The sequence below is a fragment of the Patella vulgata genome, chromosome 8 (assembly GCF_932274485.2).
Source record: "Patella vulgata chromosome 8, xgPatVulg1.2, whole genome shotgun sequence".
NCBI classification, from domain to species: domain Eukaryota; kingdom Metazoa; phylum Mollusca; class Gastropoda; family Patellidae; genus Patella; species Patella vulgata.
Window position 1 is genome coordinate 22724100 of NC_065886.2, and position 72089 is coordinate 22796188.

At 37.0% G+C, this 72089-nt stretch overlaps 3 protein-coding genes and 2 long non-coding RNA genes across 5 annotated transcripts; 3 read left to right on the forward strand and 2 right to left on the reverse strand.

The window, feature by feature from the left end:
* The first annotated feature begins 12586 nt into the window (after window positions 1–12586).
* LOC126830488 (beta-1,3-galactosyl-O-glycosyl-glycoprotein beta-1,6-N-acetylglucosaminyltransferase-like) lies at window positions 12587–14984 on the forward strand. The gene is made up of 2 exons (XM_050560876.1): window positions 12587–13058; window positions 14677–14984. Exons 1-2 carry the CDS (start codon window positions 12587–12589, stop codon window positions 14982–14984), a joined length of 780 nt encoding a protein of 259 aa, XP_050416833.1.
* Window positions 14985–21307: 6323 nt separating this feature from the next.
* On the forward strand, window positions 21308–25389 carry LOC126830680 (uncharacterized). The gene is made up of 3 exons (XR_007683916.2): window positions 21308–21448; window positions 24281–24513; window positions 25193–25389. It is a non-coding gene; the product is annotated as an uncharacterized LOC126830680 (long non-coding RNA).
* A 1499-nt stretch (window positions 25390–26888) lies between these two features.
* On the forward strand, window positions 26889–36813 carry LOC126830677 (uncharacterized). The gene is made up of 4 exons (XR_007683913.2): window positions 26889–27123; window positions 28718–28820; window positions 34973–35083; window positions 36728–36813. It is a non-coding gene; the product is annotated as an uncharacterized LOC126830677 (long non-coding RNA).
* A 3159-nt stretch (window positions 36814–39972) lies between these two features.
* LOC126830679 (uncharacterized) lies at window positions 39973–40578 on the reverse strand. The gene has a single exon (XM_056102850.1). It carries the CDS (start codon window positions 40576–40578, stop codon window positions 39973–39975), a length of 606 nt encoding a protein of 201 aa, XP_055958825.1.
* Window positions 40579–60939: 20361 nt separating this feature from the next.
* Window positions 60940–70080, reverse strand: LOC126830671 (protein obstructor-E). The gene is made up of 9 exons (XM_050561092.2): window positions 70059–70080; window positions 67503–67577; window positions 66635–66833; window positions 64908–64924; window positions 64171–64354; window positions 63673–63725; window positions 62992–63172; window positions 61967–62216; window positions 60940–61274 (listed from the first exon to the last, which is right to left on the reverse strand). Exons 2-8 carry the CDS (start codon window positions 67543–67545, stop codon window positions 61982–61984), a joined length of 912 nt encoding a protein of 303 aa, XP_050417049.1. The 5' UTR covers window positions 67546–67577; window positions 70059–70080; the 3' UTR covers window positions 60940–61274; window positions 61967–61981.
* Between the last annotated feature and the right edge of the window lie 2009 nt (window positions 70081–72089).

The window sequence follows — 72089 nt, forward strand, 5'->3', positions numbered from 1 at the left end:
AAATTGTGACGTCTATAGGGTCCACGACCTTGATATACCATATTTTTACGCTATTTGAGAAAGAACGGCAGCCATTTTGTCCGACAAAATTGGGCCGATTTTCACAAAATCCGAACTCCGCCATCCTTAGGGGGTAACGGTGATATAATGATACGATTTTTTAAATCAGATAAAAATTATGACCTCTATAGGGTCCACAAGCTAAAAACGCGATTTTTTGTACAATCAGGGCCATATTTCAGGAAGTTACGGTCTGATATGTGGAATATCGAAAGGAACCGAGATCTTTGGGTTGTAAACTTACATTTCAAGTTTCAACAAAATCGGATAAAAATTGTGACCTCTATAGGATCCACAACCTTGATATACCATATTTTTACGCTATTTGGGAACGAACGGCGGCCATTTTGTCTGTCAATTTTGGGCTGATTTTCACGGAATTCAAATTCAGCCGTCTTTAGGGTGTAACGGTGATATAATAATATTTTTTTTAAATCGGATAAAAATTATGACCTCTAGAGGGTTCACAAGCTAAAAACGCGATTTTTCGTAAAATCAGGGGCCATAATTCGGGAAGTTACGGTCCGATATGTGCGAATATCGAAAGGAACCAAGATCTTTGGGTATAAATTTACATTTCGAGTTTCAACAAAACCGGATAAAAATTGTGACCTCTATGGGGTCCACAACCTTGATATACCATATTTTTACGCTTTTTGAGTACGGACGGCGGCCATTTTGTCTGTCAATTTTGAGCCGATTGTCACGAAATTCGACCTCATCTGTCCTTAGGATGTAACGGTGATATAATAATATTTTATTTAAATCGGATAAAAATTATGACCTCTATAGGGTCCACAAGCTAAAAACGCGATTTTTCGTACAATCAGGGGCCATTATTCAGGAAGTTATGCGCGAATATCGAAAGGAACCGAAATCTTTGGGTTATAAACTTACATTTCAAGTTTCAACAAAATCAGATAAATATTGTGACCTATAGGGTCCACAACCTTGATATACCATATTTTTACGCTATTTGGGAACGAGCGGCGGCCATTTTGTCTGTCAATTTTGGGCCGATTTTCACGAAATTTGAACTCAGTCGTCCTTAGGGTGTAACGGTGATATAATAATACGTTTTGTTAAATCAGATAAAAATTATGACTTCTATAGGGTCCACAAGCTAAAAACGCGATTTTTCGTACAATCAGGGGCCATTATTCAGGAAGTTATGGTCCGATATGCGCGAATATTGAAAGGAACCGAAATCTTTGGGTTATAAACTTACATTTTAAGTTTCAACAACATCGGATAAAAATTGTGACCTCTATAGGGTCCACAACCTTGATATACCATATTCTTACGCTATTTGAGAACGAACGGCGGCCATTCTGTCTGCCAATTTTGGGTCGATTTTCACGAAATTCGAACCCAGTCATCCTTAGGGTGTAACGGTGATATAATAATGTGGGTTTTTAAATCGGATAAAAATTATGACTTCTATAGGGTCAACAAGCTAAAAACGTGATTTTTCGTACAATCAGGAGCCATTATTCAGGAAGTTATGGTACGCTATGCGCGAATATCGACAGGAACCGAAATCTTTGGGTTATAAACTTACATTTCAAGTTTCAACAAAATCGGATAAAAATTGTGACCTCTATAGGGTCCACAACCTTGATATACCATATTTTTACGCTTTTTGGGAACGAACGGCGGCCATTTTGTCAGTCAATTTTGGGTCGATTTTCCCGAAATTCGAACTCAGTCGTCCTTAGGGTGTAATGGTGATATAATAATACAGGTTTTTAAATCGGATAAAAATTATGACTTCTATAGGGTCCACAAGCTAAAAATGTGATTTTTCGTACAATCAGGGGCCATTATTCAGGAAGTTATGGTCCGATATGTGCGAATATCGAAAGGAACCAAGATCTTTGGGTTATAAACTTACATTTCAAGTTTCAACAAAATCGGATAAAAATTGTGACCTCTATAGGGTCCACAAGCTAAAAACGTGATTCTTCGTACAAACAGGGGCCATAATCCATGAAGTATCGAACAGATACATGGCAATATCGAAAGCAGCTGAGATCTTTTGGAGATAAACCTATATTTCAAGTTTCGTCAAAATCGGATAAGAATTGTGAGCTCAAGAGTGTCCATAAACAAATTGTGAACGGACGGACGGACGTCCGGACGGACAGGGGCGACGGCATAATACGTCCGCATGAAAATGTGGGCGTATAAAAAGCAAAATTTAAACAGGCCTAACATAAGTCAGAGTCAGAACCATTACTTATTATTATGATTCACAGTGGCTTCATTTTCCTGTGGGATCGTGGTGGCTAAGTGGGTGAGGTGCTGGCTCGCTAGCCTGGAGGTCGAGTGTTCGATCCCTGCATTGGCCGAGAAAGGTCATCCAGATTTTCCGACATGGTTTCCCCTTGTCAGTGATGCAGGACGGAGGGCCTGACAAGGACAGCTGTCTAGTCATTCGGATGAGACGGAAAACCGAGGTCCCGTGTACACATTGGCGTGCACGTAAAAGATCCCTTGACAGTTGGAATTCAATATAAGAGTAGGCCGTAGTGCCGCTGTCTGGGCAAAATTTCCCTCATAGCACACTGTATGGTGTATGCCCGTCTTCATTAGCCCAGTTCGGAGCAAAACAGTAGGACGTTAAACCCCATTTCATTTCATTTTTCCTGATTTTCTAACTCAAAAATGGGCTGACCAAAATAAGCATTTACTGTGCACAATCTTGAAGTATTGTACGACGTCCTTAGATAATATCTACTTAAAAATCAAAAAATGCTAATGACCGCAGATAATATATGGTAGACACACGTTATAGCTATAACTTGTACAAAAATCGCAACATTTGGAATAATGCTCATATCTTTCTCAATTTTATTCCAAATGTCACGATTTTTGTACATGTTATAGCTATTACGTGTGTCTACCATATATTATTTGCAGTCAGTAACATTTTTTGCTTTTTTAAAGATGCATTATGTAAGATTTAGATAAAGAGTTGGTCGTTCTCGCTATAATAGTTTAAAAATAGATACATGTAATACAAAATGAATATATTTCAGTCAAATTACTTTATTCTGAGCGAAGATATGAATGTTTGAAGTTTTGACAAGACCGATTCCTATGTCATTAGCCTTGTTTCAGTCCAACAATCAATAGGACCGCAGGGCAAAAGAAGCCACTAATCCCACATATCTAAGGGTTTGCCTGTGCCATCATACAATGGAAAGGTGACAGGTGTGCCTGCAAAGTGATGACAGACATACATGAGTGACGGGTTCACAGCAATTTTAAGGCTCAGGCAAAATTCACCAGTGAATTAATAGACCTACTCCAGAATGACGTCACAATGGGTTTTTCCAAATGGAAATTCACGTGACGGGGTACAATCAGTAACGTTCGCCAATGTTATTATACATGTACTACGGCCACTTTCAAGTTGAGACTAACGTAAATTAGTAACTATGCCGACGATGTAGGCTAGACACTGGGTAAAACAATGCGGGTGTCACCATAATGACCTTTCTGTAATTTCGATAAAACGGCACCATTATGTTTGTTCAGATGTAAATAGATTATTTTTAAAGCATCAGCACTTTTGTTATTAAATCGCTAAAATTTAGTAAAATTCACAGGTCCAATTTTTTGCCTACAATAAACATAACTGAAGCAGGATCATTATTTGCACCTTTTATTTTTTGAGGGTGGTGTATGATTTTCTGGATGCTGCACATAACTGTTGTGTTTTATGTTTATTGTGTAATTCCTATTGAATTTTAGCGATTTAAAAACAAAAATAAGTTGGCTATGCCCCCGTGGGATCAGATACTATATTTATTTCTGTTTTTTAATCGTTTTTCAATTACGACTAATTCTGGATATTTTTATTTGTTTAAATGTGCGAGACAAAAATGCTGATGCTTTAAAAATAGTCTAACTTTGAACAAACAGAATGGTGTCGTTGTATCAAAATTACAGAAAGGTCATTATGAGGACGCCCGCGTTTTGTTAACCGGTGTCTACATCGTTCAATGTTAATTGACGACTTCAGAAACGGAAAGAAAGTAACACCGATCTCACATAATCTTTACGTTTATATCTGCTATCACTGTTGCAAGTTTCGCAAGAATATCGTTTAGTCGGCTTAGTTACTAATTTACGTTAGGCTAAACTTGAAAGTGGCCGTATTATAATAACAACCCATTTGACGTCATTCCGGATTACGTCTATTGCAATATATCTAGGCCTAGCATCAAACTTTTTCATACTTACATTTCTTCCTCATCAAAAAATGACACAGTATGAGTAATAGATTTCTCTTTCTCTGATTCAGATACCCAGCCAGGCCACCATATCCCATCACAATTTACTAATACTTTATCATTCACATGAAACTTATCCATCACTAGTCTGGTTAGTTGCCTTGGCTTCAAATGGTTCAGTTTTCTGGTTGATCTGAGCTGATCTGCATAAAAACTCTGAGCAAAATAATCATAAGGTACACACAGTGAGTATATGTTGAGACATAAGCAAAAAGATTCGCATAATCATCATCCAACAATAGAAGGCACAAGTCACAAATGACGGAAATGGCACTTTGTAAAGAAAACAAAATTAACATGTAAGGTTTCATTGTACTGATCATCCAAATATAGGCTCTAAATTAGCCTAGACAAAATGCTAATGACTGACTAGATTGACACGCGAGATGGAGGAATGGCAAACTGTTCTATCCACGGAACCATCATGACCATGACACAAAGTCCAATGTGGAAAAATCGGACTCAAGAGGACTTCAATGCTCATAAGCTGAATCGGAAATGACTATATCAATAGCTAAAATATGATAAAAGACATCTTGTAGGAATAAAACAGTAATAATTTTCTTACATGTACGAAAAATGTCTGTGTGAGTTCTTCTCAAATGACAGTGAGAAATTCAGGTGAGGATATGAACGTAAATGAAAACCGGGTGTGTGAGCAATTCGGATAGTCCTGCACATCCAGATATATATTTCCCTTACAGGGCCAATGTACAGAATGTCTTGATATTCTAGACAAAATGATTGGATAAGGGATAACTCCAAATAAAACTTGGCTAGCATGGGAATGTGTGTAAAATGTTAAGTGCATGTGCACATATATATGATATGAGTGCAGCCTCGTGAGGATAAATCTATGACCACCAAAAACATTCTCCTAAGGGGTTGTTAGGCATTATGATCAGGTCTTCACTGTGAGGAAATCCTCTCTCAGAATTTTTTACTCTTAGGGGTCTGTTCAGCACACACTTTTTCTCACATGGGATGGCTCGTCAGCCCCCCCCCCACACACACACACCCATACACACTTAGAGATTTTATTTATATAGATATCACCGCAAAGTTCTCATGGCCACGAAGCGTGATGGGCGAACATCCATACATCCATACATACATACATACATACACAACTTGATTTTATTTATATAGATATCACCGCAAAGTTCTCATGACCCGGATTCGGGACAAACTTTTGGGGTTTATTAATCAAAGGGTACGTTCAGGCTGCATCAAAACCACCTAAATGAGCCTTGGTGGCAAAATGTTATTTATTTCACAGAATCAACTACAGACTGCACGTGGTTCGACAGGCGACCTATCCCTTGACACGTACACGCGGGGAATCGATACCCCGCCAGTTGATTCAATGACAGTCCTTATGATCAAATGCGTATGCGTTAACCATTAGGCTACCAAAACCCATACTGTTCTTCTCTAACTGAGCTAATGAAAGCGAATATACGTCATGCAGTTTGCTACGAGAGCCTACTCTTATTTCGAATTCTAACGGTAAAGGGTTCTTGTACGTGGACACCAATGAGTGTGAAAGAGAGAAAGAGAGAGGGATAGACTCGACAGAAACAATTTTATTTCAATAATTTGCTTGTGTTTAGGGGTCTTTAGCAGTGGGGGAAACCCGGAGAACCCGGAGAAAACCCACACGATTCGACATACGATCCTAATCATTGTCACGTTCAAGCGGCGAAACGAAACCGAGCCACTTGAATCAATGACAGACGCCAATGTGAACGACTACACGTTATCCATTGCCAGGCCCTCCGTCCTCCATCCTACACTACTGACAAGGGAGGACATCTCCAGAAAAATCCCGATGCACTTTGATGAAGTTAGAGAGCAAACGTCCTACTCACTGAGCCACCGTAGCCCCCACTTCATTTCGATTTCGGACAAGGAACCTCGTTTTTTATATTTATACCATTCAATCGACTATACCACTGACGAGCAGGAACTCCAACCGAAAAATCCAGGAGAACTTTGATGAAGTAAGAGAGCAAACGTCCTACTCACTGAGCCATCGTAGCTCACACTTCATTTAGATTCCGGACACGGGATCTCGATTATTTGTATTCCATCCGAACGACTATACGTTGTTCCTTCTCAGGCCCTCCGTCCTAGGGTGGACATCGCCAGAAAAATCACGATGCACTTTGATGAAGTTAGAAAGCAAACGTCCTACTCACTGGGCCACCGTAGAGCCAACTTATTTCGATTCCGGGCACGGGACCTCGTCTTTTTAATCCCATTCGAACGACTATACGTTGTCCCTTGTCAGGCTCTACATCCTACAGCAGTGACAAGCTCACGCATCAAAAAACCGATGAAGGTTATTGAAGTTAGAGAGCAAAGAAAGATTCGACTGAAGACTTAAAATCGATTACAGAATACAAATACTATCTGTGCAAGAAGAGATTAAAATTGTTTTGAAATGGCCGCAATAGGCTTCTATAGCTAAAATAGTCCATGTGACAGACCTGGGATTTTGGAACATCATTACCAATTTGATGAATAAATTCAACCATGATTTTCAGTTAGCCTGGTGGCTGAAGTGTTGAAATTTGGTTGATGGTCTTCCGGGTTACTTTGCTAAATTGCATTTTGGCGGCCATCTTTAAAGATGGCCGCCGTTATTTCATTGAAATTGAGCGCATCGGGGAAACCTTCATAACTCCTGAAAAGATCGACCTATGGATATGGAATGTGGCTCACAATGTTCACAAGAAAATGCTTCTTCTGGTGCTATATGATACTTGTTGTTGAATGAATCATAAATTTTTCAAATCAACAGATTATTCTGGAAAAAGCAACCTTTTGGCCTTTTTATTTTCCCAGGTTTTCATGATTTATTTTATAAGTTTACTACCAAATCCTGTTCAGAGTAATTTTAGCCAAATTATGTGTGTGGTCTTCTTAAGTTATTCAATTAGCATAAACAAATACGCCCAGTGGTCCTCCCTATACAGCTGCGGTGGCCGCAAACTCAACAAAAGTCGTAAGTAGACTGTCAAATTTAAAATGTTGAACGTCGGCGAGGCAGGGCACAAACTTAGTGAACTTTTAGCTAGTGTGTCACAATCGAAACGATATTTGGGGACGGGTTGTTTCTATGTCAAAATTTGTCCCTAAAGACAATTTTGAGATTATGTCACTTTTGTGACGTCATTTTCGGTTGGGGTTCTGTCCGATGTCCAAAATGACCGCAAGGGAGCTAAAGATGATCCGAACAATTATAGGCCAATCTCAATTCTCCCCACAATTTCAAAGATATTCGAAAGGCACTTGAGCACTCAAATTCAAACTTATTTGGAAACCTTCAATGTTCTTTATGCTTACCAATCTGGATTTAGATCAAATCATTCATGTGCTACTGCACCGATCCGAATGACAGATAATTGGCTTGATGCTATCGATAATGGTGCGATGAATGGTATAGTGTATCTTGATTTTGGCAAAGCATTTGATCTCATTGATCATAAGCTTATTATTGAAAAACTACATCTTTATCGATTTGATAATAATTCACAAATTTTGATTGAATCATATCTTGACTCACGGAAGCAAAAAGTATGTTTAGGATCAATTACCTCCTCAATTACTACAGTCAAATGCGGGGTTCCACAAGGGTCGATCCTGGGTCCTCTCCTATTCCTTATTTTTATAAATGATCTCCCACTCAATATTGAATCAAGTCAGATAGATTTGTGTGCTGATGACAGTACCCTGCATTGTTCACACAAAGATATTTAATCCATCGCCAATAATCTCCAAAATTATCTCTATTTGGTTGCTAAATGGTGTGAAAACAATGGGATGGTAATCAATCCTTCGAAAACAAAATCAATGCCGATTTCATCAAAACACAAAAGAAATCAGAAAAACCTAACTTTATCACTCCATGGTGAGAAATTTGAGACGGTTACTACCGCAAAATTACTTGGAATTCAAATTGACCAAGACCTTAATTGGGAAGCACAGATAGCAGATATGTCTAAAAAAAACTTGCATCAAAAATATTTCTCCTAAATAAGATAAAAGATCATTTACCTTACGAGACAGGAATTTTGTTTTATAACAGTTACATACTACCAATATTTGATTATTGCTCTATTATTTGGGGAAATGCTACCAAAAGTAGATTAGGCATTCTTTTAAAATTACAAAAGAGGGCAGCAAGAACTATTCTTGATGCACCGATTGAAAATCCGTCCACCTCTTTATTTACTAAACTCGGTTGGCTTACCCTTACACAGAGGATTCTTTACAATAAAATTGTCGTAGCATTCAAAATTATTACATTTAATACTCCACTTTATCTAAATTTCTATTTTATTGAAAAATCTCTTGTTTCCAAAACGAATATCTTGCTCCGTTCACAGACCAGTAAATCTTTTTTTCTTCAAAATTGCAAAACGGAATCCATGAAACGTACTTTTCATTATTCTGCATGTCTTTTATGGAACAATCTGCCTTTTGATATAAAGATGTGTAAAAATGTTGAAAATTTTAAGATTAAACTGAAAAGTCATTTATTTTGCACACTGAAGGAACCATAATATTCAACTGACGACATACTTATTATTTTTAACTTGCAACAGCATTCTATTTTATTTTGTGTGTAATTATAGTGTTCTTCCTATTTTCTACTTGTATAATGTATATGTTTTGAAGTTTGGGAGTGACTTATCAAACTCCCCACTTTAAAATGCTATTGCATTTCTAATGATTTTAAATTTATCCTGATATTACATGTATATATGTCTTTGTAGCTTAGGAGGGACCTATGGAAGATTAGTTTTTTTGCAAACTAAATACGTTGCCTCAATAAATAAAGTTTTTATTATTATTATTATTATTATTATTATAGTATCATGCAAGGTAGGGCTTGTGATATATCATGTATAGGGTTTTCGCAGCCACTGAATTTAAAATTGAATTATTTATTGGAATTTTCGATGAAACGGAAAGGTTTGTTCCGCACAGGTATTAGTTTAGAAGGGACAAATACAATTTGTAGAACCAGATATTTGATGTTAGTGAACCCATTTTTTCTAGGACACCTGTTTCACACAAAATCTTATTTTCTATCCAGACAAACCTTCAGTATAATAATCTATATGCATACAAAGTTTATGAAAATACACATTCAAGCAGCATTTAATATGGTCTACCACCTGTAGGACACTCCCTTCAACTTAAAAATAAATTGTTTATTGGAATTTTCGATTAAACGTAAACTTTCTGTAAAATGTAAAATACTCGACTAATATACCAGTTGTAACATGTTTAACATCATATCTTTCCACGCGAATTAACAATAAATTGTTCATTCGATAAAACGGAAACATTTTTTATACTTGTAAAATAAATACCTATTGTGTATATGATACGTTGAAGTCTACCATGTAATACGGAAATTTGCAACACGTTTATAAGCACCATATTTTTCTACATGAACTAACAATAAATTGTCCATTGGATAAAAAGGAGACATTTTTTTATATATATATAACTGTAAAATAATATATGAATTATCGTTTTAACATCATATCTTTTGCCTCCCTTTTCAGGGATGGACACTCAAAAGGAGTATCGTAGTTTCGGGGGTCCCTAAACTAGTCAATGTTCTCGCGTAGTTATGAATTTATGTCGTTTTTGATGAATTATTAAGATATATGCATAAGCTAAAAACACCAGGATATACTCTAGAAAGTACCATTTAAATTACAGTCAGTTTTTTCAAAAGAAATTTCGAGCCTGGTTGTAGAGAACCCCGTCGTTCACCTCACGGAGCAAAGATAAGCCTGTCCTATCCTAGGTATCATATGTGTAATTTTATGTCAACTTCACAATTGTCAGTATAAATATAACATTTACTTGACAATTATCACAATTTTCATCTGGCCTTAAAACATTTTAATTGGATTTGTGTTCCTGGTGTTATAAGCTTTCCAAATATGTATAGTTTGTTTAATAGGGAGGACCTTGTAGCGGAATAAGAGATCTTAAATTCTTAACAACTGGATATATCATAAATAATTCTAAATACGGCTTAAAATGGTGCAAAGGCATAGTAGATGAAATTAAAATGACTCACTATTTTGGTGAAATGTCTTGTGATCTGTGAGATACAAAATAATCAATTCCATATTATGCCCTATTGTAATGTTTATGGGTGGGGGGGGGGCTCGCATAGGATGTGTCATTTTTAGCAGTATCACTAACATCATTTTCAGCATTACTTTTGAGTTTTTATTCATGTTCAGTGACTCTGAAAACCTTATAAAAGAGACATTATAAGCTATATAAAACAGTCATTCATGTTATGGAAATTCTGACCGCCATTTTGAATTTTCCCCATCTTGGATTTTTAAAACTCTTTGTTTAGATTAAACAAACATTGTGCAAGAGCTAAATCTGCCTATTGCAGGTCTTTCTTTAGGCCTGAAATGTTTTCTAAATTATTATTTAGACATTAATTAACTGACCCAGGCCATAATCAACTCTCGATGGCATCGGATTTCTCCGATATTAAATAAATTAGAACGTATCAGTCATATTTTGATTTAATCTAAAAATAGAGGAGCGAGACTTAGCTTCGAGCAACCAGTACAGTGGTTGAAATTATTGCACGTGTCTTGTCAAACCTTCAAAGGTTAATATCTTCGCTCGCAATAGAGTAATTTGAATGAAATTGTCAAATTATTCATTTTACATTATCTATTTTCGAACTATTGTAGCAAGAATGGCTAGCTCTTTATCTAAATCTTACGTAATGAATCTTTAATTGTAAGCTCATTGGATAGTACATGTCATATCAAACAATGAAATGACTATTATCTGACATATTGGCCATTTTAGGAAATTTTGTCGCCATTTTGAATTTCCGCCATCTTGGATCTGGGACACTCATATTTGAGATTATTTTTTATGATCAATGTTTCTGATATCTATTCAATCACTTAAGTTGACCAAACAGATAATTTGGCTTATATGGGTCTGAACACGATTTGTTAGTAAACATACGAACAGACATGAAAAAAAAAATCGAAAATGTTGCTTTTTTCAGATTAATCTTTTATTTTAAAACTGATAGTATTGATTAAACAACATATATCATATACCAGCAGATGCAGAATTATATTATGAACATTTTGAGATATATTACATATCCATATAGGTGAAACTGTTGAGGAGTTATGAAGGCTTCCCCGACTCGCACTATTTCAAATAAGAAAAAAAACGGCGGCCATTTTTTTAAAGATGGCCGCCAAACTGACATTTGGCAAAGTGACCCGGAAGTCCATCAACCAATTTTGGACACTTTAGACCTAAGGCTAACTGAAAATCATAGTTAAACCAATTCATCAAATTGGTAATGAATATCTGCCTGTCACATGGACTAAAAGGCACGTGGGGTTTTAAGTTTGTGGGACGGCCTTGGGCCTGTTTCACGAAATTTTAACTAAGATAAAATCCAAATTTTAGTAATTTGATCGGATAATATTAGATTGATTTTAGTGCTTAGCCAATCAAAATTGAAGTAGCTACTAAAATTTGGATTTTATCTTTAGTTAAGATTTCGAGAAACAGGGCCCTGAACCAGCCTGAGGTATAATTGACGTTGAGATATTGATCCATTAAATTGCACATAAAATGTTACCTGTACAACTACATTTGATATCTCCCAAGGATTCACTGGATAAACACTAAGACTTGTGATCAAGTGTTATCATCTTCGTTGTGTCCGATGCTGATAAAGGCAGGAAGATTTGGTAAGTCTTTTTTACTATATTTTGGTGTTACTGAAATAAACACAAATTAACATGAAAGTGCTTACCTTGTGTAAACCAATGAGATCTTTAGGAAAAATTGTGGTTATTCTGGGATGTGTTGCTTTGATCAGCCAAGTATTCATTTCCATCCCCGCATACAAGAGCTATAAACGTATAGCAACACCATCTTCGCCAACCAGGACCGACGATATCATCTCCCATCCTGAACAAGAAAGACATAATCAGCAAAAGAAAAGCCGAAAACCCAGATCAGGAAACGACCCGCATGATACAAATTTGTTGTTAAACATTCCATTGTATGGAAGCAGTGTTTATATAAAACGAGCCACAAATAGCTTAACAAATTTAGAGCGACTAGACGTCCACTGTGAGAAGTTGATTCAGGGTGATCCAGCGTATGTGAAAAAGACTAAAATGACTCTAGCCGAACATAAAAAGATCGTCTTGAATCCGGAGGTTTACTTGAGTTTAGCCAAGTCATGTGACAAGCTGATAAAATCACGTGGTTATGTAATGAACGTGAGTAAAGAGGAAGAGGAATTCCCTGTTGCTTATAATATTATCATGCATCATGATATAGAGATGGCAGAGAGATTATTACGATCTATTTACAGACCTTCCAATATATATTGTATACACGTAGATAGGAAATCCCCCATTAATCTATTTAAAGCCATGTCCAGTCTAGCGAAATGCTTCGATAACGTCATCATGGCCTCACACAGAGGTACCGTCAGATGGGGTGAATATAGTGTATTTCAAGCCGAACTGACGTGTATGCATGATCTACTGAAGTATAAAAAATGGAAATATTTTATCAATCTTGCTGGTCAAGATTTTCCTTTAAAAACTAATCTTGAAATAGTTCAAATTTTGAGGGCTTTCCGTGGAGCCAACAGTGTATCTGGCGCGCCATTCAGGTAAGGTTCCTGTTTTTAGTTTACATTCATCTAGTCTCTATACGTCCATCTCAAATCTACGCGCAAGCGAATTATTGAAATAAAATTAAACCATATGTTAGTCCCGAAATAACCTAGTTTGTGTCGAGTGGACGTTAAACCCCATTTCACCCTCTCTCTCCATCTCAAATTATCTCCTGTTTCATTGCAAAGCACATTTGTCTATTCAAAATGGTGCCCTGTGTATTTGCTAACAAGCTGTTTGACTGTTGACTTCTACAGTTAACACAATGTTGTCCCAATCCCGAAGCATTTCTCGCCATTAAACCAGCCGTGAGCAACGATCCGATAGAAATCTAAATATGACATTTGATACTTTAAACGCTACGTCAAAGCGAATACAATTTAAGCTTATATTCACCTTGAGGCCCAAATCATCTGTATTGACACCTACCCAAATCCAAACAATAATAGTTATCTCCGTAATGAGTGACCTAAAAATAAAACCCCTCTTTTCTTTATTGTTGTTAACGCCAGTTAGTAAAACGCAAAAAATTCGAAATGACTGGAATCTTCGTTATAAGGTTTTCTCTTTCTGCAGTCCCCACGCAAATTTATATCGTAAGACCCTGTTGAATTCTCTATGGACATCAACGACGAGTAATCAATAAAATTTGGAGTGGGGGGGGGGGCGTCTTGAATCTCATGTCTGCTCGTTATATAAACCCAATTATATGAATGAACCGTTTTATACTTCAGTGAAGCGTTCTGGAAATATAGGATGTATGCGACTGGTACTCCAATATCGGACATTGTTCTAATGAAAGGATCTCAACATATTCTAGCCAGCCGGAAGTTTATCACATACATTAGGACAGCACCAAAAGCTCTCCAGTTTGCTGATTGGTTAAAAAAGGCAAAGCATCCTCATGAGACGTTTTTTAATTCACTATGTTTTAGTCCACAGTTGAATATTTCTGGGTGTTACAAAGGTATTCATTCATCTTTAATCGATAGTGTATTTGTAAAAATGGCAATAAGTATACCCCACAACTGGTTGTTATAACTACTTCCGTAACTACTTTCTCGTGTTCTCTTATCTAATGACATTCAATTACTTTATTGAATTGTCAGGTATCCTTTTACAGTCCCGTAACAACTTTTGGTCTTCGAAAGAATTATTAGTGAGCAGAAATTCGGCCGTGTATCTGTTATCACTCGTGTTTTCCTTTTGCGTTCGTCGCTTCCGATTCAAGAAACCTGTATTACTCAGCTATCGTAGCAATGATCTCTGTGTAAAATTATATTTGGAATGTGTTTAACCAGCCCTATCACATATGTGATAATGACTGGCACCAATATTGTCCTTTAAGATATTTACTAAATAAAGGTGGCATGTTGTTTGTTTTTAGCTGATATAAAATTACTCTTCACGGAAGGTAATGAAACTTGACAGAATCAGATACAGCTTGAAATTAACATTGACAGGAAATGTCAAAAAGAACTAGCAATATGTCACTTTTATTTTGTCTAAAGATAAAGTTGAAAGAAAGACCAGCTCATTGAGATTTTTAAATATTTGTTCGTTTTAATCAAATGTTACAGGGACGAGAAAGATGTTACTTGAGAGAGAAGCAATGGCTAGATATAAAATATGGTCCACAGATGGCGCCAAGTGTAACGGTAAATGGACAAGAAGTATCTGTATATTTGGTATGGGGGAACTACCGGGTTTAACCAAGGCACCGCATTTATTCAGTAATAAACATCATTCTGATTATCAACCCGTCACCCTTGATTGTCTAGAGAAATGGCTATTTGATAAAATACATAATGAACAACAGGGAAAATCTTCTAACATCAATCTCAGTTTTTATATAAATCAGGATTTTGTAAGAAATCAAATTACTTGAATAAATGGCTGATAGATTTGTCTGGGTTTATTTGTAAAATTACCATATTTATTTTGTCGATTGCTGTTGACTCGTCGTTATTTGTTCAGAGACCAAGTCGAAGACAAATTGACCTGTCGATATTTAAGGTAGCGATGCGCCACTGGTATTTGTCGCTGAATTCCACTCTAATATGTTTTCAGATTGATTATTTGACATTTAATTAAGAAGACAAAATCAAAATACCAACGCTAGATAATAACCCACGGGGGTGGTCGTCACCCGAGCTGTGAATTTATGAGACCAAGTATTTCTAGAACAGTTTTTTGCGTAGATTCCGAATCTGGGCGGTGATCAGGCGTTTGAGGGGGCGTTTTCGAGATAAAGGGGGTCCAATGTCTACAATTGGGGGAAAATGTGATTATGTTATTTATATATAACATCATCACCATTTATGTCAACATAATTCCATTTTCCCCTAAATGTAGACATTAAGAAAAGTACATAAGGAGAAGGTGAACAAAGATACATCACCCAAATTATTGAAGTACGAGGGAGGGTGGGGGGGGGTCGAGTAACATAACTTGTGCTTTAGATCTTGAGGTCTGGCATGGACTCAAGGGGCCTGGATTCGATCTCGCACTTGTGTACGTGGTATGGTGGCCTGAACAAACTCCTGTGTTAATCCCCCTACTACTAAAACATGTTATCTTCGTTTCTTATGTTATACAAACTTTAAACTTTATCTTTTTGCTTAGTTCCTAATTACGTTTTACAAACATTAAACATACATTATGTAAGATTTAGATAAAGAACGGACCATTCTTGCTATAATAGTTCGAAAATAGATAATGTGAAATGAATAATTTGAATATTTCATTCAAATAACGCTATTGCGAGCGAAGATATTAGCCTTTGAAGGTTTGACAAGACGTGTGCAATAATTTCAACCACTGTACTGGTTGTTCGAAGCTAAGTCTCGCTGCTCCATCTTTAGTTTAAATCATAATATGGCTGAACTGTTCTAATCTATTTAATATCGGAGAAATCAGATGCCATTCAGGCCTAAAGAAAGACCTGCAATAGGCAGATTTAGCTCTTGCATAATGTATGTTCAAGCAATCTGTTTTGTTTCCTTAAGTTATAAAAATGTCACCAGGCATCAAAACATAGACCACACCCACAAACAGCTAAATCGTCGGAGCAGTTAATATTATCAGCTAAAAATTCATTGGATCATAATTTATGCCTCTAGGGTTAGCTAAACAGAGGGGATTATCTCTAGACGTTATTGTTAAAAATCAACAAGGATCTCCCTTTCAGCAGTATAGACAATTGCTAACAAGATTTCATAACAAAAGAGCATAAATTTGGGGTGATTATCGAAATGTTGAACAATTTCAAAAAGATATATTTTTCATTATGTAAGGAATTATTGTAGCCTCGATTATGCTAACAAAAAGTGTGAAAAACAGACAGACGACTAAATGGACAGACTGAGGCGAGAGCAACATACGACAACATACAATTGTTACCTGTTTTACAGCAGTAAAATTACACTAATTACAGTCATAAACAAGAGCATCGCTTTCGCTGCAATATACGTCCACATTCCTGCTTTGATTGATAAGGTACTTTTTAAAATGAAGAGCATGAAATGTGAAATGGCTGCAATGACTGTAACATGGCAAGAGGCAAAGAAGGCTAAGCGTTGGGGTTTGTTTTGCCAAATTTACAGACTAAATATTAACAAAAAAGTGTGTGTGTGACAACGCCACAGGGTGGGCAGGGCATGCGCCAAACTACATATTTCTTGTCTTTGCGGTATACGAAATAAATATGCAAAGTTCCAAGATGATCCATTCAGAATCGCAGCCTGTAGATGATAAACACAACAACTGGGCGTGGCTCTACCCCTGGGGGTTGGATATGGAACAATATAAATAGTCACAACTATTATTGAAACGATTGATATGCTGAATTTGATCAAAATCTGTTAAAAATTGCAACCTGTAGAGTATTTACAGACGAAAAACTAACAAAAATGGGGTGAGGTACGACATCCCAGAGGGTCGGGGCATGCACCAAATTAAATAGTTGCCAAATTACGGTATAAGGAATAAGTATCCAAGTTCCAAGATGATCCATTCAGAATTCCAGCCTGTACACAAATAAAGACAACAATTGGGGGTGGCTTTGTCCCTTGGGGTTGGACATGCACCAATATAAATAGTACAACTCTATGATAGATCATACTGAATTGAATCCATACCTGTTAATAATTGCAACCTGTGGATTATTTGCATACAAAATATTAACAAAAAGTGGGTGTGGCACGTCACAAGGGATGGATCGTGCACCAAAATCAATAGTTGCCGTCCTTAGGGTATTATGAATAAGTATACCAAGTTCCAAGATAATCCATCCAGAATTGCGGGCTTCAGACGCTAAACACAAAACTTGGGCGTGACTCTGCCCCTGGGTTCGGAACACGCACTTAGGCTATAAGGAATACATGTGCCAAGTTTCAAGATGATTCGTTCAAAATCACGGCCAGTAAACGATAAACACAGAAATTGGGCGTGGCTATGCCCAGGGAGTCGGGGCATGCACTAACATCAATAGTTGTCGTCCTTAGGCTATAAGGAATACATATTCCAAGTTCCAAGACGATCCATTAAAAATTGTGGCCTGTAGATAACACACAGGCACATAAAGAAAAAAATGGGTGTGGCTCAGTCCCTGGGGGTTGGGTATACACCAAATACCAATAGGGGTCATCCTTAGGGTATAAGGAATATGTGTGCAAAGTTTCAAAGGGATCTGTTAAGAATTGTGGCCTATAGCCGACACAAAGGCAGACACAAAATTGGGCGTGACTCTGTCCCTGGGCGTCGGACATGCACCAAACATAATAGAGGTCAATCTTAGGGTATAAGGAATAAATATGAAAAGTTTACAAGACGATCCCTTAAAAATTGCGACCTCCTGTAGGCGACACACAAAGAGAAACTGGCCGTGGCTCTGCCCCTGGGGGTGGGGATACACCAAACACAATAGGGGTGATCCTTAGGGTATAAGGAATAAATATGCAAAGTTCAAGATGATCCATTAAGAATTGTGGCCAGTAGGTGACAAACCAACATTGGGATTGGGATTATCCTTATGGTATAAGGAATAAGTATGCAAAGTTTCAAGACAAACCATGAAGAATTGGGCCCTGTAGACGACCCCCCCCCCCCCACACACACACAGACACACGCACCCACATAAAGAGACAGGGGCGACGGCATAATACCAAATAACCTAATAACCAGCCAAAAACTTAACAACATTGAAAGAATATATTTATACAAATTTCTTTCCACATCTCTAGTCAATACTGAATGCCTAATAATACAGAACAACATGGTACATCATAAAAAATATTATTTAATTCATATAAAATGTAAATAAATCGACATATATGTGTACATTGACTTTCAGTATTCAAATTAGAAGTCTATACTATGTAATACATTGGGCTGAAGGGCACTGGGGTTTTGAGTTTGTTGGACGGCCTGAGGTATAATTTATGTTGAGATATTAATACATTAATTTACACATATGTTACCTGTACAATTACATTTATCTCGCAACGATTGTCAAACCAGTCGGTAGTATAAATTCATATAATTTCATAAATATTATTGTAATTATTTTAGAATCCAATGTTATAAATTATATATGTTATATATATATATATATATACTATTCAAAAAAAGTAGGGGATATTTGATTTTTAAGTGTTATTAAAGTCACCTAATGAAACTGACCGAGAAACAAATGACAAAATGAAATGAAGTTCACATTCATCGATTTATTCCAAATGATCGTTAGACTAAGTAAGGCACAGACTGACCATTATAAGGGTAAAATGATACCCGGGGTCAAACAGCAAAGTTACCACAGCATCACAACCAAGTCAGTAACGGGTAAATCCTCCTCTGTTTGCCAAACAAGCATTGATCCGACGTGGCATACTCCTAATGAGACGTCTAAGGTCATTTTGGTCCAGATTGTCCCATTCCTGTTGCAACGCAGCAGCAAGTTCTTGGACATTGGCAGGACGTTGTTGACGTTGACGTAACCTCTGTCCAAGCATGTCCCAGACATGCTCGATGGGGGAGAGGTCGGGACTCAGTGCTGGCCAAGGTAATGTGGTGATGTTCTGTTGTTGGAGGTAACCTGTAACGATCCTGGCCCTGTGACATCTTGCGTTGTCATCCTGGAAGATGAAACGGCGGCCATGACGTCGTGCGAACAGCACAACATGGACTGCCAAGATGCTGTCCCGGTAGTACTGGCCTGTAACACGCCCTGCAACAACATGTAAAGCCGTTCTTCCAGCAACAGTGATGCCTCCCCACACCATAACAGAACCACCCCCAAATCGATCATGTCTGATGACGTTAACGTCTTGGAAGCGCTCGTTTCGACGACGCCACACCCTCCTACGTCTGTCCAAAAAATCAACAGTGAACCTTGACTCATCTGAAAACATCACATTGCTCCAGCGTCGATTATCCCAGTGTTGACGATCCCTACACCAACGACGTCTTGCCTGAATGTGATGATCTCTCAAACAAGGGATCACGCGAGGACGTCGGGCGCGAAGGTGACCCCTATGCAGTCGATTCCGAATCGTCTGGCCACTCACTCTCACACCAGTGTCTGTTTGAAGACGAGCGCTGATCTGATTTGCTGTGATGACACGATTTCTCAAGGCCAAGGTACGGATAAATCGATCCTGGGCTTGAGTTGTCGCCCTTGGTCGACCTGAGCGTGGTCTGTCCTGTACAGATTGTGTATCACGGTATCTGGACCATAGCCTGCTTATGACAGACTGAGAAACATTCATCGTCCGCGCCACAACCGCCTGTGTTGTGCCGATCTGTAGCATGCCAAGGGCACGTAACCTTTCATTTTGGGTAAGCCGACGCATATCAAAATTTGTTTTCTGGTCACTAAAACAATTAAACTGATGTTTCCACCCTGGAATTCAATGCCACAATGACTGTAACATTCAAAGTCAGAGTCGTGCAAATCTTGGGTTGGACCCCCATGATGATCCCAAGCATCACCTGCATTCCATGCGGTAGCTATTGGTGCGTTTGGGCGTCACATGTAACTGGAAATGTTTCTTCTGTTAGGTTCTATAGTGACTTTTTTCGTAGTCATTTGCATATTTTAGTATTATGCCCCCAAAATCAAATATCCCCTACTTTTTTTGAATAGTATAATTAAATGGAATTCAGTACGTAGTACATCTATGTGTGGTCAAACACCTATTTCTTACTAGTATTTGGGCATAGTAACATTTGTTCGATGTTCTAATCTTTATCACTAATCAGCAGAAGTATTCTTGTATAAATTTTTAATACTTAAAAAAAAACTATGCTAGCCAATAAGACTGGATAAACGCTTGTGATCAACAGTGTTATCATCTTCGTTGTGTCCGATGCTGATAAAGGCAGGAAGATTTATTCCATGTTACCTGGATGAGATAAAATTTAGTAAGTCTTTTTTACTATATTTTGGTGTTACTGAAATAAACACAAATTAACATGAAAGTTCTTACCTTGTGTAAACCAATGAGATCTTTAGGAAAAATTGTGGTTATTCTGGGATGTGTTGCTTTGATCAGCCAAGTTCTCATTTCCATCTCCGCATACAAGAGATATAAACCTATAGCAACACCATCTTCACCAACCAGGACAGATGATATCGTCTTCCATCATGAAAAAGAAAGACATAATCAGCAAAAGAAAAGCCGAAAACCCAGATCAGGAAACGACCCGCATGATACAAATTTGTTGTTAAACATTCCATTGTATGGAAGCAGTGTTTATATAAAACGAGCCACAAATAGCTTAACAAATTTAGAGCGACTAGACGTCCACTGTGAGAAGCTGATTCAGGGGGATCTATCGTATGTGAAAAAAACTAAAATGATTCTAGCCAAACATAAAAAGATCGTCTTAAATCCGGAGTTTAACTAAGTCATGTGACAGGCTGATAAAATCACGTGGTTATGTAATGAACGTAAGTAAAGAGGAATTGGAATTCCCCATTGCCTATAATATCATCAAGCATCATGATATAGAGATGGCAGAGAGATTATTACGATCTATTTACAGACCTTCCAATATATATTGTATACACGTAGATGGGAAATCCCCCATTAATCTATTTAAAGCCATGTCCAGTCTAGCGAAATGCTTCGATAACGTCATCATGGCCTCACACAGAGGTACCGTCAGATGGGGCGAATATAGTGTATTTCAAGCCGAACTGACGTGTATGGATGATCTACTGAAGTATAAAAAATGGAAATATTTTATCAATCTTGCTGGTCAAGATTTTCCTTTAAAAACTAATCTTGAAATTGTTCAAATTTTGAGGGCTTTCCGTGGAGCCAACAGTGTATCTGGCGCGCCATTCAGGTAAGGTTCCTGTTTTTAGTTTACATTCATCTAGTCTCTATACGATCATCTCAAATTATCTTCTGTTTCATTGCAAAACACGCTTGCCTATTCAAAATGGTGCCCTGTGTATTCTGCTAACAAGCTGTTTGACTGTTCACTTCTACAGTGAACACAATGTTGTCCCAACCCCGAAGCATTTCTCACCGTTAAACCAATCGTAAGTAGCAATCCGATAAAAATCTAAATGTGACTTCGATAATTTAAACGCTATGTCAAAGCGGATACAATTTAAGCTTAATTCACCTTGAGGCCCAAATCATCTGGATTGACACCTACCCAAATCCAAACAATAATAGTTATGTGCCTGTGCAAATTTCGTCTTATTTCGAGCATCTTAGTACTAGTTAGGGAGCTAGGTTCAGGTTGTTTCGAAAATCGCGTACAAAATGTCTACTATGTTAAATGAGTGGGCAGTGACGTCCGATACTCTGAACCTTGATTCTTAAGTTGAGGCTCCCCTTCCCATGGGGGTGGGGGATCCGACAAAACTTCCAATGTTCGAGTTTAATCCGACTATTGCGTACAACACGTGCATAAGTCGACCAACTTCAGATGTCGCCAAAAACACTGCTTAAGAACACCCCCCGACCCTTCCTTCCTCCCTTAATAACACCCCCTTTACCCCCTGAGAGAGGGGTTAATTCGACTTTTGCGTACAACATTAATTTTTTCGTTAAACTTTTCACTATTGATCCGCTAGAACATAACACTAACTTAAGAACGCGAAATCCCCTTTATTCCGGATAAGAACGACAAAGGGGGGGGGGGCGTATGTGTGAAATAGCCAAAATGACGATTTAATTCGACTTTTGCGTACAACGATCAACTTTTGTGCATGCGTCGACCAAAATCAGATATCATCAAAATCACTGCTTAAGAAGAATCACGCCCCGTCCTTCCTCCCTGTATACCCCCTGTATACCAACACCCCCACCACCCTTAACGATGAGTTGATTCGAATTCCGCGTACAGCATTAATTTTTGTCGTTAATAATTTCACTATTGGTACACTAGAACATAGCACTAACTTAAGAACGCAAAATCCCATTCTATCTCGGATAAGGGCAAGAAAACCGGGGGCGAGGATGAAATGGCCAAAACTGACGATTTAAGTCAACTTCAGCCTACATCATTCTTCCTGTCTGTGTAAATTTACCTCAGATTACATTTAAACACTCTGCTTAAGTAGATGCCGGATCCATTTTTCACCCCTTAAGACCCCCCCCCCCCCCACACCCTTTACCCTCATCAGAGATGAGTTAACTCAACTTCCGAGTACAACATTATTTTTTTCGTTAAACTTTTCACTCTTAGTCCATGGGTTGGTACGGGTTTTACATAGCTCGGCTCTCGGAGAAGAGAGCGGATTCGGTTGATGACCCTAAAAGCTCCTGACGTCCATTCTGTTTCACCTTAATACAATCCGTAGGATTCGTCATACTCATGATATTCCTAGATATTTTCACATTAAGGACACCAATGAATTGCTCCCATACGGTGTTGTCAATCTACCCACTGAATGTGCCAAGAGACGAAGCCTTTAGAGTTCTTGAAACCCGTATTTGACAACTTTCTACACCACTACAAGTTCATACCAGTATTCCGTTGATATAAGCAATGCCTGGAATCCACATATTTCACATGGGGAAAAACTATTATGGACGCGGAATTCGAATTAACTCATCTCTAATGGTGGTGGTGGGGGTGGGGGGTATGAAGGGGGTGTAGGGTCGTGGGTCTTCTTAAGCAGTGTTTTTGATGACATCTGAGGTTGGTCGACGTATGCACGAAAGTTGATCGTTGTACGCAAAAGTCGAATTAAATCGTCATTTTGATCCACCCATGGATCCCCCGTTTTGTCGTCCTTATCCGGGATTGAAGGGGATTTCGCGTTCTTAAGTGTTCTGTTCTAGCGGACCAAAAGTGAAACTTTTAACGAAAAAATTAATGTTGTACGCGGAAGTCGTCGAATTAACTCGTCTCTCCGGGTGGTAAGGGGTCGTACTTAATGGAGAAAGGAAGGGTCGTGGGTTTCTTAAGCAGTGTTTTTGGTGATATTATATGATTTTGGTCGACGTATGCACAAAAGTTGATCGTTGTACGCAAAAGTCGAATTAAATCGTCATTTTGTTTGCTTCACCCATAGGTCCCCTTTTTGTCGTTCTTATCCGGAATGGAAGGGGATTTCGCATTCTTAAGTCAGTGTTATGTTTTAGCGGATCAATAGTGAAACTTTTAACGAAAAAATTAATGTTGTACGCAAAAGTCGAATTAATCAGGGGGGTAAAGGGGTGTTCTTAAGGGAGTAAGGAAGGGTCGGGGGTCTTCTTAAGCAGTGCTTTTGGCGACATCTGAAGTTGGTCGACTTATGCACGAAAGTTGTTTGTTGTACGCAAAAGTCGAATAAAACTCGAAAATTTGACGTGTTCTCTGATCCCCCACCCCCATGGGAAGGGGACCTGCTGTCCACTCAACTAGCATAATAGAAATTTTGTACGCGATTTTCGAAACAACCTGAACCTAGCTCCTAACTATACTGAGTGATCCGAAAATGAATCCCCTCTTTTCTTTATTGTTGTTAACGCCATTCGAAAAGACTGGAATCTTCGTTATAATGCTTTCTTTTTCTGCAGTCCCCACGCAAATTTATATCGTAAGGCCCTGTTGAATTCTCTATGGACCCCAACGACGATTAATCTATAAAATTTGGAGTGGGGGACGGGGGCGTCTTGAATCTCATGTCTGCTCGTTATATAAACCCAATCGTGAATGAACCGTTTTATACTTCAGTGAGGCGGTCTGGAAATCTAGGATGTCTGCGACTGGTACTCCAATATCGGACATTGTTCTAATGCAAGGATCTCAACATATTCTAGCCAGCCGAAAGTTTATCACATACATTAGGACAGCACCAAAAGCTCTCCAGTTTGCTGATTGGTTAAAAAAGGCAAAGCATCCTCATGAGACGTTTTTTAATTCACTTTGTTTTAGTCCACAGTTGAATATTTCTGGGTGTTACAAAGGTATTCTTTCATCTTTAATCGATAGTGTATTTGTAAAACTGGCAATAAGTATACCCCACAAGAGGTGGCCACATGTTGCTCCATCTGTGGTAGAAAGCGTTCTACCCAACGAAAATTTGGGGAAAAGTTAGAGCCGGTCTAAGAATTTTTCAGCAATTTCCCTTTACATTATCTAGTTTTTAACTATTATAGAGAGAACTGCCAACTCTTTATCTAATATCCCATAATGTATCTTTAAGAATTGAAGGTTTGGTTTAGAATGGATGCTCGTCTTCAGTTGGTGCAGAAACTTAATTTTATTCATAGAATAGAAGGACGAAACGGTCTTGAATTTAAATTTTCTGCCAGGGTTTGCATTAGGGAATATTCTCTCGGAACAGTAACATTTACACTACTCCATTCATTTGCGATAAGATAGTGAATTCGAATGGGCAATCGCCATTATGATATTCACTAAATAAAGGTGGCATGTTGGTTGTTTTTAGCTGATATAAAAATTACTCTTCACGGAAGGTAATGAAACTTGACAGAATCAGATACAGCTTGAAATTAACATTGACAGGAAATGTCAAAACGAACTAGCAATATGTCACTTTTATTTTGTCTAAAGATAAAGTTGAAAGAAAGACCAGCTCATTGAGATTTTTAAATATTTGATCGTTTTAATCAAATGTTACAGGGACGAGAAAGATGTTACTTGAGAGAGAAGCAATGGCTAGATATAAAATATGGTCCACAGATGGCGCCAAGTGTAACGGTAAATGGACAAGAAGTATCTGTATATTTGGTATGGGGGAACTACCGGGTTTAACCAAGGCACCGCATTTATTCAGTAATAAACATCATTCTGATTATCAACCCGTCACCCTTGATTGTCTAGAGAAATGGCTATTTGATAAAATACATAATGAACAACAGGGAAAATCTTCTAACATCAATCTCAGTTTTTATATAAATCAGGATTTTGTAAGAAATCAAATTCCTTGAATAAATGGCTGATAGATTTGTCTGTGTTTATTTGTAAAATTACCATATTTATTTTGTCGATTGCTGTTGACTCGTCGTTATTTGTTCAGCGACCAAGTCGAAGACAAGTTGACCTGCCGATATTTAAAGTAGCGATGCGCCATTGGTATTTGTCGCTACAAATTAAATTTACCACGGCTTAATCCACTCTAATATGTACTCAGATTGATTATTTGACATTTGAATAAGAAGACAAAATCAAAATACCAACGCTAGATAATATCCCGGCTTGGATTTAATCGGATTTAAACAGGCCTGCCACTACATTTTCGTGGACAACAGAATGGCGCGGCGAGCATCATAGATCGATGGAATTCCAATTCCCCATTTCTTGTAAATGAATGGAATTGAACCATTTTGGACTGATATTCCTATTAGAGATTCATCTTTCACAATATTGTAATTTGGAAGTGATTCCTATAACTTAAAATAGCTCATCGGGACTTTAACAGAACAGCGTGTAGAGGCTCACATATTTATAACGGACAATGTCAATAACTACTACTACACGGACCGACAAGTGCGTATTTTTGGTCAATTTAACTTATTGGTCACTTTTTGCAATATTTTCGGCGATTTTGACATACCAGGATTTATTTTGTTTAATGCTAACCTTGGGTCATGGTAGTCGAGTGGTCAGATCACTGGACTCTCTATTAGAATGTGTAGGGTACGAATTGCGAATTGGGCCTGATTTTCAATTGTTAGTGGCGTCCACGTAAACCAATCCTTTATAGTGGAAGAATAATTGACGAAAATGCTAATGTACCGACAAGATTCTTATGCACACGTATTACCAAAGTATTGTGCTGAGGAAACGTTAAACAGCTATACATCAATGCTACCCTGAGCGTTCTGAACTCAATATTATGTTCCGTAAATAACACACTCCTAGTCCATTACCAAAATAGTTCGCTCATACCCACTGATGGGCGTGGTGGTTGAGCAGTCTAACGCGTGCGCTCTAGATTGCAACGATTATCATTGGTACAAATGTCGCGGTTTTGATCGGACAATACACGGGGTCGCCTACCTTTAAAATTGGAGGCGTTCTCTGTTTTCCACTGACAAGTTGGCATTTATTTTAATTATTATAGGCACATGTTTTGAGATAATCACATTTAGTATTCACGAGCAAAAGAACATCAACTTTCAAATCCACACCTTGCTCATGTAATAATTTTTTAAAAAATTGACCGCGTGGTCACGAAATAAACTAATTAAGAGTTGGCGATATGTTCAGGTCCATTCCATTACCAAGTACATAATGCCAATCGACAACAGTAGGTTATTTTAGAGATAAGGGAAGGAGTTTTCTACTATAAGAGGGTGGATACGATGTTAATGTTCAGATCGTATCATCACTGAAACGGGAAACAGAGTTGATCTATTTATCATTCTGATTATTGTCTGACAAAATGTTGAACTAATTAGGTGGTAATTATATCATCAAAAAACTATTAACATTTCCACAGCCACTAGTCATTTAAATAGTGCGTAGTACTATCCTGTCGTGTAATAGACAAGTTGGTGGATTTCTGGACTCTAGTTTTATACGGATATAACAACCGATTCTCGCTAAATGTAAGTATTCATTCAAATGTTATACTAATATTTGGAATTAATTTTATTTGAATAAATTCCTTGCGCGTAGTGGTCTTTAGCGGTGGGAATAAACCGAAAGAGTCCGATAAAACGATCCTCGTCACGGGCAAGTATGGGAGGGGAATATTACTGTCAAAACGTATGATTCAAAACACTCAACTCCCCTATCCTTATTTGCTTTCCTTCCCCACCGTATCTGTACACAGAGATTTGGTACAAACAAAAAGGCCTCATAACTATTTGCTACCCAAGTGGTAGATGTTTTAGGTAAACATTTTGATGTGGTTCCACGATTTAAAGCACACTAGACCATTCGACCTCCCCGCTTCGTCCTTGCTCTCCTTCCCCGCCGTATTTGTGCACAGAGATTTGGTACAACCAAAACGGCTTCTTATAACTATTTGCTTCATAAGTGGCAGCCTTTTTAGGTAAACATTTTAATGTGGTTTCACACGAAATTGCACCTGGGTCCCCTTGGATACGCCTTTAAATTAATAGTAGTAAAATAATGAGTCAATCAAATAGTCACAAATGAAAAAGAAAAAAGTTCCGTGACGTAAATTACATTAACCCGGTCTACTGACTGTGATTTTATATCTTCTTGCTGCACTAATTTTACTTTGCACTATTCTACCTGTTGGTACCCTGTTATAGCTGATGGAATTGACTGGAATTTTTGATCTAGCTTTGTGATTTTTCATATGAATGCATTTTACAGATCCCAAATAGATTTCAAGTTTTCTTGTGAAATTTTATATTTACATATGTGATATAACGTAACCTCTTTGATACAGTACATGATAAAGTATTTAATTGAGTCTATGTGGCAAGCTAAATACAAATTAATTTTTGGTTTCGAAAGAATATCCGGAAGTTAGGGTTACCGTTCGGTTTTGGGTTAGGGTTGTTTTTAAATTAAATTTTGATTCAAATTATCTCAACAGTGGAATACAAAATCGGCTATATCTCAACGTTGCTTTAACTATTTTTAACGAAGATGAATTGCCATCCAGCAAAACAAATCAAGCATAAAATCCAATGGAATCGACAATTTATCACAGAAGTTATTTTAAATACCACATGCCGCTGTCATTTTATGATTTTTAATGGGGTTTAATTTTGTAATGAAACCATCTAGCATATAATAACATTTAATATATCGCATGGACTGAAACATGATACTATCTCGATTCTAGAGATCAATAGTATTCAAAATTCACAAATGCATAAACAAAATTCATAAATACAAAATTTATAAATACAAAATTTATCAATACAAAATCCACATATCCGAAATCCGAACATACAAAATTCATATATAAAAAATACGAAATGCACTACTCCAAAATGAAAAATTAACAAATACAAAAATCATCAATACGAAGTCCGTCAATACAAATTTATCAATGCAAAATTTAGACTAATAGTATGTGGATTTCTCAACTAGGAAACAGTCAGGGCGAATACTTTCTAGAAGTGAAGTGTTATCAGATGTTCTAGACAAAAAAAAAACTTTCTCGTGAATAACACCCGCACTATTTGTAGTGTCAATAGTTTATTTTTATTTTCTCAGAAATATGGTTGCCAGACTGCTATTATTGTTGTTATTGGTGACTGTTGCTATAGATGTTGGAATTTGCTATGACGATGATCACCTGTTGGAACGAAGGGGTAGGGTGAGTAATTTATTTTAATTATTAAACTGAAAAGCTCAAGGATACAGAAATCCAAAATTAGAAAAACCCAACCACCCCAAGCATCAACTGATTTCAAATGAGAGTGACTCAAATGAAGTAAACAGGGAAAGGGTACAGTAAAAAGCATGAAGGCTTTTCAAGAAAACTTTTAAGAATGTAGCCTTTTAATTGATCAAGAGCTAAAATCTATGCTATGACTTTAGCACTTAGTCAGTGAAAGATTAGTATCATTATTGATTTATGTTTTCTTGAATAGGGTCACAGATATATAATTTATATCGAATATGTTTCATGTTGACTCCTTCAATTCTGTTCGTATGTGACGAAAACCGAGGTCCCGTATATACCAGTAGCAACACGTTAAAGTTTGAAATCGAAATAAGAATAGGCCACAGGAGTGGAATAATGATGACATAATGGAACCGTCCGCGTAAAATTTCAGATAGAGACGTATAATATTTAACTGAGCTTTTGATTTTTTGTGACTGGGCCTAAGGGGACTTTTTTCTCATTGGAGGCGGAAAGGTGGGGGGGGGGGGGGCTGCGTCTTAATAGCCCGTGGGTGGAGAAAAGTAGGAAGTTATACCCCATTCCATTCAACCTGTTGATATATACGTTTTATTATGAACTTTATATGTTGGACGGTATGAACAACCAAATACACAATATCATAACATCATTCAGTAGTGAACCGGTAAAAAGACAGCATGGCTTGTAATTAATTATAACGATATAATTTGCCAACCGCTGTGTTTAAATATTTCATTTCCACGTGATACATTGACATTTTTAACCGAAACAGCCCTTTAGTTATTAAATAATTGCAGGCCGCTGTTATCTTAATTCAGACAATAATATGGCAACCTTTGGGTAAATTTGGGAACTCGAACTTGCATAGATATTATTTAAGAGATAAGGAATATGACCCGACAATGGAATGTAGCGTTTTATTTTTAACGAACCAGCCAATGTGACCCACCGAATGCAAGATTTGAATTAAGTAGTCATTTATATTTTCAGTCGGCCTAGTTATAGTAAAAAAGAAAATAGTATAAATAGCAAATAAAACTGTTTGGATTGTTAATGAGAATTCTAGTACAGAGTTACATAAAGAAGTAAATTGATCAATGAATTCTCGGACATTTTTAAAATAGGTACGGTGTTACAAACGGTCCACCACATTGTGTAGATGCTATGGCCTTTTGTGTGTCTACGGCCTTTTGTGTGTTTTATTTAAGTCTGTTAGTTCGTTCTGTAAGAGAAACGGTACACCACATTGTAGAGATGTTACGTCCTTTTGTGTATTTTATTTAAGTCTATTAGTTCGTTCTGTAAGAGAAACGGCCCACCATTACTGTGGAGATGCTATGCCCTTTTGTGTTTTTTATTTAAATTTGTTAGTCCGTTTTGTAAGGGAAGCAGTCTACCGTGTAGTGGATATGTTATGGCTTTTTTGTGTTTTATTTAAATCTATTAGTTCTTTCTGAAGTAGTCCGTGTGACAGTATTAGTTCTTCAATCAAGTTCTGGATGACCAGACTAGTTTCAGCTTCTATTAATACTTTTATTCTGCTTCTAACATATTATGTACAAACATCGTAATGTTAAAGACACCCAGAACTAAATTACAATAGTTGGCCGTTGTCCGGTCTTAACTCCAGACCTGCGTGGCCTGGAGTTAACTACCAGACGTCGCCTAGCCTCCGACTGCTCTCATGTCCTGCCTGGACCTCTCTGCCTATGCCGTTTCATTCTGGGATTTTAAACCTTTCTATACACAAAGGAATCTCAATAGGCATCTGGCTATAATGTATCATGTTTCATATCAGTTAACGTTCAGTATAGTTTATCAGACAAAGAAGTAAGATAAGACATGCCATCAACAAGTTAAAGTTACATAATGACATAAGAATCTACAGGGGTCGGCAGGTGGATTTGATATTCAAATACTAACTACCCTAATTAAAATATAAACAAAAATACGAAAAATAACAATACGCTGATTAAAAGTTATATAAACAAAAAAAAATGTAAATGGCAAAAGAATAAAACACTGGTTGAAACGTAATAAGGCACCGGTTGAAAAGTTCATACATATAATACTAAAATGTTCATACACGCGAGACATTGAAATCACATAATTATGTCGCAGATAATTTTACTGTTCACACACACGAGTTCTTGAAATCGCATATATCACACACACTATTTTAATTTGTACACACGCGAATAACCGAAATCACATCTATATAAATCATTTTCATGGTAACACACGCGAATATATACTATTCAAAAAAAGTAGGGGATATTTGATTTTTAAGTGTTATTAAAGTCACCTAATGAAACTGACGAAGAAACAAATGACAAAATGAAATGAAGTTCACATTCATCGATTTATTCCAAATGATCGTTAGACTAAGTAAGGCACAGACTGACCATTATAAGGGTAAAATGATACCCGGGGTCAAACAGCAAAGTTACCACAGCATCACAACCAAGTCAGTAACGGGTAAATCCTCCTCTGTTTGCCAAACAAGCATTGATCCGACGTGGCATACTCCTAATGAGACGTCTAAGGTCATTTTGGTCCAGATTGTCCCATTCCTGTTGCAACGCAGCAGCAAGTTCTTGGACATTGGCAGGACGTTGTTGACGTTGACGTAACCTCTGTCCAAGCATGTCCCAGACATGCTCGATGGAGGAGAGGTCGGGACTCAGTGCTGGCCAAGGTAATGTGGTGATGTTCTGTTGTTGGAGGTAACCTGTAACGATCCTGGCCCTGTGACATCTTGCGTTGTCATCCTGGAAGATGAAACGGCGGCCATGACGTCGTGCGAACGGCACAACATGGACTGCCAAGATGTTGTCCCGGTAGTACTGGCCTGTAACACGCCCTGCAACAACATGTAAAGCCGTTCTTCCAGCAACAGTGATGCCTCCCCACACCATAACAGAACCACCCCCAAATCGATCATGTCTGATGACGTTAACGTCTTGGAAGCGCTCGTTTCGACGACGCCACACCCTCCTACGTCTGTCCAAAAAATCAACAGTGAACCTTGACTCATCTGAAAACATCACATTGCTCCAGCGTCGATTATCCCAGTGTTGACGATCCCTACACCAACGACGTCTTGCCTGAATGTGATGATCTCTCAAACAAGGGATCACGCGAGGACGTCGGGCGCGAAGGTGACCCCTATGCAGTCGATTCCGAATCGTCTGGCCACTCACTCTCACACCAGTGTCTGTTTGAAGACGAGCGCTGATCTGATTTGCTGTGATGACACGATTTCTCAAGGCCAAGGTACGGATAAATCGATCCTGGGCTTGAGTTGTCGCCCTTGGTCGACCTGAGCGTGGTCTGTCCTGTACAGATTATGTATCACGGTATCTGGACCATAGCCTGCTTATGACAGACTGAGAAACATTCATCGTCCGCGCCACAACCGCCTGTGTTGTGCCGATCTGTAGCATGCCAAGGGCACGTAACCTTTCATTTTGGGTAAGCCGACGCATATCAAAATTTGTTTTCTGGTCACTAAAACAATTAAACTGATGTTTCCACCCTGGAATTCAATGCCACAATGACTCTAACATTCAAAGTCAGAGTCGTGCAAATCTTGGGTTGGACCCCCATGATGATCCCAAGCATCACCTGCATTCCATGCGGTAGCTATTGGTGCGTTTGGGCGTCACATGTAACTGGAAATGTTTCTTCTGTTAGGTTCTATAGTGACTTTTTTCGTAGTCATTTGCATATTTTAGTATTATGCCCCCAAAATCAAATATCCCCTACTTTTTTGAATAGTATATAATATAAATTATTATAATAGTCACACGCGTAATGGAGCAATTATATCCATGTTCTTCTTCTGTACATCGTCGTTGTGGTCAACTGTAGGGAGATACAAATTCATTTTTTTTTCTTTTCTTCCGTCGCCTTCCTCTTGTATAAGTTTTCCGTAATATCAAGGGGTCAGTGTTTTCCGGTAGTCTTATCTTTTCCATACCGCCTGGCCGGAACGGTGCGACATGTGCTATGAAGAGTATTATAACTGCCACCCATGCGAAAGTTTTATCATCTGTTTATCATATCATGGAGTGAACTTAATTAATAGTTAATCAAATTAGCAAGTGGAACAGACTTTAATTAGCTATCTAACGATATTTACATTATTATTTACATGGATAGAATTGAAATTAGGATGTCATATTGTTTTTTTTTTTCTGAACACATTTTACCAATCTTCAATAAGATATTTTGAAAGAACTTATCAACATTAATAACGGTTTATCTCTATAATTTTTGAAACACAACACAAAACAAGACAACACGTTCGCTCTTAATTCTGAGCACGACCCTCTCCTGGGGTTAAACCAATCCCACCTGACTGGGGTTTCACATAAAACTTTTCCCGTAACATATCGGGACCTCCCAATCTATATTATTGGGGTATCACAAAATAATAAAAAAAATCTCTCCCGTACATATCGGGTCATCCCATTATTAATATTAGGGGTATCACAAAAAAACTCTCTCCCGTAAATATCGGGGCATCCCATATTAACATTAGGGGTATCACAAATAAAAATATCTCCCGTAAATATCGGAGCATCCCATTAACATTTGGGGTAATAGACACATATAGACAAAACAACAACAAAAAAAAACTTAGAGATAAACGCGTTAATACTTTGTGAATGTTATTGGGTTAAATTCCAAATTACGATACTGTTAACCCAATTCTAGTTAAACAATCACAACACATTTTACTTCTCGATATCAACCTGTTACTACTTATTTTAAATGCCAAAATATGTGTTCAAAAACAAACAATTATAATTTATAATCTTTTAAAAACAACATGACCCATTGTAAAACAAACAATATATATACAATTTTGTTTTAGCCATTTTCCTACAAATAGTTAAGGACTGTTCCACTACTAGCTTAAAAAGCAATATATTAAATTTAGTAACTACACCATGATATTTAATAAAGCGTGATGATAACCTCTGATTTCCCAGTTAAATTATAATAGGGCCTACATAGCACAATGTCAGGATTTACCGTGGCCTTGGTAGGATTAGAAAAAGACTTACCTTAGAAATAATTCTTTGATCGTCTAGTGGTTATGACTTCAAAACGTTGGTCTGGTCTACGGCATCAATTTATATGTGTCAGTATTGGTTCTTTAATCAGGTTCGGATGACTAGTTTAACATCTTAAAATACTTTCATTTTCTGCTTCTTCTAACATATTATGTACAAAACTTAAAGACTCCATAACTAACTTGTATTGAGGGAGCCATGGCCCTAGCTCGGCTAGGCACGAGTGTGCCAACTCCTAACTAACCTACATTACGTGGCCGTTGTCCAGACCTGCGTGGCCTGTCCTGGCCGGACCTCTCTAGCCTCCGACTGCTCTCATGTCCTGCCTGGACCTCTCTGCCCATGCCGTTTCATTCTGGGGTTTTAAACCTTTCTACACACAAAGGAATCTCAATAGGCATCTGGCTATAATGTATCATGTTTCATATCAGTTAACGTTCAGTATAGTTTATCAGACAAAGAAGTAAGATAAGACATGCCATCAACAAGTTAAAGTTACATAATGACATATATAATGACATTAGAAATGCTATCAAGATCTACAGGGGTCGGCAGGTGGATTTGATATTCAAATTACTTTCACATGTTAAGCTGGCAGGGAGCATAACATGTCATTTTGTAACATCCGGGATGGGGAGGGATGTGGATGGCCGAATGGCTAGCACGTGCGCGCTGTATCATAAAGTCTGCCATTTAGTCATCCCGCGTGGTTTCGATTCGCCGATTGTACGTGGCAAACAGTAGGGTCGCCTGTCCAACCTCGTGGGTTTTCTCCGGATCCCGCGGCTTCCTCACAGTGCTAAAGACCCCTACGCGCAAGCGAATTATTGAAATAAAATTGAACCGTGTGTTAGTCCCTAGTTTGTGTCAGGTGGACGTCAAAACACCTTTCTCTCTCTCTCTCAGTGTGTTAGAGAAACGGTGTATCATATTGTGAAGATGTTATGGTTCGTTCTGCAAGAGAAGCGGTCTATCATACTCTGGAGATGTTATGGCTATGTGTGTGTTTTATTTCAGTGTGTCAGTTCATTCTGTAAGAAGAATGGTCCACCATGTTGTGGTAGAAGGCACTGTTATTGTTTTGGAGGTAGAAGATCCTGTAAAACTGGTGTATGTAAAGCCAGGAGGGTAAGGCATTGGTTTATATTATCTTAAAATAAGATATAAATTTATGAGTAACAGCAAACATAAATGGCTTTTTTTGCCTATGGCTGAGTGATACTCTACATATGTGGCCGAGTTATGTATATTTTTCATAGATACGACCGAGTAAGCAAAAACTGAATCTTGAAGAACATTTTCCATAATGGTTTAATTTTTTATTTATATGACGTGGATTCGAGTCGGTATAAATTAGTATTTTTCCTTAGCAACGACTTGCCATTTATCAGTAATATACTATCAAACATTGGAATAACTTTGACCATATTTTTTACCGTAAATCCCTCCCCGGCGCCAAGGTAAGGTCTCACCGGTCTTACCATGGTATAAAAAAGAGAGAGAAAAAACCCCAAACAAACGAGGTGTTAATAAATTACGCACAGTTCCGTGTAATGATAAGAAATGAATCCGAACCATTAATCAGCCCCGTGTGTTTTTATTGTGAAATTCCCTCGCATATTTCTGAATATTGTCTTCGGCCATGCTTGATAAAAGCGATTTCGGTCAAATAGGAATCCATATTCTTTAAATTCAGCTTATGTTTATTTATTTGGTGTTTTGTTTTTGGTCAAATTTATTTTGTACCCCCCTTAAATTCACTCCAATTTTGTGACAAAAAGTGAATACTTTCCCACTAAAACAGACATGTGTCATGATGACTAGTCACGGTGTCACGGTGTCAGTCAGTGATCTATTAAGCCCTCTATCTTCATACGCTTCGCCCACAACAGTCCCACCCTTTTTCCGACAGGGGCTGACTGTGTAGCCATGGGCGCTCGGACCAACTGGTTTCCTTTTGCCCACATTGCGGTGAAGAATACGTGTAATGACCAGTTCAGTTTTCTCCTGTGATTTAGGCCGTTAAAATTTATGTTTTGCAGTGGATGCAAAGGTGGATAGATATTGCATTTATTTTGTAAAACATATATGCCATTTATTTTCCAATCGGGGCCCATGCGCCTCCGGACTACGTCTAGCGGCCCGACGCCCAGTTCGCCGCGCCGTGGCTGTCCCCTACAAAGTTGTACGATTAGACCTAGGGCTATAATTACCAAGCCGACAACTTTAATTTGCCAGATTATAACGTCTTGCTGCTTCCAAGTTTCTCAGCTATTCGACAAAATGTGACGATGTTTGTATCTAGGGTATTAATAACTTAATTATGGTGGCATGTAACTACCATTCGTAATTTAAGGAAATTAAGAAATAAAGACCCGGCTATATTAGCACCCAACGTTTTGTCGGGACTTATTCGAGTTGCATTTCTGGCTCGTTTTGCTTGATGTCAACTTTATTCATGAAGTAAAAAGTCGCCAACACGCACACCAAGCAACAGCGCAACTCGAAAGCTAGAAATTAGAAAAGTAACACACCGCGATATTAGCGAACCATCATTTTGGCTTACCTATGACTTTTCGGGTTTCGCTTAGGAAGTGTCTATAATCTCTACATTCTAGGTCACATCGTAAATTATCGCCTTCAACTTCAATACTAGACTCTATCACACAGGCCATTGTGTTATGGCAAATTGCACGCATTCAATGTGACTTGGAATGATTGATATAGGCTTCCATACTTATTGACCTACTAATAATTATTGCTATTTTTCAGAGTCATTGAAGACATTTTGCACAAGAAGTAATTAAATGTGGTGATTCGTTAGAATTGATTGTAATAAATATACTAGTATATCAAATTATTATAATTTCTATTCTCATTTCGGTCCGCTTCCATCAACAAGACGCTGTCCCTTGGGCTTACATTCCTGGTTGTCCAGTTAAGTATACGATACTAGAAGAAAGTGAAGGTACAAAACGAACTACGGGTAACATCGGGTAAAATGTCCATTAACATTGATGTGGTATATGGCCGAAAGCAAGATCGTAGTCAAAGTCCGGACCTGGACGTGTGTGTGTGTGTGCGGGGGGGGGGGGGGCTTAAGGTTGTAGCACTATCTGTTTACAACTGAAAAAAAACCAAAACAATTTTTGCGCACTTCAATTTGAAAAAGAAAGTAAGTAGTTATGGCTGGTACTAGAACCAACTCGTGTGTCATGAGTGTAATCGGTCACGGCAAGTCAAGAATTTGTTTCGCTCACTAGGGCTTAGAATGCTGAAGTAAACAATTTAAATTATGCCCCTTTCCTCTATACTAGTCGTCTTTAGTCGACAATATTTTTCAAAATACTGATATATTGTTTTTGCTGTCGGCATCTCCATACATCTCAGCACCCCGCCCCCACCTTAGCTACAGGCATACTGTCCTGTGGCCTGGCCCAAGGATGTAAAAGATATATCACAAAATATTTTTATTTGTTCTTTATTTGTTATATTATTACAACTAATACATCCAAATCAAAATTGATATATTTTTTTGACTGGATAAAATGGAAAAGTAAGAAATGGTAGAACAAAAGATTGCTGATAAAATAGAGGTAGGCATGATATCAATATAACCGGCACGGGTGGATCTACACGTTTTATTTTACAATGTATACCATTTTCATGCAGAATACTTAAACCAAGACATTTACTAAAGTAAACAAGCTTGCAAATTTGTACCAAGATTATAGTTGCCAACCAATGAACTGTTTGCATTCTTAAAATATGACTGTCGGGTCAATCCTCATGAACATCTACAACTAAATATTATATAATTTAGGTTACGTATATTTTGGTTAATTTATTTATAAGACATAATATCATATTCCAATTTGGATCAACCGCGTGGTTATGTTGTAACAAACAGTTAAAATAACGATCTTATACCTAATCGTTGATTTCTGACTTAAACATACATTATGAACGAGCTAAACCTGTCTATTGTAGGTCTTTCTTTAGGCCTAAAATGTTATCTAAATTATTAATTAGACATTAATTAACCAATCCAGATCATAATCAACTCTAGATGACATCGCTAGCCTGCGATCTTAGTGGATTATGAGCCGATTTACTGCATAACTTTCCTTCAGGATTTAACGATTAAATGGATAATCGAGACTATGCTGTTTATCGTACTGACTTTAGTAATGATGATCGAGGCTAGGCGGAAATTTCAATCGCTTAGTTCTCGGTTCGTAGTGGATCAATCTGAATAAAATTTTCAGCAAATTGACTTTACATTATCTAGTTATTAACTATTATAGTGAGAACTGCCGAATCGTTATCGAATCTGCCATAATATATCTTTAATAGGACATAACATTCACTCGAAATCAAATGAAAAGCATACAAGGCACCGTTTATTTCGTTACAATGTCTTTGCCGCGTGTACTAAACATTTGTGTCTTCAGAGCAAGTTGTTGAACTTCTAAGACAGTCTTTCTTTGCGTCATCCCAGACCAAGTCTTGAGGACATGGTCGTTTGTCGTACATATATTCATTGACACACGATGTGAAGAAATGACAACCTGAAGAAGAAAAGGTTGAACCATGAGTAATGATGAATAATTTTGTTGAACTTTGATAAACAGAGTTCGGTGGATGAAATCAAACACGATCCTTGGCAGAGCAATTTGACACTGCAGGATGTCATCAGTTCCCGATTGAAAGGCTGGCGCACATTAATGATTTGTTGTCGGTGATTTTCTATCACAGACGAAAGTTACTGATATCTGCGTTAAAATATTGGCCCCATCACACAGTCCCCGACAAATGATTGCACTATTATTATATTTGTGAACCACAATTCGTTTGAATACATAATATGGGATACGTGCGCAACGAAATACAGTCGGATAAACCTCATATATAAACACAATAAAAACAGCACAATACGATTCTCATTTCAAGAGGAGAGATTTTTTATAGCATCAGAATACGAATACTACTCCACTACACTACACTACACTACACTACACTACTACTACGACTACTACTGCTACTACTACTACCACTATTACTACACACCCTACCCACTCCCCTTACTGCTACTACCACACGGGGGGTTGGATGGCTGAATGGTTAGCGTGCGCGCGCTGTATCATAAAGTCTGTCATTGAGTCGACTGGCGTGGTTTCGAATCCCCGGTTGTACGTGACAAGGAGTAGGGTCGCCTGTCCAACCTCGTTGGTTTTCTCCGGGTCCTTCGGTTTCCTCCCACAGCTAAAGACCCCTACGCGCAAGCGAATTATGTAAATAAAATTAAACCATATGTTAGTCCCGAAATGACCTAGTTTGTGTCGAGTGGACGTTAAACCCCATCTCTCTCTCTCTCTCTCGCTACTACCACACACCAAAATCTCAACATTCCAGAATTAAAGGGTAAATGTAGACCATAAAGATACATTATGGGAAATATTTATAGAGAGTTGGCCATTCTTGCTATAACAGTTCAAAAGTAGATGATGAAAGAAGAATATATTGAAAAATTCAGTCAAATTACTTTATTCTGAACATAGTTATCATCGTTGTAATATTTGCCTAGAAATGGTAGCGAAATGTGTCTTCACCTTCGCCGAACCTTTGATTGACAGGCGTTAACTCCACCTACATATCTCGATTATCAAGTAAAGCTTTCAATGGCATACGGAAACGCTTTACAGCGGCCTCGCTAAGTACACTCTATCATTTAGCCTCGATCTAACTGACGTATTTTCATCAGGTTACCCCTTATCTGATTTAATCAATTAGTGAAATCCTATTTAAATCCGAGCTGTAGCCGAGCCATCCGTGGGTCTACAGAGTTGATTTTGGTCTTGTTGTTTAAATAAAGATCTAATTTATAATTTCTATAACATCTGAAGCCTAAATTAAGACTTGCAATAATCAGATTTAGCTCTTGCATAATGCATGTTTAACCAATCTAAAATGTTTTGTCTTATTATAGACAACTAGTCTATAATGCTAATTCTATCTTATTGTGCCGTTAACGCAAAATTAGCGAATTTGAGAAAATATGACTTACTTCCACAGCACTGGTAATTGCCGTCTTTCATACCATCACAATTCTGTAAACATTTTCCCACTACATACTTTGATGGTGATGTTGTAGGTGAAATTGTTGACGTAGTAGGTGAAGTTGGTGATATTGGGGACGTGGTAGGTGAAGTTCTTGACGTAGTAAGTGATGTTCGGGACGTAGTTGGTGAAGTCGTAGGAGAAGTAGTGGGTGACGTAGTAGGTGAAGTAGTGGGTGAAGTTGGGGATGTCGTAGGCGACGTTGGTGACGTTGTAGGGGAAGTTGGTGACGTCGTGGGTGAAGTTGGTGACGTGGTAGGTGAAGTTGGTGACGTCGTAGGTGACGTTGTAGGTGAAGTTGGTGACGTCGTAGGTGACGTTGTAGCTGAAGTTGGTGACGTCGTGGGTGAAGTTGGTGACGTAGTAGGTGACGTTGGTGACGTTGTAGGTGAAGTTGGTGACGTCGTGGGTGAAGTTGGTGACGTCGTAGGGGATGTTGGTGACGTAGTTGGTTTTGTAGGCGACGTTGTGGGTACTACACCTTGTTTGGTCCTAAAATACATGGAGAATAAGGTTTGACCTCCAGTGATCTAGATTACGTCTCTTCGCTTTCCGAAAAATAAGTTAAAGGATCTTTACGAATTTAAATTTGTGTCGAATGGATGTTACCCCCCCCCCTCTCTCTCTCTCTCTCTCTCTCTCTCTCCAACGAACTTTATTTCAAGAGAAATATTTCATACAAAAATCATCACTTACCCGCAAGTAGCTTTGTTATTATCTCTACACTTGCGTGAGACGAGATCGAAGTTTTCACCTTGTGGACAGTCTAAAATGACAGAGACTCCGCTTAAACACAGGATACGTTGTGAACACTCGGTGCAATGTGGATACATTTGATCTGACATTCCATCACAGTCAATTGCACACTCATAGTTAGCTCTACAGGATTAGAAACAAGATCTATAGTTTATGATTTCTATAGGTCTTAAATGTTATCTAAATTATTAATTAAACATTAATTAACTTATCCAGACCAACTCTCGATGTCATCGCTAATCTGCGATATTTACTGGATTAGGATCCGATTTGCTGCTCAACTTTCATTCATGATTAAATCATGAAGTGGATACCGACTTTAGTAATGATGATCGAGACTAGGCCGAAAATTCAATCGCTAAATTCTCGGTTCAGAAAGGATCGATTTGACTTAAATTTTCAACAAATTCCCTTTACATTATCTAGTTTTTAACTATGAACGTATTATAGTGAGAACTGCCAGTAGATTTAGCTCTTGCATAATATATGTTTAATTAATAATTCTTTGGCATAATAATATGATTATAATGATTTCACATAATAATATAATTAGTTTACTGGTTTATAATCAAGATGTTATAACGTGTCTGGACCTACCCACAAATACTGACATTGGGGTAATTACATGCACCTATACTGACGTCATATACCAAGTCGTCCATACAGTACACAACTGTTGCACGACCACTTGAACATGTAACATATTTCTGACAGAATTCACAGTGAGCGTATGTATCTTCCTCGTCTACATCACTGCAATCCACGGTACATTTACTGCTTACTGAAATACAAAATGTACTGATATATGATATATTAGATCATTTTTTTACCAGCCCCCCTGTGAAAAAAAAATGTCGACCATATAAAAATAGATATACATTGTCCATCAATTTTACAGCATCCCTTAGGACACTTCACGCCCCCCCCCCCCCCCTTATGCTCTGAGGTAGTTACGTCCCTGTGCTTTACCGAGGCAATTATGTTCTAAGTAAAATTTGAATATATGCCTACCGACATAAATGCATTTGCCCCCCACCCCCGGGAATCTGGTCTGCCCCCTGTTTGCCCCCCCCCCCCACATTAATATTAGAAAATAATAATAATAAAAAAAATATATATTATTTGTTATATGTTTCCGTAATCAGTACCTTTTACGATGATTAAATCCCACATTCCCAATCAGTCATACACTTGTATGTTGTAGAGTCCGAGTGATTTCTTACCGACCCCCCCCCCCCCCGCTGTAAACCTACTATAAACAATAACACGTAAACCACTAGTGCTTTTTACGATCCTCAAAGTTTTCGGTTACGTTTTCAACGCGCAAGAATATTCATTCACTTTGATTTACTCGCCCAGTTCGTTTGACACATCTCTTTTTGTTCGGATAAGCTAGTGATTTTGTGCTATTCAGTATCTGGTCAGCTCTATTTATCTCGACGACCAGTGTCTGAAACACTGTCGGGCTGCATTTCCAGCAGTCTATTTCTCAACATATCGTGACGAAAATATTCATTCACTTTGATTCACTCACATCGTTCCATTAACACTCTCTGATGTGATAAACTAGTGATTTGGCGACAGGCGGTATCTGGAAAGCTCTATTTATCTCGACGGTCAGTGTCTGAAATACTGCCAGTTCATTTTTCAAATTTCCGTGGGCATCGTTGATGTTCACAAATTCGTTCGTTTGACACTTTCCTCCCTGGGATCGGATAAACTAGTGATCACGCGACAAGCGGTATCTGGTCAACTCTATTTATCTCGACAATCGGTGCCTGAATAGTGTAAGACTGCATTTCCGACTGTTTTCTGGGGGAGGTCCCCCATACCCTCCGTAAGGGCTAGCTAGCTACTTTGGTGCTCATGATGGGGCTTCGTCGAGGTTGGCAAGTCCGTTCGTTTGACACGTTTCACTCTGATCGGATAAACCAGTGGTCAGGCGACAGGCAGTATTTGGTCGGATCTATTTATCTGCATCTCCGGCATTCTGTTTTTCAACAATTTCTGGGGCAGACCCTCCATACTCCTAGTTGAAGCTCGCCCCTTTGCCCCCTTAACCTTATACTTTTCCCCAGCTTTGGCCCCCAGCCGCCACTGCATAAAAGTATTATCCATAATATTTGATTTTAGGCATAGATGAGAGGAGTTTTGGGATGTGTATGCCTTGTGCTTTTTGTTACGAGTGTGATGTTTACCTAAATATACGACTTTCTATCTCTCAAATAGAAGCCAAAGTGTGGAATTTTCGCTTGACAAAGAAGTCTGTCCTTCTATTTTACTAGACTAATGCATTATGTCAAAGTCTGCTACTACTGTTTTGTCCATCAACGAAGTATAATTCTTATATACATGTAGTCACTGTTTGAATAATTCTTGTTTACTCAACGCTCGCTTATATATCTTTAAGGCATTTAATGGAACACACAACTTTATTGATAACATTTACTAGGCATATTAACTGCAACGTTCCAATGGGGTACTCCCACCGTTATCAAGCAATGGTGCTTATAAATAGAAACTTACCATACGTTAGTACAGAAAGGTGAATGACTGTTAACAACAGAAATCTGTTTATAATAACCATTTCTGTTTCACTAGAAAATACATATTTCAAAGATTGAAAATACGTCAGCAAACAGTATAAGTATTTGTTATATTCAGTATATTAAACGAATATTTAAATAAATAATATTATATACACAAATGCTTGCTAAAGCCGCCAACTCTGTATACTTCGCGCTATTTACATGGAACAGAGTCATGTTGGTAACGAATGTCCTGGTCAGTGTCTTTATTAGTTGGAGTTTTGAATTAGTGGATTTCTTCTTCGGGTTTTAAGCTAATATTAAAGTAGCTAAGTCTCTAACTCAATATTACCCAAAGTCTTCGATATTGACTACACGAATTATTTGTCAATTTAAATCAACATTGATGCTGTGATCTTACAGGGAAGAGATGGGCTTCTGATATCCAATATTTAAGACAAAATAAACATTTTACCATTGGTACACGAATCGTGTACCATAATGCGTTTCAGCGCAATTTGTAACAAGGGACTCGAAGAACGAGGCTTGTCATATTCCACAAGTCATGTCAAACGGTAACGCTATATTCTTACATGGAGAGCATGCGCAATAAATACTATCAGTGTAACCTGGAATAACCAGACGCCAGAGATTGCCATTCGATTGCCATTCGATTTGAAATTAGAGTAAAGACGGAAACATTATTATATGCGTTGCGACCGATTTGTGTCAATTTCTAGCGATTAAGCTTCTTTAATTGGTATAAATAAAACAGAAGCCAATGCCTCGGGCTCGGGCCTCACAGGGGCCAGGTGATTTGGTGACAAAAAAAAAACATTTTTTTTTATATTTTGTAGAAAATAAAATAATGAAGACCCATTTCCCAAAAATCGTGAAACATTATTAGGTGGGGGGGGGGGGGCGTCGGTCAGAACCGAAATTGTTATCAACAATTGCACGTGTAGCACTATCGTCGTTGCGACATTGTTTTTAAATTTATAGACAAGGAATAGAGAAATAAGATGAATTTATATTTCATTAATTAATATCTTTGGCAAGTTAGTAATTTCAAACATATTCACATATATGTAGTGTGTACTAAATCAACTTATGGTATAAATGACATATTGTTATATAAAAAAGAGTTATTTAACCAAACAATGTGTCTATAAAATACCCCGAGATTACACGTGAGTGGAATTATTCCAATTGCATCATTTAGCTTAAAGTAACCAATCATATCGTTAATTACACAAGTTCAGGGCCATGATCACACTTGATTGTGCGTGATATTCATAATATGGCTTTAACAGAAACCGTGGAACTCTGTAAGACAGACTTCTATAAGGTTCCAGAGAGGTTCCATCCGAGTTCTTAGACAGCCGCGAGGCTGGCTAGGGTGGAGAAATGGTTTTAGCAAGTATTGTTATATATTATGCCTGTATCCATATATATATTCGGCTATGCTATATAAAATGTAGAAGCGAACTGTTGCATTGTTATTCCTGGTAAGACAAACGCCTTAAGAAACTGTAAGAAGTAAATACACAACGTGAAGCAGAAGTAAAGACAGCTAGAGACAAATTCTAGACGATTACAAGGCTACAGAAATATGTAGTAAGAAAAGATGCATGGGTCGTATGTAGGATGTGGCGACTGGTTTTCCGACATATACGCCCGCTCTCCACGTCAGACAGAAGACCTAGGGTGCTACATATTCGATTTAGTGCCGTGCTGAAGTTTCGACCTTTGGGGTAAGAAGTCACTTTAGAAGACGAATACATATTTGAAGACGTTTTAGAAGAAAAAAAAAGATCTGTACAATCCAGTAACAGAGGAGAAATTCTGGTGGAAAAAAAAGAAATCTGGTGAAGATATTCGAAAAATTGGGTACATACATTTTGTTTGGTAAATCAAATGTGTTCAATTTGTTTACAGACCAAATAATATTAATTTAAAGTTAAAATCTGATTAGGAACTAAATATTTGAAATTTAACTGTTAGAATAATATATAATCATTCATAAGTTGAGATTGATAGGTTTATTAAACAATATAATTTCATGAGATAGGTATATATATTATCAGGTTAACATGACCTGTAGTAAATTTGAGTGAAATTAAAGTTAAAGAGAGGGGGTCTAGGGAGTAGGTTTAAAAAAAAATTGTTTTGATATAACTAAGGAATAATAATAATCAGGAAACGGAATAGGGAATAAAATAAAGAACTAATGTTGTCTCCGGACAGTAGAAAGACGACAGATCTAAGGATGAAGTTGTGAGTGATTAACTCTAGTTTCCTAGTTGGCCGTGGTTTTTACTGTGATTCGTTAATTTGTGTTTTTTTTGTGTCGTTCGTATGTGTGGTTAATTAGCTATATAATTTTGAGAACCTTAGTCCAGGCCTCAGAGTTGTCGTCATTAACTTTTGATTAAAAAGTTAGGTTATGTTAAGATCCCATGTAATTAATCTACGGATGTAGATAATTGTTTTCCTGGGGAAAAACTAAAATTAACGGCTCGTTAAATTGTGAGATTATCGCAAAGTCATTAATACGAGTTTTATAGGAGGTTAAAGTTAAGAATACGACACTTTTTTTTAGAAAAGTGTAGGTATACGATAGATTTTGCCCGTATATAATTTTATGTAATTAAATTTTTGCTTTAGAAACGTAATATTAACGTTTAATATATACGGCTAATTGCTTTAAGCTGTCGACATGAGATGATTAGAATGTGTAATTTGACATTAGGTCAGATTATTATAAACATAGGTTCTAACAATGTGTTAAATTTTGATGTGTGTAAAAATCATGTGATGCGTTAATATATAGGATAAAGTTAACTATATGTGTAATTAAAAGCTAGGTGTTTATTCTGATGGTCGTGTTTATAAAATATAGACTGTGTTCTAGGTGAATGGAGTGTACAGCCATTTGCTTGGGATATGGTTCTATGTAATAATGTTTATATAATACTAATGATGGAATAGGTAATGTAGGATAAAATGGAATGTCATTCATATACTGGCCATATATGATTGACAGTTCTATTCTAGGTAAAATGTAACACTGGTATTGTCATAAGTGTGAGCTCAGCTTGTGTCAGTGTCAGTCTGATAGGAATGTATATAAAAAACGAAATACAAAATTGTTAATGATTAGGTCAAAAAGGTCACATTACTGACTGAGAAATATAAAATAATAATGTCGGAAATCTAAAACAGAAAACGCAATTATAAAATTGTCCATTACTGATCGAGTTAAGGTCAAGAGGTCAAAGTTAGTTTGAAGTTTTATAATTAAAGGGACACATCAAAGTTTATTAAAACTTAAATAAAGTTAATTTTAATTAAGAGTAAGATCTACAAATAATTTTCGAAATAATAATGTTAGATTAATATCAAAATAAAGTTTTAAAAAAATAGGAATAGTTAGTTCTTGGTCTGATGGCAATGACACGTTTGATTAATGGATAAACTTGTACAATCCAATCATACTTAGAAGAAAAAAAGAAAGTTTCAACTTGATACTATGGTAGCTGAAACAGACCAATACAAATCCAAGAAGAAGAAATGGTTTACCAGTTTACCAAATTGAGATATCCTGAGACAGAATTTAAAGTGAAACCTGAACTTTATAAATATTATGTGATGTGTTCTAGTGTTTTGAAATTAGGACACTTGAAGATTTAAAAAAGACAATGTGTATTTTCTGTGTTTAGGATTAGTGAATTTTCGTAGGACTTTGAAGTACATATGAACTTTTGGGGGAGCTTTTGCATGCAACTTTTGATTTTTTGATTTTTGATTATTTGTGTTTTTCTTTCACAGCTTTGTTTTATAGTATAGTAATCATTTATAGCTGCCTGATGCGTGAATAATTAGTTAGAATATCTATATTTTATATATATTCTTAAAGGGGGAAGAATTGTAGCACTATCGTCGTTGCGACATTGTTTTTGAATTTATAGACAAGAAATAGAGAAATAAGATGACTTTATATTTCATTAATTAATATATTTGGCAAGTTAGTAATTTCAAACATATTCACATATATGTAGTGTGTATTAATTCAATTTATGGTATAAATGACATATTGTTATATAAAAAAGAGTTATTTAACCAAAACATGTGTCTATAAAATACCCCGAGATTACACGTAAGTGGAATTATTCCAATTGCATCATTTAGCTTAAAGTAACCAATCATATCGTTAATTACACAAGTTCAGGGCCATGATTACACTTGATTGTGCGTGATATTTATATGCCTTTAAAAGTAACCGTGGAACTCTGTAAGACAGACTTCTATTAGGTTCCAGAGAGGTTCCATCTGAGTTCTTAGACAGCCGCGAGGCTGGCTAGGGTGGAGAAATGGTTTTAGCTAGTATTGTTATATATTATGCCTGTATCCATATATGTATTCGGCTATGCTATATAAAATGTAGAAGCGAACTGTTGCATTGTTATTCCTGGTAAGACAAACGTCTTAAGAAACTGTAAGAAGTAAATACACAACGTGAAGCAGAAGTAAAGACAGCTAGAGACAAATTCTAGACGATCACAAGGCTACAGAAATATGTAGTATGAAAAGATGCATGGGTCGTATGTAAGATGTGGCGACCGGTTTCCGACAACACCTGCTCTCCACGTCTGACAAAAGACCTATGGTACTACACACGTTGGGTGGGTTGGCAGCGAGAAGTTTCCATAACCCGAAACCCGAAATATTATTTCCGGTTGACAGGTAGCGGTCTTGTTAATTATCCAACATTTCCGTCGGGCACCCGTTTCTCACTCAACCAGCTTGTATGATGAATAACAATAAACTTTATAGATCTTATAAATAATGGAAATTAGATATACATGACATGTAATATACCAAAATTTACAAAATATGATTCTTCATATTATGGTTAATAAATTGTAATGAATACTATAACATGGTAATTATTAGAAATGATTATATAAGTATACGATTACTTATCGTTGCATTTGCAAGCCGAAATAATCCGCAAAATTCCTGGTCATTCAACCGTTGTAGATATCCCTTAAAATAACAGAATTAAGTATAGAATGGAATTAAACATCTTATCCCTAAATTTCACGGACATTCCTGGTCATTCCACCGTTTATTCCGTAAAATAACAGAATAAAACATTTTATCCCTAAATTTCACGGAAATTTCCTGTTTAAAATTGAATATTCCATAGAAATACATAAAAAACGTAATTTGAAGAAATAATTCACACTTTTAACACAATTCCCCCCCCCCCCCCCAAAAAAAAGGCATCGATTAACAGAAAAAAATGGATATATTTTACAGTGTATATCATTATCTCGCGTTTTAAATGCCCATCAACTTCAACCATCTGACGATAAAGGATAAAGCACTCGATCGTGACACTTTTCGTATGAATTGAGTTGTTTTACAAAATGTTTATGTAGCTGAACAGGGGTGGGGGACTCCCCCCACCCCCAAACCCTACCTCTGGATCCGCACCTGCCATCTTCTTATTTTTTAATATTCTAAAGAGTCGTATACTCTTTAATAAATATTGAATAAGTTTATAAGTTTTGATGCCCTACTTACCTACATTTGGTCCGTGATAATCCTATGCGACTCAATTTACTATTTGATGAAAAAAAAAATTTTATAAATGGTTTTATACTCGCGACTTTGAAATATGGCGAACACATGGGTGATATCATTGAATAATCAATTAAGTTATTCCAGAAGCTATTTCCCACAAACATTTTTACCTGTAGGTCATTTTTTTTAAAATTTTATCACAGGAAATAATGCTAAAATAATCTTATACGCCCGCAGTAAAATTATTTAAGATTATATCTGAAATGGGAATTTTGTTTAAGATCATTTCACACATATTCGTAAAACGTTTAACGCGTGGTTTCGATTCCGGCCCGCGTGTACAGGAAAAGGAATAGGATAGCCTGTCCAACCATCTCAATAAAATTGAACCATATTATGTTACTTGTTAGTCCCGAAATGACCTAGGTTGAGTCGATATTAGGAAAAATTTAAGTGTGGCAATCTTAACAATTCACCATAACGGCATAAATTCAAGACTACAAAAATTTCCCAACTACGTGTGAACATTACTCTCTAGGGGTCCGTTTTCATTGGCGCATTTTGTACAGAAAAGTAAGACATTAAACCCTAATTCATTCATTCTTAAGGGGCCCCCGTCTCTACCATACTCGCAAGCTCCTTCTCAGTCGATCACTAAAGAATACAATTTTGGCGAAATTAAGGGTTTGTTTTCTTTTTTAATGAAACTATCAATGCATAGGCATATCCATCACTGAGGGAGAAATTAATTTTACCTGCACCAATCGGTGTATAAACCTGACATAGTATTTCTACTTTCGCAGAATAAAATTCTATGTTTCGAGATGATAAGTGATGGACATTACTGTTGCTCGACTGAAGAGGTATTCAGTAAAAAAAATACAAAACCGTTATAGATTGAACGGGATAAAGGAGTGAAGAAAAATGATTGATGGGAGGCAACCCAAATCAGAAACCAGTTAACGCCTTCCATAGGAATGTTCCAGGACAGAAGAAAAATAAAAATAATACAAAACCTTGACTCGTCAACTTAATTTCTAATTCTACCGGGTATTACAATGATATTGGGCAGCAGTATTTCACCCCTAAACTTTCCTATTCTATGTAGTAACCGCACCGCTACTATATAACGGTAGACCTAAAAATCTTAAGCATTGTAGACTTAGTCGCTTTTGGGGCCAGACGGAAATACACCACTTTTTCAACAATGATAGTAAGTGCAGGAGGACCGCACTACACACAAAACAAAATCCACAAGATAAACTTACAGACAAGATAGAATAGTCCTACATAGAGGCATCGCAAAAAACAAACAAAATATCAAATCAAGTGAAAAATTTGTCATAGTTATTATATTGTGACGTCATAATGATCTGACGTCATATCTGCAGTCGGTCGCGTTCTCTTCAATCTTTTCTCGGATTTTTAAAAAATTAATCTAAGTTTACTCCTGGAAGGTAATGTCCACTAAATCTATTTGATTTGTATTATTTTTTCTTATATCATTTTTCAATTTCCGAAGATATTTTTTACCATGTAAAATGAAACTGAAATTGATCGCGTTTTCTGTTTGATATTACAATTATATGGGTCAATTATGTTTTATCAGTGGGATTTATCATCCCACGTTCCTGCATCAACCAGGTATAGGCCTACGCCATGTAACGCGATAATGGGGGGGGGGGGGGGACGGTTACCGGGCATTATGTGTAAGATTCTCGCTATAATATTTCAAAAGTAGTTAATGCAAAATGAATACTTTTAAAAAATTTGAAAAAATCATTTAAATTACTTTATTTTGAGCGAATTTACCAATTGCTGTAGTTTGGGCAAGATGTGTGCATTGGTCGTAACCACCGTACTGGTCATTCGAATATTAGCCTTGCTTCTCCATTTTTAAATTAAATCATTAAATGGCCGAATTGTTCTAATCTACTTAAAATCGAAGCCATCTGATAGAAACGAGAGTTGATTATGGTCTTGTTATGTTAAAGATGATAAATAAAGAAAATATCGAAAATTTCAGTCAGATTACTTTATCCTGAACGAAGTTGTCTTTTTTTTATATATATAAAATAATTTATTTACAAAACATATAAATACACTCAATTATGCATGAAACTTCAAAGTCAGTTTTATTATATATACAATGTGTAATATACATATGATACATATGATAGATTAATACAACTATAAAAATAAATACTAGATTTAATTGTTTCGTAGCCTAGGGTGTCTGGTTGGTCGAGATGCACGTGAAATGAAATGAAATGGGGTTAAACGTCCTACGGTTCTGCTCCTAAAGTGGGCTAATGAAGACGGGCATACGCCATACAGTGTGCTATGAGGGAAATTTTGCCCGGACAGCGGCACTACGGCCTACTCTTATATCGAATTCCAACTGCCAAGTGATCTTTTACGTGCACCTCGGTTTTTCGTCCCATCCGAACGACTAGACAGCTTTCCTTGTCGGCCCCTCCGTCCTGCATCACTGACAAGGGAGAACCACTCCGGAAAATCTGGATGAACTTTCTCGGCCAATGCAGGGATCGAACACCCGACCTCTCGAGATGCACGTACCGTTCCCCATAATAATAAAAATATTGAGCGAGAAGTTATGGGTGTTGGAAGATGTCTAGTTTATCCTTAGATTTTAATCAACTAAATATGACATGTTTTTCACTTGATTTGATGTTAATAAATGCCTAAATAATAGTTAGTATAACATTTGAAGCCAAAATAAAGACGGGCAATAGGCAGATTTAGCTCTTACATAATGCATTTTTAAAGTTTTATTTCTTGATAAACAGTTCTAGTATATTATATCAGATATATAACTAGCATGATGAGGTTTATTGGCACTGTTTCATATATTCCACTTATTCATGCTAAATAAATATAAATTATCTGATTTCTTAAATTGGACGGTAGCTGTGGTTCAGTGAGTAAGACCATAGCTCGCTAACTTGGAGGTTGTTGGCCAAGAAAGATCTTCGGGATTCTTTTCCGCGCGTGGTGTAGGACAGGGTACTGGCAAGGGACAGCGTATAGCCGTGCATGTGTACATATTGACATGTACGTAAAAGATCCCTTAGAAGTTAGAATTCGATATAAGAGTACACCATAGAGTATACCCATCTCCATTAGCCCAGCCCGAGCAGAAAAGTAGGATGCTAAATGCCATTTCATTTCATTTTCTTAAAACCATGAAACTAATGTTTCCAACCTCAATCCCAAAATATCCTTGGTTTGTACGCATATACGACGTTTCGACAAGTGTTCTCATATTGTTATCAAGCACGTGTTACATGTGTACAAACCAGTGATTTCTTTCCACACACACACACACACACCCACACACACCCACCCACACACCCCCACACACACATATATATATATATATATATATATATAGAAGGAGAGAAATCGGGTTTAACGTCCACTCGAAATAAACTAGGTCATTTAGCAGTGGAAGGAGACCCAAGGACCCGGAGAAAACACGCGAGGTTAGGAATCGAAACCACACCACTTGACTCGATGACAGACCTTATCATCGAAAGTACACGCCTTAGACCATTCTCCCCCTCCCTCCCGCTATAATGCAAATTTTTCTCATTAATTTTAACATTTTTCCTTTCTTTGTTTTAATAATCTAACAATCAAATTGTTACTTTAAACATAGTTTAACATACTAGAACATACATACAGAAAAAACGGATTGGGACAAAAGTTACGAAAACTTACCGATACATTGTAATTGACAGTTATAATAGTACAATTGTTAGAACATAAAAACCGAACGACATAAATAAACAGTTAAAAAATCCCATTATAGAGAAATTCTTAAATATTTGGTTTATGAAAGTAATGTTTTAACATGCCCAAAAAATCTCACCGGAGGTTTTAGTGTCTTCTTTGGAATTTCAATATAAGTATTCACCCTTACGAATAAAAAAGAAAAAGAAAAAAAAAGAAAAGTACTTAAAGGAGCTAATTCTGTATTCTTTAGGACCTAAAAATGGACACAAATGGGCCGCAACATGTATAATAATGTAATATGAATGTATATAAACTGTTTTACATTCAATCGTTACTGTTTTCACTGTAGTAATTTCTAACCAGTTATGTTCAGTGGAATACGCTAAGAGTCCATATGGAATGACAGTCTTTGGGGTCTGGTTATTCCAGTCTACACAGATAGTATTCTCCTGTGTGATATATTTAGCCTCGTTCGTCGAGTCACTTCGTCGAGTCGCTTCATTACAAAAGCATTCGGCCACGCGATTCGTGTGCCAATTTTACAATTTTCATTTTGTCTTTTAAATATTGGATATCAGAAGCCCAACTTTTCACTGTAAAATAACAGCATCAATGTTGATTTAAATTGACCAATACGCCGTGTTTGCAATGTTGAAGACTGCGGGTGATATTGAGTTGGAGACTTGCCTCCTTCCTTTACACAAAAAAACCTCCAACAAATTTTAATAGATTTTAAAACAAGTTTATAATTTATTTATTCAACTTCAAACAGTATTGACGCAAATCCACTAAATTCAATATTCATTCGGTCTTGTTACAAGTTAGTTGTCTAAATATCCTGAAGACATAAAACAGACATAACATTTATGTTATTTCACAAAATAAAAATTGCCTCCAGTCTGGGTTCGAATTCTCCATTCATTGATCCAAAGGTTGGATCTTATTTCATTATGATCTGAATGAGAAAAGATCAGATTGGAGGTCAGGTCAGGTTTATGGAACAAAAAACGTCTGAAAGACGCTAATTTTGATGAAATATTTAAGCATTTTGGTATCTGAAATAAGAGATTAACGAGATAATTAAATCAACGTCTTTCTAGAGGTCATAACAAAAAACCCAACGTCATGCATAACGGCATTGCATACCCAGTGTGTGTTTACTGGTTCCCAGAATGTCGCCGACAATATTGTCGTCAAGTTGCAATTGGAGCAACACCGACGTCAATGAAAACGGACTGTTCATTCAGGTGATAGTATATTATGACACGTGTACTTGGAATTTTATAACGGATGACGGGGTTCGTATTCACTGTAAGAGTATCATATATGCCCAGAAGGCGTTGAGTCAATATTGGAGATAAACATCTTCACTTGTTACGGGCTGTCTGTAGGGTTGATACTATCAGGCTAAGTAATGTATCTGGCGGCTGGGCTTTTTAGCTTACTCATCTCGCCAGCAAATCCCACACAAATTACAGCACCGCACTTCCCACCAAACTTTAAAAAAAGTTGAAAGGCGTGATAGGGCCATGAGTAGGATGATGAGGATAGATAAAGGGTGGATGGTAGGGTATAGGGACAGGGTAGTGGTTAGATGGTAGAGAAAGGTTTGTGGTGAGATGGTAGAGACAGGGTGAAGAATAGATGGTAGAGACTGAGTGGTGGTTAGATGGTAGAGACATGGTGGTAGTTAGATGGTGAAGACAGGGTGGTAGTTAGAGACAGGTTGGTGGATAGATGGAAGAAACAGGGTAGTGGTTAGATGGAAGAGACAGGGTGGAGGTTAGATGGTAGAGACAGGGTAGTGGTTAGATGATAGAGACAGGGTAGTGGTTAGATGGCAGAGACAGGGTGGTTGTTAGAGACGGGTTGGTGGATAGGTGGAAGAAACAGGGTGGTGGTGAGATGGTAGACAGGGTGGTAGTTAGATGGTAGAGACAGGGTGGTAGTTAGATGGTAGAGAAGGGAAGTGGTTAGATGGTAGAGACATGGTGGTGGTTAGAGACAGGTTGGTGGATAGATGGAAGAAACAGGGTGGTGGTGAGATAGTAGGCAGGGTGGTGGTTAGAGGGTAGAGACAGGGAGGTGGTTACAGGGTAGGGAATAGCGTAATGGTTTTTTTCAATATTGTTTTTTAAAAATTCAAAATAACACAAAGCAGTTTCGTGAAAATAGGATAAACTTAGCATTTCGCAATTGAAAGTGAAATGGACAATTAATTACTGTGTTTATCCGTGCTTTCACATTGGTATTTCTGTGGGATGAAAATATGATGAACCTTGCATATTTGACAAGTGAAATGGACAATTAATTGATGAACGCGGTTTTTGTGCTTACTGTCTTGAATTTGAATTTATGGTCATTTTTGTACGTGATTTCTCAAATTCATGCCCTGTTTATTTCCTAATCCTTACGTCACAAAAAAATGGCAGAAAATGTACATTTAAACACACGTCTTCAATTCTAGAAACAAAAGTCAGCAGAAAATGCTCTGCAAAAGGCAGGGAAGGGAATGAGAGAGAATTGCTATAGTATAAGTAGAGAGATTATCCATGATAATACGCTTACTTACAGCACAACCCTTCTTGTTTTTATCAAACAGCTAGTAGACCTTGTCCACATGTTAGTTTTAGTTCTGATTCGGGGAAACAGACGAAATATGACGAACAGTCCCCACACTGCACAAAAGTAGCACCAGCATCCTTACAGTTAACCGGGACTACAAAATAAAGTGATGACGGAACAGAGAAAACGTCAAAACTACTAACACTGGTGAGAACGTAGATTTAAAATATAATATTTGTTAAACCAGACATGTATTGTGTGTGGTTTTGGAGTAAGCGTTTAATTTTTTTTGCAGCCGATTTACTACAGCGTTTAAAAAAAGCCAACCCTCTGTTATTTAGTTAAAAACAAGATATATTGAACTGGTATTATCTGATTTATTATTTACTTATGGTGATAGTGCATACTCCATAGATTATTTATCAAATGATTATTCATAAGTCGGGTTGTATCCTAATATCAATTTTGGCCTGATATATCGTCAATTATAAACAGTTTGCATGATAAATCAAAGAACTGAACAGCTATGGCATTGAATTGGGTTGATCAGTTGTATTGGAAGAAAGTATTGCATTTTCGTTTCCAAAAATTGCTCGAAGGTCTGTTTGTTTACCAATTTTTAGTTTCATTCACAGCTTACTGTGTCGACAAATACCAAACAAAATGAACTTTGTTCGAATAACATTGGAGATGTAATCGAATATTTGTGTACTTGTGTGCTTAGCGTTCAAAGTTATGGTTAATTAAATGTACAGTTTAGACATCGATGGAATTGAGCTGTTTGTTCGATTTGTATTACTATTAGTTCGTAATATATTCCCTTTGTCAGTGGTGCAGTGCGAATGAAAATTAAAACTTCTTGAGGACAAGGGTTATGAATTAAACGGCGACAACCTGTGTTAAAGAACAAACTTTACGAACAATATTCCAATCCTCTGCACGAAGATTAAAACTAGTAATTTGTGTTTAATATAAAAATACAAAAAAAAACCACCTCTTAAATAAGACTTGGTATTGGGTGTTTGTTATAAATTTAAATATAAAATTAAAAATACATCGTGTTTTACATACCCCTGCTAGTTGTCGTCCTTCAACCACACTACTGACATCGAACATGACTAATACTGTCTAAACATGTATCTTTTAATAATCAGTGCAAACTACGCCACAACCCACGGCCAAACCTATATTCGATTATCATCGTTTCTACAAATAGTTTTACTATTCGCCGCGTTATATATTAATCTAACTATGTCTAAGGTATTGAGTATTCCTTACTTAGAAAAATAGACATTTTGAAAAAAAGCACATATTTTATGGAGCCATAAAGTGGTATGTGTTTGAAACTTATGTATCCCGCTTGAATTTAAATCGAACTGCATCCAAAGCCTATCACTCTTCTAACGTGGTCTTGAACCCGAGAATTTGTGCGACTATAAATCATGTAATGGGAGAGATAAAACCCCTTGTTTCATAATTTTCAAAGGTGACGTACGAGATATCAAGGCTGAATTATCGAGGCAAGTAAAAAAAAGTTGAAGGCAGGCTTGCCCGCTGAAACGCCAAGTATTCCAAGTCGTGACTTTGAACATAATTACGTAAGAACAAGAAAGACCGTCTCCCGGTAAGCAACAAATTTATTTCAAGTCCTGCATTAATCATTGATAAAAATTAAACATACTGAAGAATGATACAAAGCATGCATAGGTAGAAGCGGAATAAGTCTGAAAATACCCGACCACTCTGAGAGGCTGCATCCCCTCCATTAGATGTAGTTTGTAATATCGCTAGCAGGTGTAACCAGCAGTTGCCAGGTAAGATACGCCCACATTTTGCAAGAGATGGATAGAGAACAAGCTAAAAAAAAGAGATTTTTCGTACAATCAGGGGCCATAATCCAGGAAGTTATGGTCTGAAATGCGCCAATATCGACATGGGCTGAGATATTTGGGATATAAAGATATATTTTAAGTTTCATCAAAATCGGATAAAAATCGGATATTTGCGTACAAGGAGCGGCCATTTTGTCAGGCAGTTTCGGTCCGATTTTATGGACGGAAAGACGGATGGACAGACGTCCAGATGTCCGGATGGACAGGTGCGAGGACAATATACGTCCACGTGAAAATGTGGGCGTATAAAACACTGTAGGAGGTGTCGTTCGTTCTGATTCGCCTTTTTTCTGGTAGTACGCTCGTATGTCTTGTTGCTTTTGGTTTAAGGTGCAAGGTTTGTAGGTTCGTGGTCACCCGAGTAGCTTGGAGTTGCTGGTACTGCCGATCGTAGAATAACACCGAAAGCCTGCCTTACTTTGCAAGGAATCCAAATACGAGTAGAGTAAGCCAGGTAGGTTTTGATGTCCAGGAGACACGGCGGCTCAGTCAGTAAAACTCTGACTCACTAACCAGGATGTCTGGGGTTCGAGAAACTTCCCCGGGATCTTCTAGCATGCTTTACTCTTTGTCAGTTGTGCAGGGTGGAGGGGCTGGCAAGGGACAGCGTCTAGTCGTTCGGATGGTACGAAAAGCCGAAGTCCCGTAAATGAATCCTTGACAACTGGAATTTAATTCCAAAATTTGCCTCATAGCACACTTGATACAGTAAACAAAGTTGATAATAGTGATTGTTTGTTGATTGAAGTCAACTGTATGGCAGTTTGATTGTTTTTGAACTTGGATGCCCCCACCCCGTTTATAATCACATTTCTCGTGGCTTTTAAGTAATTGACAGTTATATGATGTCCATCATGGAAATCGTGAAATATACAAACTTGAAGTAGGGTACTTATAAACGTGTAGTAACCATCCGACCCACATTTCAACGTGACCAATCTCTTAACCTCAAAAGCTAGCAGAAAATGTCAATTAAACCTCTTTCTACAAGTGTCTATATTAATAATAACCATATTTAAAAAGATAAACGAAATGTTTATACTAACAATAACTTAAATTAAACAGATTTTACCAAATGTTTATATTAATAATGACTTAATTTAAAAAGATATTTCCAAGTATTTATATTAATAATAAACTTATTTTAAAATATATTTCCAAGTATTTATAATAAACTTATTTAAAAATATAATACCAAGTATTTATATTTATACTAAACTTATATAAAAAGATATTACCAAATGTTTGTATTAATATAACTTTTTAAAACAAGATATTACGAAGTATTTATATTTATAATATCAGCAAATTAAAGATCCATGGGCCGAACATCGTATTAATTACTATTTGCTATTCTATGAAATAGTAAGAAAACATTTGCATCATTTGGTTCATCAACTAGTATACGAACTGTTGCAAACTTGGAGAGAGAGAGAGAGAGAGAGAGAGAGAGAGAGAGAGAGAGAGAGGGAGAATTTGGGGTTTAACGTCCACTCGCCACAAACTAGGTCATTTCGGGACTATTTGCAATCGTGGCCACCCCGCTGCCTATGTATCGTCCATCGTTAATTTATATCACGTGTTCCTTTATTTTTTTTGTAGACCTATCCGTACTGAAGTGTGGCTAAGAAGATAAGAAATCTCCATATTATCTCCTACCCGATCATTAATACAGGGATCATAAATATATTATACTCATTGAACCGTTGAATTTTTGATCATTTCGGAATGAATGTATGAAATGGGGTTTAACATCCTATTTTTCTACACTAACCGGGATAAGGTCAGTACGGGATTAACGCATGGTACAATTTCAATAGTTTGCTTGTGCGAAGGGGTCTTTAGCAATGGGGAAAACGGAGGACCCGTAGTAAACCAACGAGGTTGGGCAGTCGACCCTACTCCTTGTCACGTACAAGCTTGGGGATCGAACCCACACAACTTGACTCCATGACAGATCTATTATCTAAGGCGCGGGCGTTAGAATACTCGACCACCTAGTTACTTTAGTAACGTAAATTGTATCGGCTCTGCCTTTTACTACGTTACTGTCAGCTTCTAATGACAACTAGTATGAAAATAAGGCTTTTCCCCATCTCGGTTCTAAGGCAATTTTGGAATCCTTACCGTCTATTTTTCACCGTGATTCTTCTTTAGTCGTTAAAAGGAACCATTTCTTGCCACATCCGACACAAATTTATGAAAATCCAACTCTTACTTTCATGTAGAATTGTGCGATACAAAAACATAAACAACTTTCATTTGAATTGGGCCGCCATTTTCAAACTAACGCTCAGCCAATAATCCAAACTTAGGAATGGAATTCTACCGTAAACCAAAATTCGTGCTGTACATATTCACTAAAGTTTTTTTTATTCAACATACATGAATAATATTATTACATAAAATCTATAAAATAGAACAACATATTATATTGACCTTTATAAAATATTTTAAATATTCTATGTGGTATTCTCATGGCACACCATTTCACTACAGTACGAATGATAGAGCATATAACTACAATGTGAATGGTATACAATTCGACCAGGGGCGGATTGGGGCCGGGAACCGGCCCGGGCTCCCGTGTCGGAGCGGCTCCTTTTACTGACCGCGGAGCCCGGAGGGCTCATCCCCGGGAAAATTTTGAAAAATGAACCCCAAATATGCGATTTGGTGGCATATCTGATTATAATCTCTGACAAATAATATTATATCTCATAAATCGATTAATTTAGGCCAAAACCCCGACCTGCAAGAAATTTACAACCATCAACCTGTGAAATTATCATATCACATATTATGCAGGATTCCGAATTCCGGCCCACACCCAGCTCACCCGACCCAGAAAGTCTATTATACCAGCCCATTTAAGACTCCAGTGGCCACCGGCCACACACAACATGATCATCATCGCTCCATGGCCGGTCCAATACCCCCCCCCCCCATATAATGTTCAGCAGAAAAAGGTTGTTTTTCTTAGACGAATTGGACAACATTATTTTTTTCATTTTTTGTCCGACCGGCCCATCAGGCGATCGCCCGATCCCAATCCGCCCCTGAATTTGACTACAGTATGAATATAGTATGAATGACATAGCATTTAACTACAATGTGAATGGTATATAATTTAACTACGGTATGAATACAGTATGGCACACTATTTGACTACAGTATGAATGACATGATTGTATGAACGGGGTTTAGCTTATCGAATCTGTCTCATTCCAGCGTTTACCAGTTTTAAACTATGTCCGTAGATCATGTGTGCTTTATGGTGCTGACTGTCAACACGCCTTTGTCATTTTGGTATTCGGCCATTTCTATTCTTTTATGCGTAACTCTTCCGTTAGTTTTTTTTCCAATTGAACGCCATTATCCGTATATAATCAGGATAGTTGGGCTCCAAAAGTTTTTTTTTTCGTGGGGATTCGAAACATTATATCTCATATCAAACTGACGGGTGTACCTCGCTTGTCGTTAAACAAGAATCATTACGAAGGACGGTCATTGCCCCTCTAACCAGGCTGATATACGCGCATATACATCGTGCAGTGTGCTGGGCGTCATTTTCCCGAAAACAGCCTCCATGTCATCTCGCAAGGAGAAACCAAGAGCAGAACGTCAAACCTTGGAACTTTCTGGCCCAATGTCGTACCCGAACTTCCTGATTAGTGAGCAGGCGCCACAACCACTGAGCCACCGTGGTTACATCGAAGTACAACAAGAATACACAGATACGTAATATTTTATTGAGAAAATTTAAGATGATCAAAATATAGAAATTCAGAAAAGGGGCGAATATAGATGGTTAAAATTGGTTATTTAACAGATTATGAAAATGGGAATTTAAGAGTGTATATATAAGGGAAGGGTGGAATAATATAAACGTGTTAATTGTATTACTGAGAATAAAACCATATTTCAATAGCTAGGTAGATGGTACTTTATTGTGTATTGGTGGTTAAATAGAGTCAAAAAAATAATAAAATAATCATTTATAATTAATTTCATTTTCTCCCAGAAGATAAGAGTACCGCTTTATTAACTCGGTGACGTATTGTTTTGAATTTTTTTCCCAAAATCTTTGGGAGTATATTCTGAATTCTGGAAAAGAGAAAGTTAAATTAATCAATGATAATTTCAACCATAGTATAAACATTTGCCTGCATAAGCGCAATGCGTTCTATCGTTCTTAAGGTTCCGAGAAAATAAAAAAACGTAACTTCCACATGTACATGGAATATATTTTGTTCAATGTACGAAGTAAAGTAAGATTTTCTTCTTGCGACCCCGGATGTTATTTTGACACTCGAGTCTTGAAAACGAAAATACGCCTAGTAATTTCAAGTGTTACACGTCAACCCGAATGATATTTTAACACCCGAGTCTCGAAAAAGAAAATGCCCTTTATAATATAGTATAAAGTCTAATTATATTTTTACAATCGAGTCTAGAAGTAATAAATACGACTGGCAATGTAATTTCAAAATCGAACCTCGTTATTACTGTTAATACAACACGACCCCAATCCGCCATGAATTAGCAACTTATTTATATAATAGTATAATGTGTCGTTTGTTGAAGAGATCAATGTATTTCTGGTAAATGTAAATATCTTCCATTTAACAGATTAGTTGCTGGATTATCTTCCATTTAACAGATTAGTTGCTGGATTGGCACACAATATAGTTATTGTCGCAACATCGCTATTTTTAATTAATAAATCCACTCATGGAATTTTTTAATGTGTCTCTCATCAAATGTCGTTTACTAAATAAATAGAGAATAAAACCTACCTTCAATCAATGACTCTATGCTGTCATACATGTGAAGGAGATGTGCATACACATCTTCTGTATATCATCCCAGACAGTATTCGCTGGACATGGGCGTTTATCATACATCATCCCGTTGGAACAGGTACAATACATATGACAGCCATAACACGACTGATAATCACCATTCTCCATTTGTGTACAATCACTAATACATTCTTCATTTGGCTGTGGTTCATCGGGGTCTTCAACAGTTGAAGGTGAGGTCATTCTACAATAAAACACGGATATAAGAGCGATCTCTACCTTGCCCCACATAACCACCTCCTTCAGTCATGTACGGGGATCTGTGTAGTTTGTCGTGGTGTCATATAAACGGGCAGAAAATGGGATAAGTTAATAATAGCAAGTTACTCATTGTGAAAGCGGATGTTAAATAAAGTTATCTTTTCTCACACCCTGTGGGGGATACTCGATTACTAGTCCAGAACGTCCCGTTCAATCTAGTATCCCTAGGGACCTGATGAGATATTTGGATGTTTTTAAGAGAGGCCAATTCGAAATCTGTCTACAAACTATACATTCTTGAACACCAAACCGTGTAATGGTAAATGCGATTAATGGATAGATTGTGGAAACTTGTTATAGTCAACTGTTACCGACAACTGTTTACATTTCAAAAAAGATATGCGATAGTCCAGTGAGCAATGTACTGGCTCGCTAACTTGGAGATCATGGATACGTTCCAGGTTTTGGTCGAGAACGTACCACGTTTTTTTTCAGCAGACAAAGGCTCTTTAAAGTACACGCCAATGTGTACAACGGACTTTGATTGCTTTCCAATTCTAGAGACTAGTCGCTATCCCGTGCCAGGAGCTCCGTCCTGTACCATTGCCCTACGTTTCCCAGTGGAACTTTCTTTGCCTACACTGGGATCGAACTTGGGATATCCAAGTTAGCGAGCTAACGCCTTTTTAATTAAGCCATCAAGGCACATAATATACTGTATGCTTTAAAGATAGTTTTTCCAAACTGTTTTGACTTACCCACATGTAGCGTCAGCAGGAAAAGAGCATGTTTTAGATACAATATCGAAGTACAGTCCCTGCTGACATGGCACAACCATAACTTCACCATTAAAACACATGACCTTCTTTGTACAGTCTCCACAATAGGGAAACACACCGGAACCAACATTACTGCAATCTATGGTACATTCGGCTAGAGCTGCAATAGAATAAGATAGAACACTATTGTCTATTGTTTTTTACAAGAACAATTACCGGAGGAGGAAATTAAATGAAATGGGATTTACCGTTCGATTTTTCTGTATCAAGCGGATAGTCGCCATGCCGTGTGTATAAGAGAAATTGTGGCCTGACAGTTGCGTTTCCTCGGTACTCGAATTCCGACATTTAAAGGATATTGTATGTGCACACCATCCAGTTCATGGGTGGATCCCGACAACCGTTGGGAACAAGTGTTACTACTGATCAGGTGTAGAATATAAAGATATAAACATAATAAGTTGTTTTAGGTATTCTGGGATGAGTAAGCATATTCTGCCTTGTTCTTACAGCTAACTGGATTGGGCGTGGATATCAGAAGCTGCCGTGCACCGGAAGTGATTAAATACAACACATGTAATTAGAACAACAAATAATAATACGTAATTTGTAAGGTTATTAATGATGTACTATAAATAGGTGGAGTTATTGACGACGTACCTGGTGACGTTACTGGCGACGTAACTGGAGATGTTTCTTCTGGTGTTTGTATCCTATTATGAAAACACAATAAGAAATAATGCTTCATGGTATCTAATGATGTTATGTTATTTGTATTATAGTCCTTCCGTAAGATATCGTTCTGTTTGGTTTTTTTTAAACAATCGCAATGGGCGCAAATCTTCCGGAAGGTTACAGGGTCAGTATGTTATGGATAAATCCTATGGGACTTTATAAAACCAAGGCCAACCGCACACGTTGGAATGGGAAGAGCACTGAGCACATAACTCTAAGCTACACATTTTTGTCCCCAAAGAACATAAGTATTTTGTTTCCGACACATTAAACTTTTCCTCTCCGGTATAATGCTTGGATCGACTGGATAACGTTGTCTAACAGACGTCAAGCTAGAATATCAGATATGATCTATACAAGTGAGAAGAGGAGTGACGTGGGCGCGAGTTTGACGTAATAAAATGAGCAAGAGATGTAACTTACGCACAAGTAGCATTTGTTGGAACACTACATGCCGTTGTGTTCGTGTCAAAAACAAGATTCTCAGCACATTCTTGAACATCAACATTTCCTATGTTACAAGTAACAAATTTAGTACAACTGTCACAATATGGATAAATACCATCGACCATAACATCAGTACAATTAGTAGTACATACACTTTCCACTGTAAAATAATTTAACGCAATCTGGTTAAAATTATAGCATTATTTCGTTTCGCTTTAAAAAGTAAAATATAAAATATGGGAAAAAAGCTAATTCTACAAATCTGAATAGAACCAGAATGATCCAAAATTACAGACCGCAATTCCATGTTGTAGATTTTATGTGGTTTGGTTTTAAGTAGTCGTAGCAAATACAGATAGAGGGAGAGAGAGAAAGAGAAAGGGAGAGAGGGAGAGAGAGAGATTTCAATAACATATCTTATGATCTAGAACCCTACAGCACACGTGTTAAACCATTCCGCCACCGAACCCGTTAACCAAATTTGAACAATCCGCCTCAGTTTGAATGAGTGGTAACCTAAGCAGAAAGTTCCCATCAACAAAAGAAGTCTTAGGCATTCATCTAATGAATAACCACTCAAAGTTCAAAATGTTAACTCAGTCAGAAACAGGGTTATTGTGTCCGGAGCTCTACACGACTTGTAGTTATAAACAAAATGCAATATAACTATCTTAAGTCCGTCCGGTGGAATTATTTTTAAATATCTAACTTACCTGTCACGTAACCAGTTCTGTAAATAAAAAGTGAGTGTAAATTTAATTAAAAAAGGAAATGCGTACGTTTATGGTTTTTTTTCTCTAAAAACGCTAAATCAATAATATAAAATAGTTGCGTTTGTTCTAAAAATTCTAAGATAATAAAACAATCAGATTAAAATACAGATGTATATTTCGTTTGGTTTTGTATACTTTCGATGACCTCCACTACATGAAGATCTGACTAGTTGTTGTAGAGGGTCGTGTCAGGGATCATATGAGCGAGAGGCTTTTGGCGCTATGGCGTCGGACTTTGATTAACCATTCAGCGTTGATGTTTCTGCTGGGATACCAACAGTTCCGTGCACAGCACACCAAGAACTCGCCACAATAGACCGTTTCATTGGCTAATCCCTCACATTAACCAGAACGCGGGTTTTTTTTAAACAACTCTTCCTGATCCTAGTATAGTAAACACAAGTAAAGCGAAATTTTGAACTATAAAAAACGAAACGAAATAGGATCTGTGTTTTAATCAGATTGGATAATAAAGTAAAATAGCTGTGATTTTTTCTATAATTTCTAAAATAATAATGAAAGTTATAATGTTTCTATAAGTTCTAACATAATAATTCAAAATAGTTATAATGTTTCTATAAACTTTAAAATAATAATACAAAATATTGTTCTTTAACTATAAATTCTAAAATAATAATTCAAAATGGTTATAATGTTTATTTAAACTCTAATATAATAGTTCTTTTTTTATAAATTCTAAAATAATAATGTAAAATAGCTGCGATATTTTTCTCTAATTTATAAAATAATAATACAAAATAGTTCTAATGTTTTTATGGATTCTAAAAAAATACTTTAAAATAATTGAGATTTTTCTGTAAATTCTAAAAAAATGATATAAAATAGCTGCAATTTTCCTATAAATTATAAACAGATTTGCTAATTAAAAAGGAGTACAATTCGCCGTGAATAAGCATACAGATAAGATTCGACCCTGTAACATGTTGAATAATATATATCATGATTCTAGTCAAGACAATGTAAGTCTATTTCCTATAAAAAAATATGCAGATATGCAGATTGGACAAATAAATATTAAGGCAGGGAGTTGCACAGCTTCCGTCATTGTCTATCAGTTCTCGCTTATCTACATAAAATGGCGATAGAATAGGATAGAATAACATAAATACGTTAATTGGGAGGTTGTGACTTATAAACAGCATTTCAAATTATTATGTCCAAGACGTAACCTTTAATGCAGACAGATTTTGTGGCTACTGTGATTAGAACGCAGAATTAGATATAATTTATTGAAAGATATTAAAGTAACTAAGTCTCTAACTCAATATCATCAAAAATCTTCGACATTGAAAACACGAATTATTTGTCAGTTCAAATCAACATTGGTCTTGTGATCTTACAGGGAAAAGATGGGCTTCTGATATCCAATAATGCGTTTCAGAGCCTTTTGGAACAAGGGACTCAAAGAACCAGACGCTAAATACTGCTATTAATTGAGATTTCTGGCGTATTTCGCCGAACATAACTGATTAGAAATTACAGTAAAAACAGAATCGGTTGAATGTAAATCAGTTTATATACATTCACATTACATTATTATATGCTTTGTGGCCCATTTGTGTCAATTTCTAGGTCCCAAATATTAGCGATTTAGCTCCTTTAAGTTTCGATAATTAAGTGCCCAGAAGTGGTCCGTATTTTCTTACCCACAGACTGCGTTGCTAGCAAAATTACAGGCTCCAGAATTCATATCGTACAACAAATTTGTTTCACATTGTTTGGTGACGATCATTGTGCCATTACAGAAATGATATTTACTGCAATCATCGCAATCGGGGAAAGTACCTGCTCCTTGTCCCAGTTTTCCCATATTAGTACAGTCGACTGTACAAGGCATACCGTTCACTGAAATATATGAATGAATCGAAGAATCAATGAATAGCGCTTGACATCTTCCACATATAAGGTAATGAATATGGTCGGTTTTACTTATAGTTTGATGAAGATGAGAGGGTGTGGGTTGGTCGCAAAGCACAGCTTAGGCATGGACTTGAGGAGCTCAGGCCCAGGGCCACGCGGTTTATGGCAAAAAGAGAAAAAAAAATCAAATTCCAGATGAAACAAAGACGCAAATTGTTCTGAACATTGTAACAACTCAATCCGGTGATTTCACTTGTTATAACAGTTCCCCGCCATTATATGTCATTTTCGCGCTTTGTATGCCATTTGGAACTGAATAGATTTTGTATATGAGCAGATAGTATGTAATTATTCTTGTATTACAGACCGTTTAATTGTGTGTTACGCATGCGTGCCATTCAAAAGGATATGAAATAATCTTTTCGTCGCGGTAGGGGCCCCGCGATTCTAGTTAGGCCCAAGACCCCGCTTCTGTTAAGCTGGGCTTTGGTTGGTCGGATGAACCAGAGGACACGATCCCAACGTACAATTGAGGGGACGAACTCTCGATTTGCATAGACAGCAGATCCGCTAGTCATCCGAATTCACCACTATACAAAGAAGCTGGAACAGATGGTGTGAAGTGTGGGCGTGGCTGGGGAGGAGTAAACCTACCTGTAACAGACAGTAGCAAAATAAGAAAACTTATTAACAACATGGCGCTTGTTGACGAAATATCTTCCTATATAGCTGAATAAATAATAAGACAAAAATTAATTCATTAATATAATGATAAAAGAAAATATGAATTAATCAGAATATATAAAGGGGAATTTGGTCTATACGGAAGCGTATAGGGGTCAAGCAAAATTTTATAGAACGTCTCGAGATCCTGCGATCCTGTGATACTTTCTCGAAATCCCGTGATCACCTGTTAATTTTCTCGAGATCTCAATTTAATCTTCTCGAAATCCCCTTATAATTTTCCTGAGATATTGACATCCTGTGTAAATTTTCTCGAGAATTCGAGTTAATGTTCTCGAGATATTGACATCTTATGTAAATTTTCTCGAGATCCCGGGTTAATATAAAACTTTACATGATAGTATCTCCACGTTGTGAAGCCACCATTCGCCTAATACTTCGCACCAAATTTGATAAAAAAAAGTACTCTAACATTTTTTACAAAGGAAAACTGCTAACTAATGAAAGAATAAACGGACAATCGATAGGGTACCCATGATTTACACTAAATTTGAAATATGATTAAAATCGATAGGGTTCATCTTCTTATGGCCCCAATACTTCACACCAAATATGAAATTCAAAACCCTGCCACGTTAGCTTTAATGTGTGAAGCTTTGAATTACAGACATGCTAGTTAAATTATTCCAATTTAATGTGTGTGCGACGTTTAATTGAAAATGTCATTTTTTGCATGGTTTTCAGACCATATATTGTTTTAGAATAAAGCTAGATATAGAGTTCAATGTCTTGTGGCACAAATGCTTCGGAGCAGATTTTAAATAAAAAATCTTGAAAAAATCTGGGCTCTAACGCGTTCACAAGGTTTACCGGAAAATAGGAATTTGAACGATAGCCACGCAAAGTGTGGAGATACGCCTACGCAGCATCTATGCCTCAACAGCAAATTATTGGAAAGGAAACTTGGTTAATTAATAAATTGAATAAGGATCTAGCATTCATCAAGAAATTTAATCTTTATCGTGTTCACGTGCTTGTTATATCTCTGGGACATAAAACCTTATATTGCTGAAAATTAACAGGGGTCAGTCATCTTTGTCGCGGAACACTGAATATCGTAAATCCGTTAAAAACGAGGTTTTCAAAGAATGGAGAGTATAACTCCGGAACGGAAGATCGCTAACCATTGAATATGAATGACCCCAAAGCTTTACACAAAATTGTAAAAGCGAAGCCTCTATGACGTGAACAAGACTTCCAGGGAGGTGAAGAGTGTGTGTGTGTGTGTGGGGGGGGGGGGGTATATTACGGAACAGAAGGTCAAAGAATGCTGTATATCGATAGGGTTCTTCCTCTCATCGTCACATTTGAAAAAAATACGAACAAAGAGGGTAACTCTCGAACAGAAGTTTGCGAAGTACTGAAAATCGAAAGGTTCTAGTGCTTCACACCACATTTGAAAAACAAAATCAGTTAAAAACTTTAGCCTCTAATGGGTTAACAATTTTTTCGGAAAAGGTGGACAACTTCAGAACGACAAGGTGCGCGAGAAGCGACAGGGACCGCACTCTCATGGCACCAATACTTTACACTAAATTTGAAACAAATCCGTTAAAATCTGTATGCTCTATCGTGCTATTAAGGTTTTGGGGAAAGTGTTGTGTGTGTGTGGGGGGGGGGGGGGGGTAAAATACGAAACGACTGGTTGTGGGGCGCTGAGAATACGTTAAATCTACGCGCACGCATAAAAACACCCGAGATCTCGAGAAAATTTACATAGGATGGCAAGATCCCGAGAAAGTTAACTCGAATTCCCGAGAAAGTTAACTCGAATTCTCGAGATCGTTAACACGGGATGGGAGATTCTCGAGAAAATTATTAGGGGATTTCGAGAACATTAAGTTGAGATCTCGAGAAAGTATCACAGGATCGCAGGATCTCGAGGTCTTCTACAAAATTTTGCGTGACCTCTATACGCTTCCGTACCCTATACGCTTCCGCAATTAAATATAAAATCTAAAATAATTATTGTTAATTGAATATAAAATTCAAAATTGTTAATGAAGTAGAAATATTTATGCCAAATATATAATTTAAAATTGTTAATTAAATATGTTTAAATTCGAGTAAATATTTTCAAAATTCTAAATCAGTTAGCGACAGGTATAAATAGATCATTTTACTAAAACAAAATAATTATTTTAAAAGATACACAAAACGAATCAAAAGCAACTTCAAGTGTCACTATGTAAAAATTACAAAGTCCAAACACATTCATAAAAATATTTAGGTAAAATATCAAAATGATAATATAGCTAAAATACTGTTCAAAAATGCATTTAACGACCTGAATTAGCGGCAGGCTGATACTTTAAAAGAAAAATAAAAAAAGCATATTTTTAGTGTTAATAGGTAATAATAATTCCTTCAAAGTCCATTTTCTAAATACAATTTTGACACCATTCATCCCAGATTCACCAGAACCCAAACTAACGATTTGAAATATTCCCATTTAAATCTACTAACCTGTGTCTTGTTGGGAGTCACCGGTCTATTATTCAAATCATTGCTAAATCTCTAGCTTAAATAGTCAATTCTCATTATCCCTGCCTTCTGGCAATTTGTACATTATATAAAAACTATAACAGAGCTTAAAGTGAGAAACGGACTGGCCGATTCTGAATTTTATATATAAAAAAACAAAACAGCACTTTGACTTTTACGCGATATTTTATTCATTAAAATAGTTTTAATCGTGCACTTGCAAAGACGACAGGCTGGTATATGGCACAACAATTTGCGAGCCAAATCATTCATTACAGGGTTCAGTCTAGCTGGGATGCTTTGAGTGTACAATACATGGAATTAAATGGCACTGTGTCCCGGGAGAAGAACATCTTAAAGACATGCCTTCACTTTAGAGAGCAACGATTGATTATTTAAAAACAAGTGGCAAATACGAATTTGAGTTTAGACAATCAGTTTGGAAGGACTTCTAGAAGAAGACCAAAAGAACTTTAGGGCATAAATAACACCATGTGTTTTCGGGAGGGGCCCTGAAAGGATAATTATCGTTTTTAAATTCTCATAGATTCCAAAACACCTGTCAGTAGGCCAAAAGTATGGATATTAAACAAGTTCTGTTGGCTAAATAGTTGTTGTGAAACTTTAATCTCCCTCTTTAACTTGTAAAATAACTATTTTGTTTTAATCTGTTTCCAGAAAACATTAAACGAGAATATAATATTTCACCTCGACTTCGTTTTAATCTTTGAATAAATCATAAATTGACTACTCCTTTGTTAACCTACGGCAAATCAACGTCATTTGTTTTTCTCCCTTTAAAAATACATCCTTTTCATGTTATTTTATATAACTATATATAGATGTATTCCTAAACATAATATGGGCTTAATAAAATATATCTGTAAGCTTTACAAATACATTCTTACATTCACAGTTACTGTTTTTATAAAAATATAATTGCAAGCATTACAATATTGGGAAGATTACGACATACTCCTTTATATTTTTTACTTTCCTAAACACTGGCTTTATAAAAGAGGGTGTTGCATTTTACAATTATTTGGAATATTATGACATATTGCTTATAATTACAACGCTAAACCATTATTGGCCTTTATACATTTCAATTTTGTACTTTATAATAATTTGGAATCTTACGACCTATTCCTGTAAAGTCTTAATTTCCTAAACAATTATTGTATTTATAAATATAATCATATATTTTTAATCTTTAAGGAAATTACGTCATATTCATATATATATATATATATATATATATACATTCCCAAATTCCTAAGCAAGTTTTGAATGTCGTTTATATCGTTAAATTAACTAAATCCGACATAACTTTATTACTTGATTAGTCAGAAATGTTATTTTAATTAACTTGGATATTTTTTTTGTTTACTTGATAAGATAAAGAATTCAAGTCTAAACGTTCCTCAGTAATAAATGGTAATGGTACTCACGAATTGAGTGTTCTGTGTATAGTCTGAAAATGTCTTTTTCAAGCAAAACGTTAAAACTGGTAGACAATTAGAATTTACCCCCCCCCCCCGCCCCGCCCCCCCTCTCCAACAAAAATATATGTATTTATAGTCCAAATCTGCTTTATTTTCCAGAACCTTTATTCAGTAATGCTAGATTCCCACTGTCATGCGATGCGTTACGGCACGATTTTCCCTATTGAGTCCACGATCTGCTACGTGCAGATACGTTTCGATACAGTGTGTGCGCGCAAGCGAATTATTAAAATAAAATTGAACCATATGATAGTCCTGAAATGACCTAGTTTGTGTCGAGTGGACGTTAAACCCCATTTCTATTTCTCACGTTTCGGTAAGATCAACACTATTGCTAGGACTGACCTCAAAATAAAAGACCTGATAATATCACAACGATTTAAACCACGATTGAAACCACGATTTCAATCGTAGCACGAATCGTGGTAGTGGGATTATAGCATTAATGATCATAAACACCACGATAAATGCGATATAATGCAAGTATCAATGTAGGTTTTTTAAATTT

Excerpts from the sequence above, each read along its gene's own strand:
- LOC126830488 (XM_050560876.1), top strand. The coding sequence starts at position 12,587 with ATGACTCTAGCCGAACATAAAAAGATCGTCTTGAATCCGGAGGTTTAC. Across the intron at positions 13,059-14,676 it reads TCAAATTTTGAGGGCTTTCC|GGACGAGAAAGATGTTACTT; the intron begins GTGGAGCCAACA and ends CAAATGTTACAG.
- LOC126830679 (XM_056102850.1), bottom strand. The coding sequence starts at position 40,578 with ATGTATTTTAGGACCAAACAAGGTGTAGTACCCACAACGTCGCCTACA.
- LOC126830671 (XM_050561092.2), bottom strand. The coding sequence starts at position 67,545 with ATGTTGTTAATAAGTTTTCTTATTTTGCTACTGTCTGTTACAG. Across the intron at positions 66,834-67,502 it reads TTTGCTACTGTCTGTTACAG|TGAACGGTATGCCTTGTACA; the intron begins GTAGGTTTACTC and ends CATATATTTCAG. Across the intron at positions 63,726-64,170 it reads CCAACAAATGCTACTTGTGC|GATACAAACACCAGAAGAAA; the intron begins GTAAGTTACATC and ends TTTTCATAATAG.